The 72,089-nt window shown below is 46.3% G+C and overlaps 1 long non-coding RNA gene across 1 annotated transcript; it reads right to left on the reverse strand.

The window, feature by feature from the left end:
• Nucleotides 1–2,478: 2,478 nt before the first annotated feature.
• On the reverse strand, nt 2,479–31,964 carry LOC120989983. Its single transcript, XR_005776350.1, has 4 exons — nt 31,861–31,964; nt 18,952–18,967; nt 16,740–16,745; nt 2,479–2,491 (listed from the first exon to the last, which is right to left on the reverse strand). It is a non-coding gene; the product is annotated as an uncharacterized LOC120989983 (long non-coding RNA).
• Between the last annotated feature and the right edge of the window lie 40,125 nt (nt 31,965–72,089).

Here is a 72,089-nt window from a genome sequence, read left to right on the forward strand (position 1 = left end):
GATTCTGGAGAGCGTTCTGTACTAGTCTGGGTGTACAATTGTCCTTCCCTTCGGCTTTTCATCCTCAGTCGAACGGACAGACGGAGCACACTAATCAGAATCTGGAGACTTACTTGAGATGTTTTGTTTCAGAGAATCAGGAAGAGTGGTCATTTTTGTCGTTAGCTGAGTTTTCTATAAATAACCGTAGACAGGAATCCACTGATAAGTCGCCGTTTTTTGGGGCATATGGGTTCCATCCACAGTTTGGTACATTTTTTGGTGCTCATAATTCCGGCATTCCTGAGGAGGAACGATTTTCCTCTTCTTTGTCTTCTATTTGGCGGAAAATCCAAAATAACCTGGAAAAGATGGGCAACAGGTATAATCGTGCGGCTGACAGGAGACGTATGAGTGGTCCGGACCTGAGAGTGGGTGATTCTGTGTGGCTGTCTACTAGAAACATTAAACTTAAGGTACCTTCTTGGAAGTTGGGACCAAGATTTATTGGTCCATATAAGATCACTGCCATTGTTAACCCTGTAGCCTTCCGTCTTGAACTTCCTCAGGCATTAAAAATCCATAACGTATTTCATAAATCGTTGTTAAAGAAATGTGTTGAACCTGTTGAGTCGTCCTCCTTGCCTCCCGCTCCTGTCATGGTGGACGGCAATTTGGAATTTCAGATCAGCAGGATTGTGGACTCCCGAGTTCTCCGGAGATCCCTCCAGTATCTCGTTTATTGGAGAGGGTACGGACCAGAGGAGAGGATGTGGGTTCCAGCGACCGATGTTAATGCTAGTCGTCTGGTGAGAGCATTCCACAGAGCTCATCCTGATAAGGTTGGTCCTGGGTGCCCGGAGGTCACCCGTAGAAGGGGGGGGGGTACTGTCACACCGGTGACAGGTTTGAGAAGGTCTAAAAGATTATCTGCTCATTTTTATGACAGCATCTTTTGGTTTCACTGTGTCTTTGTGTTGCTTGTATGTCCACACCTCCTGTTCAGGTGTGGATCATGTGACCTTTACCTCCCCCTATATAGTTTGTCTTCACCCATGACTCCTTGCTCTGGATAGCTTCATTTGGTGTTGGAAGAGCTTGAGTGTGGTTCTAGTTGAAGTCTTGATCATCCATCATCTTTAGAAGTTAAGTGTTCCGCTTGTTGTTTTGTATTCCTCCCCCCCTCTGTTGTTTACTAGGCCTCAGTGAGACGCTGGTTCCTTCACCAGGGAAGGAGCGGGTTGTCTCTGCCCTGTCATTAAGTCTAGGGCATCTGAGGGCCACCATGGTTTTCTAGGTTCCTGTGTATGGGCATCTCTACCATCGAGAGGTGCCCATACAGATAGGAGTTAGGGCCAGGAGCAGGGTTTCATAGGTGGTGACCCTTTTCCTTCCCTAGCGGTGAGGCCTAGTGTCTTTTCCCTTCCGTCTTGTTGTCTTTTGGTGTTCTCCCCTACTACATCCATGACAGGTAGAGGCCAATTTTCCTCACTTTAGGGGAATAAAAAATTTCATCCCGACTCAAATCAGGCAATCAGAATAACTCCCTGGATCAACGACCCCTCTCTAGTAGTGTCACGCTGGACAGGATACAAGATACAACAGAAGTCCACAAACAAGTGTCTAGGCCAGAAGCTGGGGGATAAAGGTCACCTCCTTACAAATCCCTACCAGCTCTACCTAGACTTCTGTGCCCACGTTCAGACCCTAGAGGGGGGAATAAACGTGCCCCCGTGCCTAAGGCTGAAGATTCCCTAAAATCCCTAAGATGGTGACAGGGGGAAAGAGACAGCTTGCTTCCTCAGACCTGGAGGAGGCAGGCGTCTCTCTAATAGCCTAGACAGAACACACACAAGAAAACAAAACCAACTTATCTTGTCACAGAGAAGATACAGCAAATCCTTCTTTCCTTCCTTCCTTCCTTCTTTCCTTCCTTCCACTGAGCAAGATAGAAGCTATAACCCGCACAGGACACTGGGAAGGGGCGTAATTTAAACTCATACAAATGACCCCACCCAGTGCACCTGAAGGGAGGCGGATACAGCTCAACTCCAAAACAAAAACAAAAAACTACACACGTGCTGCTAACCTGGCAGACCTCCGCACATAACCTGAGCATGGCATGACAGTACCACCCCTTCTACGGGTGACCTCCGGACACCCCGGCCCAACTTTATCCGGGTGGGATCTGTGAAAAGCCCTCACCAGTCGGCTGGCACTAACATCCACAGCCAGAACCCACATCCTCTCCTCAGGGCCGTATCCCCTCCAGTGTACCAGGTACTGAAGGGAACCCCAAACAACCCGTGAGTCGAGAACCCTAGAGATCTCGAACTCTAAATTTCCATCAACCAGAACAGGGGGAGGAGGCAATGGCGATGGTTCCACCGGTTATACATATTTCTTAAGTAAAGACCTGTGGAACACATCTTGGATCCTCCAGATCTGCAGAAGATCCAGACGAAACGCTACTGGATTGATCACCGCAGATATTTTGTAAGGTCCAGTAAATCTTGGACCCAGTTTCCAAGATGGTACTTTCAGTTTAATATTTTTAGTAGATAACCACACCAGATCCCCTACACACAGGTCCGGACCAGTCATACGTCTCTTGTCAGCCATTCGCTTGTACCTCTCACCCATTCTCTCCAAATTCACTTGAATCTTCCGCCAGATAGAGGACAAGGCAGAAGAAAATCTCTCCTCCTCTGGCATCCCAGAAGAACTAGTCCCAGAAAAGGTACCAAACTGAGGATGAAAACCGTATGCGCCAAAAAATGGCGACTTACCCGTGGACTCCTGCCTACGATTATTCAAAGCAAACTCTGCTAGAGATAAGAATGAGGACGAGTCCTCCTGGTTTTCAGCCACAAAGCACCTCAAGTAGGTCTCCAGGTTTTGATTAGTACGCTCTGTCTGTCCATTCGACTGTGGATGAAAAGCCGAAGAGAACGAAAGTTGGATACCAAGACGAGAGCAGAACGCCCTCCAAAATCTGGAAACAAACTGCGTGCCCCTATCAGAAACCACATCCGAGGGAATGCCATGTAATTTCACGAAGTTATCCACAAAAACCTGAGCAAGAGTCTTAGCATTGGGCAGACTAGCTAACGATACAAAGTGAGCCATTTTACTGAAACGGTCAACAACCACCAAAATCACAGTTTTCCCAGAGGAACTCGGCAGATCAGTAATAAAGTCCATTGACAAGTGCGTCCAAGGACGAGATGGAATAGACAAAGGAAGAAGTGAACCAGAAGGTCGATTGTGAGCAACCTTTGCCCGTGCACAGGTCTCACAAGCTGCTACGTAATCCTCAACACTCTTACGTAACCCGGGCCACCAGAACCTCCAGGAAATCAGATCAAAGGTGGACTTGCCACCAGGATGTCCCGCAAGGACAGTATCGTGATGTTCCTTGAATACCTTGTATCGCAATCCAGCAGGAACAAACAACCTACCTGGGGGACAAGAATCCGGAGCCTCCTCCTGGGCTCCCAATACCTCCATCTCCAACTCAGGGTACAGAGCGAAAACAACCACCCCATCAGCCAAAATCGGAGTAGGATCCTCTGAATCACCTCCCCCAGGAAAACTACGAGACAATGCATCCGCCTTGACGCTTTTAACCCCCGAGTGAAAAGTAACCGCAAAGTTGAACCTAGTAAAGAACAGTGACCATCTAGCCTGTCTAGGATTCAGACGCTTGGCAGTTTGCAGGTAAGCCAAGTTCTTATGATCAGTATATACCGTAACGGGATGAGATGCCCCCTCCAACCAGTGACGCCATTCCTCAAAGGCCAATTTGATGGCCAGCAATTCCCTATCTCCTACATCATAATTCCTCTCGGCGACCGAGAGCTTATTGGAAAAAAAAGCACACGGACGCCACTTGTCAGGAGATGAACCCTGCGACAACACTGCTCCAACCCCCACCTCTGATGCATCCACCTCCACCACGAATGGCTGAGGCACATCGGGCTGCATCAGAATGGGAGCAGACGCAAAACATTCCTTAAAGCAAACCTGTCACCATGATTTTGCACACAGAGCTGGGGACATGGGCTGCTAGATGGCCACTAGCTCATCTGCAGTACCCAGGTCCCACAGCTCTCCGCGCTTTTATTGTGTTAAAAAAACCTTTTGAGTGATATGCAAATTAGCTGATATGAGTCCTGTAGCCGGAGATGAGTCAAGCGTCAAGGAGCCCAGCACCGCCCCGCGTCCTCCGAATCTCCTCCTTGCCGGCTGACGTCACAGAGCTGGAGCGCCGAAATCTCGCGATGCGCGAGCTAGCGCATGCGTAGTTCGTTCCCTGTGCTGATGCCAGCACAGGGAATGAACATGATGCCGACACTGTGCATGCGCTAGCTCGCACATCGCGAGATTTCGGCGCTCCAGCTCTGTGACGTCAGCCGGCAAGGAGCAGATTCGGAGGACGCGGGGCGGTGCTGGGCTCCTTGACGCTTGACTCATCTCCGGCTACAGGACTCATATCAGCTAATTTGCATATCACTCAAAAGGTTTTTTTAACACAATAAAAGCGCGGAGAGCTGTGGGACCTGGGTACTGCAGATGAGCTAGTGGCCATCTAGCAGCCCATGTCTCCAGCACTGTGTGCAAAATCATGGTGACAGGTTCGCTTTAATAGCCGAAAAAGCCTGCAATGCCTCATCCGACCAGACAGAGAAGTCGACGCCTTTCTTAGTCATATCGGTCAGGGGTCTTACAATGGTAGAGTAGTTCAAGATTAATTTTCTATAATAATTTGTAAATTCCAAAAACCGCATCAAAGCTTTCTGATTCTCCGGTCGGTCCCATTCCAGAACCGCCCGGACCTTTTCGGGTCCATACGAAAACCAGAGTCAGAAAGCAGGTAACCCAGAAACGGAAGCTCCTGAACAGTAAACACACATTTCTCCAATTTAGAATACAATTTATTCTCCCGAAGGATCGACAAAACCTGTCTCATGTGATCCTGATGAGTCTTCAGATCAGGAGAGTAAATTAGAATGTCACCCAAGTAAATTACAACGAACCTTCCCACAAAATGATGGAAAATGTCATTGACAAATCGCTGAAACACTGCTGGCGCGTTAGTTAACCCAAAAGGCATAACCGAATTCTCGAAATGACCATTGTGTGTGTTGAAGGCCGTTTTCCACTCATCCCCCTCCTACAATCTGATCAGATTGTAGGCCCCTCTTAAATCTAACTTGGAGAACACCTTGGCTCCAACAATTTGATCAAAAAGGTCAGAGATCAAGGGAAGGGGATACGGATCACGGACCGTAATGCGGTTCAATTCCCGGAAATCCAAACAGGGCCTAAGCGATCCATCCTTTTTCTTAACAAAGAATAACCCAACTGCGACCGGAGATTTAGATGGCCTAATATGACCCTTTGCCAAACTCTCGGCAATATACTTCCGCATGACCTCTCTTTCGGGTTGAGAAAGATTGTACAGTCGTGGCAAAGTTTTGAGACTGACACAAATATTAGTTTTCACAAAGTTTGCTGCTAAACTGCTTTTAGATCTTGGTTTCAGTTGTTTCTGTGATGTAGTGAAATATAATTACACACACTTCATACGTTTCAAAGGCTTTTATCGACAATTACATGACATTTATGCAAAAAAGTCAGTATTTGCAGTGTTGGCCCTTCTTTTTCAGGACCTCTGCAATTCGACTGGGCATGCTATCAATCAACTTCTGGGCCAATTCCTGACTGATAGCAACCCATTCTTTCATAATCACTTCTTGGAGTTTGTCAGAATTAGTGGGTTTTTGTTTGTCCACCCGCCTCTTGAGGATTGACCACAAGTTCTCAATGGGATTAAGATCTGGGGAGTTTCCAGGCCATGGACCCCAAATGTCAACGTTTTGGTCCCCGAGCCACTTAGTTATCACTGTTGCCTTATGGCACGGTGCTCCATCGTGCTGGAAAATGCATTGTTCTTCACCAAACTGTTGTTGGATTGTTGGAAGAAGTTGCTGTTGGAGGGTGTTTTGGGACCATTCTTTATTCATGGCTGTGTTTTTTGGCAAAATTGTGAGTGAGCCCACTCCCTTGGATGAGAAGCAACCCCACACATGAATGGTCTCAGGATGCTTAACTGTTGGCATGACACAGGACTGTTGGTAGTGCTCACCTTTTCTTCTCCGGACAAGCCTTTTTCCAGATGCCCCAAACAATCGGAAAGAGGCTTGATCGGAGAATATGACTTTGCCCCAGTCCTCAGCAGTCCATTTACCATACTTTCTGCAGAAGATCAATCTGTCCCTGATGTTTTTTTTGGAGAGAAGTGGCTTCTTTGCTGCCCTTCTTGACACCAGGCCATCTTCCAAAAGTCTTCGCCTCACTGTGCGTGCAGATGCGCTCACACCTGCCTGCTGCCATTCCTGAGCAAGCTCTGCACTGGTGGCACTCCGATCCCGCAGCTGAATCCTCTTTAGGAGACGATCCTGGCGCTTGCTGGACTTTCTTGGACGCCCTGAAGCCTTCTTAACAAAAATTTAACCTCTTTCCTTGAAGTTCTTGATGATCCTATAAATTGTTGATTGAGGTGCAATCTTAGTAGCCACAATATCCTTGCCTGTGAAGCCATTTTTATGCAACGCAATGATGGCTGCACACGTTTCTTTGCAGGTCACCATGGTTAACAATGGAAGAACAATGATTTCAAGCATCACCCTGCTTTTAACATGTCAAGTCTGTCATTTTAACCCAATCAGCCTGACATAATGATCTCCAGCCTTGTGCTCGTCAACATTCTCACCTGAGAAAACAAGACGATTACTGAAATGATCTCAGCAGGTCCTTTAATGACAGCAATGAAATGCATTGGAAAGGTTTTTTTGGGATTAAGTTAATTTTCATGGCAAAGAAGGACTATGCAATTCATCTGATCACTCTTCATAACATTCTGGAGTATATGCAAATTGCTATTATAAAAACTTAAGCAGCAACTTTTCCAATTTCCAATATTTATGTAATTCTCAAAACTTTTGGCCACGACTGTATAGCTGAGACTTTGGCAACTTAGCCCCTGGGATGAGATTAACCGGGCAATCATATTCACGATGAGGAGGCAATTCCTGAGCCCCACCTTCCGAAAATACATCTGCAAAATCTGAGAGATACTGGGGTAAAACCGTAGTAGACACCCCAGAGATAGAGGACAATTGTCCGAACAAAATTCACTCCAACCAATGATCTACCTTGCCTGCCAATCTATAGTAGGGTTATGTTTTATCAACCACGGTAACCCTAAGACCATAGGAGCGGGCAAGTCCTTCATGACAAAACAAGAGATGATCTCAACATTTGAATCACCCACCCTTAACTGAATACCATGAGCAATATGAGTGAGACTCCTTTGAGAAAGAGGGAAAGAATCGATTGCGAACACCGGAATCTCTCTTTCTAAGGTGCAAGTACTTAGGCCCAGATTTTGAAGAAAAAAATAATCAATAAGGTTTACCCCAGCACCACAATCAAGGAATATTTCAAAATAAAATTTTCTTGAGTCTAGCGCCACCATAGCTGGGAGGAGAAAATGAATATTGCAGGGAGATTGCATACTTGCTTGCTCCGGAAGCCCATTCACACGAGTCAAGGATGTTTTGTTTTTTTTCTCTCTTTATGTAAACCTCTTTGTGGTTCTTTATCATCAACACGCAATTTAACAAAAGGACAAGCATAAACAAAATGACCACTTTCTCCACAGTAATAACATAGCTTATGCAACCTCCTAAAGTTCCTATTACCAGAACGGAACAACACCTGACCCAGCTGCATGGGTTCCTCCCCTACCCCAGAAATACATGTCATAATACTCTGGGGAACTGGTGGGACGAAACCACTCACAGAAGGGATCCCTCGCGTGGAGGGGACCTTACACCTTTCTCTAATGCGTCTATCTAACTGCACTGCCAAAGACATAACATTCTCCAATGTATCCGGATACTCATGAAAAGCGAGGGCATCTTTTAATCTCTCAGACAACCCCTGACAAAACTGACTACGAAGCGCGGGGTCATTCCACCCAGACTCCGTAGCCCATCTCCTAAACTCAACACAATACACCTCTGCAGAATGTTCTCCGTGTAATAAAGTACGCAACTTAGATTCTGCCATCGAGACCCGATCTGGGTCATCATTAATTAATCCCAAGGTTTTAAAAAATTCATCCACCGACCGGAGGGCCAGAGAACCGGTCGGCAGAGAAAAGGCCCAGGACTGCACGTACCCTTTAAGCAGGGAAATTATTATTCCTACTCTCTGACTCTCATCACCAGATGAAGATGGCCGCAGCTGAAAATACAACTTGCATGACTCTCTAAAGCGGATAAAATCATCCACACCCCCAGAAAACCGATCAGGGAGAGCAACCTTTAGGTTCAAGGCTGGACTGACTCCCACCAGCGGAGCCATGAAGCAGAAAATTCTGACAAAGTGAAACTTCATTGCGGAGGTCAGCTACCTCTCAAGTTAACTCCTGCATGCGATCAAACAATGAATCAATTGACTCCATCTCAAAGCTGCTGAGAAATGGCAGTCTAGGTTTTGGCGGGTTATAATGTCACGCTGGACAGGATACAAGATACAACAGAAATCCACAAACAAGTGTCTAGGCCAGAAGCTGGGGGATAAAGGTCACCTCCTTAAAAATCCCTACCAGCTCTCCCTAGACTTCTGTGCCCACGTTCAGACCCTAGAGGTGGGAATAAACGTGCCCCCGTGCCTAAGGCTGAAGATTCCCTAAGCTGGTGACAGGGAGAAAGAGACGGCTTGCTTCCTCAGACCTGGAAGAGGCAGGCGTCTCTCTAACAGCCTAGACAGAACACACACAAGAAAACAAAACCAACTTATCTTGTCACAGAGGAGATACAGCAAATCCTTCCTTCCTTCCTTCCTTCCACTGAGCAAGATAGAAGCTATAACCCGCACAGGACACTGGGAAGGGGCTTAATTTAAACTCATACAAACAACCCCACCCAGTGCACCTGAAGGGAGGTGGATACAGCTCAACTCCAAAACAAAAACAAAAAACAAAACACGTGCTTCTAACCTGGCAGACCTCCGCACATAACCTGAGCAGGGCATGACAAGTAGCTTTAGCCTGTAATATTATTACACTCCAGAAATACATCCAGGCCCCTCTTGAATTCCTTTATTGTACTCACCATCACCACCTATTCAGGCAGAGAGTTCCATAGTCTCACTGCTCTTACTGTAAAGAATCCTCTTCTATGCTTTTGTACAAACCTTCTTTCCTCCAGACGCAGAGGATGTCCCCTCGTCACAGTCAGTCCTGGGGATAAATAGATGATGGGATAGATATCTGTACTGACCCTGATATATTTATACATAGCAATGAGATCTCCCCTCAGTTGTCTTTTTTCTAAAGTGAATAACCCTAATTTTGATGATCTTTCAGGGTACTGTAGTTGCCCCATTCCAGTTATTACTTTAGTTGCCCTCCTCTGGACCCTCTCCAGCTCTGCTATGTCTGCCTTGTTCACAGGAGCCCAGAACTGTACACAGTACTCCATGTGTGGTCTGAATAATGATTTGTAAAGTGGTAGGACTATGTTCTCATCACGGGCATCTATGCCCCTTTTGATGCAACCCATTATCTTATTGGCCTTGGCAGCAGCTGCCTGACACTGGTTTTTGCAGCTTAGTTTGCTGTTTATTAAAATTCTTAGATCCTTTTCTATGTCAGTGTTACCGAGTATTTTACCATTTAGTATGTACGGGTGACTTGCATTATTCCTTCCCATGTGCATAACTTTACATATGTCAGTGTTAAACCTCATCTGCCACTTATCTGCCCAAGCCTCCAGTCTATCCAGATCGCTCTGTAGTAGTATACTGTCCTCTTCAGTGTCAAAAGTATAATATATTTGCCGTTCACCGTTGCAGTTATATGCTCTAAAACCTTTTGTGAAGAAAAAGAAACAGATTCCTGCTTCGGCGCTTCAATACCCCACTTTGGTCGATCTTGTATAGTAACAGAAATCCTTTATTCCATTTAAAAGGTGGGCATAATAAAAACAACGCGTTTCAGGGAATCACAGGTCCCCTTCATCAGGTTAAAATGGTATCCATTTTAACCTGATGAAGGGGACCTGCGATTCCCCGAAACGCGTAGTTTTTATTATGCGCACCTTTTAAATGGAATAAAGGATTTTTGTTACTATACAAGATCGACCAAAGTGGGGCATTGAAGCGCTGAAGCAGGAATCTTTTTTTTCTTCTCAAGCAATCTTCCGGAGGGATTGGACATCTCTTCTGAAGGACTCGCAACCTGTGGCTGCACACCCGAGGACTAGATCTTGTTTATGAAGCCCACAATAGCGTTGTGCCTATAATAGCACAACCTGACAAGGTGAGCCTTTTATTCACATTTGTATGGAAATTCAGTTTGAACATACTACCCTATTGTGCGCTATCTGTACTAAGCCTTAGACACGTCCACTACCTTGAAGCTAAAACCTTTTGTGGCATGTATTAGTGGCAAAAGTAAAATATACCATATTTTTTTCCCCCCGTAAGACGCACTTTCCTGCCCCCACCAAAGTGTTGGAAAAAATGCCCCTGCGTCTTATGGGGCAAATACTAATGAAGTGCTTCCATTATGATGGCGCTTCATTAGTACCGGAGGACCGGGAAGCGGTGAAGGCTGTGTACTCACCGCTTCCTAGTCCTCGGCTATCGGCTGTGCAGGGCTGTGCGCAGCGTGAGGGCGCTCTGTGACCTCACACTGTGCGCCGCGATACACTGCCAACAGCAGGATGAAGAGGATCGCGATGGTGAGGAGCGGTGGCGTCCAGGAGCAGGAGAGGAGAGTGTTTTTATTTTATTTGTACTGGGGGCTGATGGCTGACATAGGGGTTGATCTATGGGGCTGCTGGCTGACATATGGGGGCTGTTGGTTGAATATATGGGGCTGCTGGCTGAATATATGGGGCTGATGGCTGACATATATGGGCTGATGGCTGACATATAAGGGCTGGGGGCTGATACATGGCTGAAGGTTGTGGGGTTGATCTGAGGCATTGGGGGTCTGATCTGAGGTCTGATTGACATTGGGGGTCTGATTGGGGCTGTAAGCTGAGGTCTGATTAACTTTGGGGGTCTGATTGCTGGTCTGACCTGATGTGTAATGGAAAATTTATTTTTATTATTGTTCTCCTCTAAAACCTAGGTGCGTCTTATGGGCAGTTATATGTTATAAAGCCCTTTTTGTTGTGTAATAGTGGCAAAAGAAAAATATTTTTGCCGTTCAGCGGTGCGGTTATATGTTCTAAAGCCTTTTGTGGTGTGTATTAGTGGCAAAAGTAAAATATATTTGCCGTTCAGCGGTGCAGTTATATGTTATAAAGCCTTTTGTGCGTGTATTAGTGGCAAAATTAAATATTTGCAGTTCAGCGCTGCAATTATATGTTCTAAAGCCTTTTGTAGCATGTATTAGTGAAAATATATATATATATATATATTTGCCGTTCAGCGCTGCAGTTATATGTTCTAAAGTCTTTTGTGGCGTGTATTAGTGGCAGAAGTAAACTATATTTGCCCTTCAGCGGTGCAGTTATATGTTATAAAGCCCTTTTTGTCTTGTAATAGGGGCAAAATAAATATATATTTACCGTTCAGCGGTGCAGTTATATGTTCTAAAGCCTCTTGTGGCATGTATTAGGGGCAAAAGTAAAATATATTTGATGTTCAGCGGTGCAGTTATATGTTCTAAAGTGCTTTTTTGTGTGTATTAGTGTAAAAAAAGGGCTTATTAGCCGTTGTGTGGTGAAGTGAGAAAATTACACACTTTTTTGGGGTGTTTTAATATCCTTTTTATTTATTTATTTGATCTAATAGTATGTCAGACAGAGAAGTGCCAGGCCCTGCACAGTGGAGTGGCAGAGGCCTAAATGTTTCTGGCGCAGGCAGAGGTCGCAGCAGAGTAAGGGGCCGAGGCAGCAGGGGTCACTTCCAGAGACCTGAGCTCCCAGTGTCAGCTAGCGGTCGTTTCTTGACCAGCAACCCAGTGGTTCTTGAATGGTTGACTCGATCTTCGACTTCGTTGCAAGTGACACCAGACACCCCTAGCCAAGAGTCGGTGGGTTCGTCAGACACAACCCTTAGTTGGCATGGCCCAGGAGCAGGCCCTGTGCCCTCACCTGTCCTCAACCTGCCTCTGTCCTTTTCTGTTCCCTCAGCCAGAGAAGTATTGTATGCTGTGGACTCAGCTCCACTATACAGTGAGGACGAGCTACTAGAAGACAGTCAGCAGCTACTGGCAAGCCAAGATGTGGGGGAGACTTCCGCTGCTTCCTCCACTAAGTAAGTAGTGATGAGGAGAGTGGCGTGGGAGCTGGTGTTGCGAGCGGTCAGGCTCCTGACCCAGAGACAGTTGAGGAGGATATCAGTGACGTGCAGACAGTACTCGATGATGATGTAGCTGATCGCACTTGGGAGCCGGGTGATGAAGGAGCTTCATCATCATCGGAAGAAGAGAGTGGCAGCTTGCCCGTGAGGCAGCAGCAGAGCCAGCAAGTCGCTAGCGTGGCCGGGAGTCAGCAGGGTGGCACCAGTGGGAGGTCGGGAGCCAAACGTGCCCGGGGTAGACCACCCGCTTTGCAGGATCCTACCTGTCCAAGAAGTAGCGGTGCACAGGTTCACGGAGGCATCAGCGGTAGCAGTCAGTGCATAGTGTTGAGGGTAAAATCACCTACTCGGCAGTGTGGCAGTTTTTTGTTAAGCCGCCGTAGGAGGTGAACATGCCCATATGTAGAATCTGTGGGCAGAAGGTGAAGCATCGTGGCCCTGCGTCAATATATGCAGCGTCACCATAAAGTGGCCTAGGAGAACCGTGGCTCCGATGTGGTGGTGGTCCAGCCTACCACAGCAACCGCTGCATCACCCAGTGGCACGCAGCCGATTTCAGGCAGTCAAGGCTCCACCACCTCAGCCAAAGGGAGCTGTCTGTCCTTCCCATCATCTGCTGGTCCTGATGCTCCTGCTCCTTCCCCTCCTACTCCTCGTCAGTCATTCCGTCAGCAATCGATCACCAAAGCGATTGCCAAGAGACAACAGTATGCATGCACTCATCCAACGGCGCAGAAGCTGAATGTGCTCCTGTCCAAGTTGCTGGTGCTGCAATCCCTCCCTTTCCAAGTGGTGGACTCTGCACCTTTCAGAGAACTAATGGCTTGTGCCGAGCCAAGGTGGAGTCCCAAGCCATCATTTCTTTGCCAAAAAGGCAGTACCAGCCCTGCACACACATGTAGAGCAAAAGGTAGGCCAGTCCTTGAGCCTTTCAGTATCTGCCAAAGTGCAAGGCAGCGCCGACGTGTGGAGCTGTAACTACGGTCAGGGACAATACATGTCCTTTATGGCCCACTGGTTGAATGTGGTTCCTGCATGGCCACACCAGCAACTTGGCCAGGTGATGCCGCTTCCTCCTCCACGTTCTCACGCCGTTCATCCTGCTACAATGTCCGCCTCTGCCTCCTCATCCTCCACTGTGTCCTCATCCTCCACTGCAGGGACAATTCATAGTGCCCCTCCAGCATACCACATGTGCAGGGCACGGCGATGTCACACTGTTCTGCACCTCGTTTGCCTGGGCGAACGGAGTCACACAGGGAAGGAACTTCTCCGTGTCCATCAAGAAATCGTATCCTGGTTTTCTCCACAACAACTGAAAATCGGAACCATGGTGACCGACAACGGGAAGAACATGGTGTCGGCGCTGCATCAAGGAGGGCTGAGCCATGCACCCTGCATGGCACACATGTTCAATCTGGTTGTCAAGCGGTTCCTGAAGTCTTCCACCCATCCGCAAGACATCCTCCTTGAGCTGCAGTGGCAGAGCGGCATCCCCCAACATAGGCTGATTTGCGACATTTCCACTCATTGGAATTCCACCCTCCATATGTTGGACCGACTATACAAACAGAGAAAGGCCATAAACGATTTCTTGATGATCCAAGCGGACAGGAGTACTCCCCTGTGTAACTTTGATGTCAGCCAGTGGCAACTTGTAACGGTCACGTCCACACACACACACAGGGGGAAGGGTAGTGACCACTGCGCTCCACCCTCACCCCTGGCCCTGCCTACTTGCCTCACGAGTCCTGATGACAGGGGACAACTGGACAGCAGTCCCTAACTTAGGATATGTGCAGGGAAGACAGACCAGACAAAATACGGAACATGAACGGACCGGGTCAGAACCAAGAGAGCTACGCAGTACATCGGATTAAGCAAAGAATGGTCAGGAGAAGCCGGGGTCAAATACCAGGAGAGTAGCGAAGTACAAGAGGAGTCCTAAGAGAGTAGTCAGGTGGGAGCCAAGGTCACAATACCAGGATGGATGCGCAGTACAGGAGGAGCAGGCAAAGGATCGTCAGGGAACAGGATCAGGTAAGTATTCAGTAGTCCAACAAATAGCCAGGAACCTAGAAATTAACAGGCAACCTGTGGCCAGCAGGCTGCCTGTATTTATAGTGGGGAGTGAGGGTCATGTGACGTGGCCAGCGTCACATGACCGACAGACCAACCAGTCGAGCACCGAGTGATCAGCTCGGCACTCAAGGCAGACTAGGAGCAGGGAGCCACCCAGCTAGTGAAGCCGCCCTGGGAATGAGGTCAAGCACAAATCCTCATTCCCTAAAGCTAAGCAACAGGTCTGCGGGAAATGGGGGACCGAGTGCACCTTTGGAACCCCGTGACAGTACCCCCCCTTTTACGAGGGGCCACCGGACCCAAGACTTCAGGCGATGGCTTTTTAGGGTGTTCTAAATTACATTTACGAACAAGTCTAGGAGCATGAACCTCCCTGGCAGGTACCCAAGATCTCTCTTCAGGTCCATACCCCTTCCAGTGAATCAGGTACTGCAAGGAATTGCGCACCTTCCTGACATCCACTATTTTAGACACCACATACTCGACAGCATCATTAACAAGAACCGGCGGAGGCGAGGCTTTTGATGGTACTACCGGTTCAAAATATTTTTTAAGCAAAGATTTATGGAACACATTATGAATGTGGAATGACTCGGGCAGCTCCAACCTAAAAGATACCGGGTTAATCACTTCCGTAATCTTATATGGTCCAATAAAACGAGGAGCAAATTTTTTAGAAGTTACCTTGAGAGATAGATTCTTGGAGGACAACCATACTTTATCCCCAACCTGAAACGTCTCCGATCGGTCTTGAGTTTTTGAGAACTTTGAGCCTTTTCTAGGTTCGATTGAACCCGGGCCCAAACTGTGCACAGTTCGGAGGAGAGTTTATCCGCTTCAGGGTTAGAGGAGGAGACGGACGACCCAGAATGAAAACGGGGATGAAAACCATGGTTACAAAAGAAAGGGGAGACCCCAGCAGAAGAATTGACACGGTTATTCAAAGCAAATTCAGCCAACGGAAGGAATTTGACCCATAATTGCTGGTCATCAGCAACATACAACCTCAAGAATTGTTCCACAGACTGATTAAGGCGTTCAGTCTGCCCATTACTCTCAGGATGGTAGGCGGAAGAAAAAGACAATGAAATTTTACATCTTTGACAGAAGGCCCTCCAGAATTTGGACACGAACTGCACACCCCTGTCAGAAACAATATTTTCCAGGATGCCATGTAAACGAACAATCTCTCTCACAAAAATAGACGCCAGGGTTTTAGCATTCGGAAGTTTAGACAGGGGAATGAAATGAACCATCTTGCTAAACCTATCGACCACTACCCAAACCACAGTCTTACCCTCCGCCAGGGGTAGGTCAGTTATAAAGTCCATCGAGATATGGGACCAGGGTCTACTGGGAATGGGTAGGGGTCGTAGTTTATCAGCAGGGCGAGTCCTAGGTGTCTTAGACCTGGCACAAACCTCACAGGCTGACACGTAAGACTTGACATCCCTGGTCAGAGTGGGCCACCAATAGGATCTAGAAACCAGATCCTTAGTGCCCTCAACACCCGGATGTCCACAAAAGGCAGAATCGTGACACTCCCCCAACAGCTGGAGACGAAATTGTACGGGAACAAACAACTTATCTGTTGGGGTGGATGCCGGTGCAAGATGTTGTTCAGCCTTAATGCGAGCCGAGATATCCTGGGTTAGAGCTGCTAAGAAGATGTTTGCTGGTAGGATGGATTCAGGCGGCGTCTCAGTGGGTTGAAAGGCATGGAAGCTCCGAGATAATGCGTCTGCTTTCACATTTTTACTTCCCGGCCTGAACGTAATGGAGAAATCAAAACGGGTAAAAACAGAGCCCATCGGGCTTGTTGGGGATTCAACCTCTTATGATCAGTGACAACAGTTACTCGATGCCTTGCCCCCTCCAAAAAATGCCTCCACTCCTCAAATGCCCATTTAATAGCCCGCAGCTCCCTATTCCCTATGTCGTAGTTTCTCTCCGTGGGAGAGAATTTCCTGGAGAAGAAGGCACACGGTCTCAGGTTAGTGAGGCTAGCAGGACCCTGTGAAAGAACTGCTCCTGCGCCGTCCTCGGACGCATCTACCTCCACAATAAAGGGTCTCTCCTGATCAGGCTGGATCAGAATGGGAGCGCTACTAAATGCCTTTTTTAATGTTTCAAATGAAGAAAGGGCCTTGGCAGACCAATTCTCCAAATCCGCCCCTTTCTTAGTAAGGTCAGTCAATGGCTTAGCAATTACAGAAAAATTCATGATAAATTTACGATAGTAATTAGCGAAACCGTTGTAAAGCCTTTAAGGATGAAGGCCTTACCCATTCCTTAATTGCTAAAACCTTACCAGGATCCATCTTAAAGGCGTGAGGAGTCAAAACATGCCCTAGAAACAGTATCTCCTGTACACCAAAGACACATTTCTCTTGCTTAGCGGATAGCTGGTTCTCCCTCAACACCTCTAATACTTGTTTGACATGAGACACATGAGATTCGAAATCAGGAGAGAATATCAAAATGTCGTCAAGATAGACCATAATAAATTTACCTAAGAACTCTCTAAGAATATCGTTCATTAAGTATTGGAACACAGCTGGGGCATTGCTGAGTCCAAAAGGCATCACCTGATATTCAAAGTGTCCTATCGGAGTATTGAATGCTGTCTTCCATTCGTCTCCCTCCTTGATTCGGATTAGATTGTATGCCCCTTTCAGGTCAATCTTGGAAAACCAGGTTGCCCCCAGAACCTGGTTAAATAAATCCGGAATCAATGGGAGAGAGTATCTATTTTGGACAGTGATCTTATTTAATCTCCGGTAATCAATACAAGGCCTAAGACCACCATCCTTCTTTTTAACAAAGAAAAACCCTGCTCCCATAGGAGAGACTGAAGGTCTAATATGCCCTTTAGCAAGGCTCTCCTTAATATAATCTTCCATAGCCTTGCGTTCGGGCCCTGAAAGATTATAAATTCGCCCTTTAGGAAATTCGGCACCCTCTATTAGCTCTATGGCGCAATCATAAGGTCTATGGGGGGGTAGAACCTCTGGAATAGGGGATGAGAATACATCAGAATATTCTTTAATAACTGAAGGTAATGTATTAGACCTTACTGAAACCCCAGCCTGGACGACGGACAAGCATGAGTCACACTTAGGTCCCCATTTCACCAACTCTCCTTTGAACCAATCAATTGTGGGGTTATGTAAACGTAGCCAAGGCAACCCTAGTACCACCTCAACTGGTAGGTTCTCCAAGACAAAAAGAGAACATCTCTCAGAGTGGCACACACCCACGGTCAGAGAAATTTCAGAGGTACATGACCTCACCGTACCACCAATCAGGGGAGTAGCATCAATAGCCATGACATGGATAGGTGTAGGTAAAGCAAACATTGGAATACCCAATTTACTAGCAAATTCTAAGTCAATAAAGCTGGCCGCTGAACCGGAATCAAATGAACCGGAATCAATAAAGGCCTTACCCGGCCACTTATTAACCCCCAGAGAAATTGTTATGGGTACCAAAAGCTTATATTTAGAAAAATCAGGGTGTACCTGGTTTTTAGGTTGTCTTGCCTTAGGAGACTTGTCAGAGAGGACCCTCTTAGGACACTTGTTGATCCAATGGCCAGGATCTCCACAGTAGAAGCACTCTCCGCGTCTGCGACGAAGATTTCCCCGGGTCATGCCAACCTGCATGGGTTCCTCGGTGGAGACCTCAGTGTTGTCCCTGGAAAAGGCCTCTGGCTGGACCACCATCTGAGAACAGAACTGTCGTTCTTGTCGTCTCTCTCTAACTCGTCGGTCAAGTCGGACAACTAGGGTCATCATCTCCTCTAAGGTCTCTGGAACTTGATAACTGACTAATAGATCTTTTAAATTATTAGACAGACCAGATCTAAACTGACTCTTCAGGGCTGGTTCATTCCATCCAGAGGGGACACACCACCGTCTGAATTGGGTGCAATACTCCTCTGCAGGGAGATGGCCCTGAACCAGTGCCCTAAGAGCCGTCTCGGCTACCAGGGCCCTGTCTGGTTCGTCATAGAGGGTACCCATGGCCTGAAAAAAACCCTCCACAGAAGTCAGACAACTGGCCCCAGGAGGTAACGAGAATGCCCAGTCCTGGTGATCACCCTGTAGTAGAGAAATGATAATCCCCACGCGTTGGCTCTCGGGACCGGAGGACACGGGGCGCAAACGGAAGTAGAGTTTGCAACTCTCCTTTAAAGGAGAGAAACCTGGGAGCTTGATCTGGGGTTCAAAATGTGGACTGGAGGGCAGAGGAGTGGAAGAACCTTGCCCTAACTCAAAAGAACGGAGTTTCTCTCCTAGCTCCTGCACCATCTGTGTCAAGTTAGAGACATGGTCAGTCAGGGTAATAAGAGGATTCATGATACAGTGGTTGTTGGGCCTGTTATTCTGTAACGGTCACGTCCACACACACACAGGGGGAAGGGTAGTGACCACTGCGCTCCACCCTCACCCCTGGCCCTGCCTACTTGCCTCACGAGTCCTGATGACAGGGGACAACTGGATGGCAGTCCCTAACTTAGGATATGTGCAGGGAAGACAGACAAGACAAAATACGGAATATGAACGGACCGGGTCAGAACCAAGAGAGCTACACAGTACAACGGATTAAGCAAAGAATGGTCAGGAGAAGCCGGGGTCAAATACCAGGAGAGTAGCAAAGTACAAGAGGAGTCCTAAGAGAGTAGTCAGGTGGGAGCCGAGGTCACAATACCAGGATGGATGCGCAGTACAGGAGGAGCCGGCAAAGGATCGTCGGGGAACAGGATCAGGTAAGTATTCAGTAGTCCAAAAAATAGCCAGAAACCTAGAAATTAACAAGCAACCTGTGGCCAGCAGGCTGCCTGTATTTATAGTGGGGAGTGAGGGTCATGTGACGTGGCCAGCGTCACATGACCGACAGACCAACCAGTGGAGCACCGAGTGATCAGCTCGGCGCTCAAGGCAGACTAGGAGCAGCGAGCCACCCTGGGAATAAGGTCAAGCACAAATCCTCATTCCCAAAGCTAAGCAACAGGTCTGCGGGAAATGGGGGACCGAGTGCACCTTCGTAACCCCGTGACACAACTCATGCGTGACACCTGCCGTTTGCTCAGGCCCTTTGAGGAGGCCACGTTATTTGTCCGTCGCCAGGACTACGGGATGAACAATGTCATTACACTGCTTCATGTCCTGGAACAGATTCTGGTAAATCTGGCTGGTCAGGCGACCGGAGACGTGGTGCCTAGATCTCACGGCCACATGAGCCCGGTGGGGGCTGAACAGGAGGAGGAGGACATTGGAGCACAAACAAGGTGTAACAAAATGGGTGGTTTTTATACACAGGTGACAAGAGAAGAGGAGCAGGAGCAGCCAGATGAGCTACAGGGCAATGAAGAAGAGGAGACAGAGAACCCAGACACACCATGGCAGTATGCAGTGGAGATTGAGGCAGGGAGTCCCTCCGAGTCACTTGCACAAATGGTCCGATGCACGCTCACTTGCTTGCATAGTGACAGCCGAATTGTCACAATTCGGCAGAGGGATGACTTCTGGCTCTCCACCTTGTTGGACCCTTGCTACCGGTCCAAAATGGGGGCCTTTTTTACACCCGCTGAGAGGGAGGACAAACTGAACTACTATAGAGACATCCTATGTAGTCAGTTGCCCGCTGCCTATCTGCGCCATCGTCCATCCTCTCGCAGGTCTGACCGGGGGGGGGGGCCCTCTGCGCTCACGTTCCACTGCCATGGCTGCTGGGGAGGGGTGCGGTGGCAGGAGTAGTACCAGCTCCATCAGCAGCAGCCTGAGTCTAGTGAAGAAACTACTCACCAGCAGCTAGACCTGGAGCAGGACCTGAACCAGCAGGTGGTGGCATTCTTGGACAGCACCCTGCTAACCCACATTGAAGATCCGTTGGACTACTGGGCAGCCTAACTGGATTTGTGGCCGCAACTGTCAGAATTTGCCCTGGAAAAGAGCGGGTGTTTAGTGCGGCGGGGGCCATAGTTACCCCAAAAAGAACTCGCATGTCCACCCAAAATGTGGAGAGACTGACCTTTATCAAGATGAATCAGGTGTGGATCAGCCAGGATTTCCACCCACCAATGCCTGATCAGACTAGATCATCCATGGTGCCACACCAACACTTTGACAAAAGAGACCGGTTTCTTCTGGCTACCTGCCTCAGCTACTATTCTGTTTTGTTTTTAAATTCTTTATTTTCACTCCAAGTCAGGCAATCATACATTGTAACATTATATCAGGCATGGAGCATTTTTTTAAAACATTTAGTACAGTTCTTAGAGACAGTGCAAAAGAGATCCTCCGTTGTAACACAGGATCATACAGGGTTAGTAACAAACTGCTTGCATGTCTGAAGTCTGGTTACAGATAGCCTAACATAGCATTAGTAAAATGATAGAAACGTCTGAATTGAGAAAGTATATCATACTACAATAGTAACAAATAATATCAACCAGCCAGTGGAATTAGCGATGTATGGTAATCATAGAAATTACAAAGCTAGGTGACAATGGACAGTGGAATGCGCGTGGCAAGTAGGTCTATAGACACAAAACTAATCGCTATCAACCTTGCTCTTTCATAAGTTGTCTCTGTTGTATTAACAAAATTCCACCAAGGATCCCAAGTTTTGTTGTATCTTTTCTTGGCCGAGTGGGTAAACACTCCCATCTCCTCCAGTCTGCCTATTTGGCATAATTTATTTAGCCAACAAGCTATAGGGGGGTCACTGTTTGCTTCCAGTAAAAGGGTATCAAACCTTTTGCTGATACCATCATATGTTCCCATAGTGTGGCATTGAATTGGGAATGGGAATGGTGGTCCGGAGAAAGGTTACAAAATAGTAAGGACGGGGTAATTTTAGGGGATCCCACGCACACTTTATGCATTATTTTTTCCATTTCCTTCCAAAATGGGACGATTAAGGGACACGTCCACTATATATGAAAATATGTCCCAGCCCCGGAGTTGCATCTCCAACAAGAGGAGGGTATTAGTGAGTTCATAGAGTGCAATGCTACCGGTGTTTTGTACCTTTCTGCTAACAATCTTATAAGATGTTTCTTGCATTACAACGCATCTAGAGGGTCCACATGCTTTTTTATAGATCTATGTCCTCTTCCGTAAAGTGCACTTTTAACTCCTTTTCCCAAGCCGCTATGTATGAGGGAGGAGGGGCAGTGCTAGAGGTGGGGACCTCTGAGCCGCCAATTTTTCTAACCAAAAGTATTCCCTATTCCAGGAGTCAGCAAACTTGACTTTCTTAAAGTTAGCTGAAACCTGGGAGTATGTGATATTACAGTACGCCAGTCCTGCAGGGTGAGCGAATGTGAGGTCACAGGGGTAGTTAACAGACCGAGGGTTGCTCTTGGTACTCACAGTTTTTATATACCCTGGGCAGGCGTATAGCAGTGATGGAGAGGCTGGCACATGGATCCTCTGGGGCACTCTCTGTGTATAGGGACCAGGCCGGGTGGTAGGCGAGGTGCCCTGGGTGTTGCAGGTTTAGTGTGCCTGTGGCAAGATCCCTTATAGTTTGTGACGCCAGTGCCGGTAACGGTGGCACACCGATTTATTGTAGGAATAATTGAGGTACACACAGTTGCAGTGAACCAGAACTTCTTTTTACTGAACAGTTCAACTATATACAGGTTTCAGTTAGTTCCACATGCAGGGACTTGGTAACAGGCAGGCTTCATATAAATGGCAGGCAAAGTTCTTGCAAGATACTCAGAGGGAATTACACTCACAGATCAGGATGTCCTTTCTGCAGAATCCTGTCTGGCTCTCTCCAAGGCCCGTATGCCCTATAGCTGGCTTTATCCTTGGGTAGGGAAACCTTCCTCTGGTATAAATCATTTTGCTGTAAATATCCTTCTGCTCTTCAGCTTTCTACTTGGCTGGATAAAAGTGGCTCTGCTCTGTACTTTTCAAGGTGCTAGATATCTTCAGGGGGGAACTTCTTCTCCTGGAAGCAAGCTAGGAGCCTGGGCTATCTAGCTGCATGTCAGAAGCTGCTCCCCAGCTATCCTCTGGTTAAAGTGCACACTGGCTTCTGACCCCCCCCCCCCCCCCCCTGTGGACTGGACCTATCTATATATACTAGAGGGGTTCCCTAGCTCCCTCTACTGCCTAGGAGGAGGAACTACACCCTCTAACAGGCCTGGTACACAGGAGATAATATGACAACATACATTAAAATACAATACAAAAATACCATGACCATGTTCCACAAGAGGTGGAGAACAACGTTTATTAAAAAATTTGAGATCAAACGAAATTCCTCAAACATCTGCGATAGAGCCGGGAAAGAGGTGTCGGGGTTGGAAGTGATAATTAACAAATCATCTGCATATGCGGCTGCTGCGTGGCATTGCCCCCCAATTGTTATTCCCTTAACTTCTGGGTGCTGCCTAATGCGTTGTATGAGCGTTTCCATGGTTAGAACGAATAGAAGCGGCGAAAGCGGGCAGCCCTGTCGGGTTCCGTTAGAAATCTTAAAGCTCTGTGACAAAGTGCCGTTGACCTTTATGGAAGCGGACTGGTTATCATATAGGGCGAATATAGCAGTAATGAAGGAATCAGGGAATTTGAAAATTTCCAATGTTTTCCTCATATAATCCCAATCTATTCTGTCGAATGCTTTCTCAGGATCGGTTGACAGGAGGGCCATGCTAATATTTTTATTATGCGCATATTGAATTAATTGCAGAACTCTCAAAGTGTTGTCCTTCCCCTCTCTTCTCTTAACAAAGCCCACTTGTTTCTGATTTATAAGGAAAGGAAGCAAATGTTGCATCCTATTGGCCAGCATTTTAGCATATAATTTGATGTCAACATTCAGTAAGGAAATAGGTTTATAGCTGCCACATAGTTTATCATCTTTCCCTTCTTTGGGTAACGCCGTAATGTGGGCCGTCAAGGAATGAGGTGGAAAGCTGCGCCCCTGGGCTGCAGAGTTAAAAGCTGATAGCAGATGGGGGGGAAAGTACCTCGGCGAATGTTTTGTAATAATTGGTTGAGAACCCGTCTGGCCCCGGGCTCTTACCTGAAGGGGTGTCTTTTAAGGCGCTTTGTAGCTCCTGTATGGCAAAAGGGGATGTAAGGTGGTTCCTTTTGTGTATCATTCAGAGATGGCAAATGCAAATTTAAGAAACAAGTCTATGTGGGACTGCCTACTGGCTCTATCTGGGGACTGTTCAGCGGCTCGTAGGTTATAAAGGGCCGCGTAAAAACATTCAAATTGCAATGCTATTTCCTTCGTGTCTGTCTTTAGTACCCCTGTGGTTGTATGGATCCCTTTTATAAACATTTGTTCCTGCCTTCTTTTCGCCATGAGGGCCATCAGCATAGATCCTCTATTGCCATGCACATAAACTCTATGTATGGCGTGCATGTAGGCCTTAGCAGCTTTAAAATCTAGCAATTGAAGTAGCTTTTCTCTTTGGGACGTAAGTTCCCCAAAAACTCGCAATGCCATGGACTGTTTGCGCCTCTGTTCTAATGTGGTTATAGACCTCAGAACATCATCAATATATTTTTGTCTTTGTTTTTTTCTTCCATGCCCAATGCTATGAGGTCCCCACGCACCACTGTTTTATGTGCTTCCCATATTACGGTGGGTGAAATCTGAGGGGTAACATTCTCCTGGAAGTACGTGGTGATAGTTTTGAGGATCCTATCTTTACCTGAGGTTAACTTAAGCAAGGAGTCATTTAGACGCCATGTATAGGCTTTTTTGGGGAGGGAGTCAATATGGACATATACCTCGACCGGCGCGTGATCTGAAATACCTATTGTGCCTATGGAAGAGTGTGCCACCTTAGAAAGATGCATGGAAGAGATAAATAAGTAATCCAACCTTTGATAGGATTTATGTGCGTCAGAATAGTAAGTGTAGTCTTTTTCTTTTGGGTGGGTTAGTCGCCAAACATCATGTAAGTGTATTGCAGCCAGAGACTTTTTCTAAGAGGCTAGCTTCCTATGTGAAACATGTAGCCGCTTTGAGGTGGAGTCAATCGTGGGTTCTAGGACCAAATTAAGATCTCCTCCTACCAGTAGCATCCCAACTCTAAAAGATTCCAACTTTTTCAAGGCAGTAGAGACCCAAACTACTTCATCCGAGTTTGGTGCATATAGGCCGGCTATAGTGACAGGAGTGTTCCCTATCATACCCTTTAGAAAAAGGAATCTACCTTCCGGGTCACTCAAACTGGAATGTAACACAAATGGGACATTTTTCTTTATGGCAATGGTTACACCCCTGGAGCGAGAATCGCTAAAGCAAGAGTGAAACCACTGCGCGAAATATGTCTGAGGGAGAGCTGGAGTCTTACCTAACTTGAAGTGAGTCTCTTGTAGGATCCCCACATCTGCCTGTAGCAATCGCAGGTGTTGGAAAACTTGAGACCGTTTCTGGGGAGAGTTTAGCCCCCGTGCATTCCACATCACAATTTTGATAGCAACCATAAAACAAAAAGTCAGAGTAATTAATAACAATAAAAATATATTAACTGCGTTTAACTTTAAATGTCATAGTAAGAGGAAGTGAACTCCCTATAGCCTAGTATTGTCGCCATTACAAAGCAACAATCCTTTACTGGTTATAGCTAAGTAACAGAAAAGCCTCTAAACGGCGCCTTCAGACCTTGAGAAGGGAATGGGGCCAAACGTGCCCTAAGCCTATCATCAGGACCCTTGACAGTGTCTGAGGTTAAATATATGAACTGCCCCTGAATGCAATCCTGCGGCCGAACAGAATCAAACTCAGCCAGGGGAGAGGTAATAATGACTACATATCGTCATAACGTTTTTAACTCTAAAACTAGGACCAGGAGAAGGTAATTCAGTCCTCTGCAGTAGGGCATCTTTTACGCGGCAGGGTCCCCCTGGTGTGTTTCCATGGCGCTGCGTCCGGGAGCTGCGGCAAATCCGTCAAATCAGTGATTTGTAGCCAAGACGGGATCCCGGAGGGCGGTAATCCAATTGCCTCACAGAGTGGGAGGAGGTCATCTGGTCGTCTGATGAACTTGGTGGAGCCCTGTATAGCAAAGGAGAGCCCAAAGGGGAACAGCCAGCGGTATTTAATTCCTTTGGCACGAAGAGCATCTGTTACCGGTTTCAACTGTCTCCTTTTGTTCAAAGTGACTGGAGACAAATCTTGGAATAAAGAGATTTTAGCCCCCTCAAACAACACCTCCCCTGTCTCCCTGGCGGCTTTGAGGATGGCATCTTTATGGTGGGACAGAAGAATTTTACATATAATGTCCCTGGGTGGTTCTCCCTCTTTGGGCCTGGGTCTCAGCGCTCTGTGAGCTCTTTCCAGCACTAAGTAATTGGCTTACGTAGGGTCCAGGAGAGGTCTCAGGATGGAATAGGTGACTTCCAGCACATTAGAGTCCGCTGATGATTCTGGGACTCCTTTGATCCTGAGGTTTTCTCCTCCCCCTGTTATCTTGGTCCTCTATATATGCTAGAAGATTATTCATTCTCGCCTGACACGCGTGGAGAGCATCAGACGTAGCCACCCTAAAGGACAATAAAGCGGCTTGGTTTTCTTCTAGGTGTTCCAATCTCCCGCCAATGTCCTTTTATATTTTGTTTAATATCTGAAAGATCAGCCAGAACGGGTTGTAGAGCGGATTCAATTATCTTCTGTAAAGCTTTTTGCGTGGTGACCAGTTTTGGATCTGGAGGGGTTCCGGAGGGTCATGATGTGTGGAGCCACCTGCTTGCAGGTGGTGTTTCGGTGTGGAGTGAGGGGCATTAGAATGTAGGAACTTCTCCATGTCTTGTTGAGACTTTTTCTGTTTGGGGCCAGTGGACATATCTGGTTTGCCCACTTTGACCATGTTGAGAGTAAAAGACTAGCGGCCAGTATTTGAAACACAAAATGGAGTACACTCCACTCTTGTAAGATCGCTTTAGCAAAATATTAGAGGCTGGGTGCAGCGAAGACAGACAAAATAGAAGTAGCCCGTGCCCCTGAAAATTGCTATTGGACTCTGGACTCTGCTACTATCGAAGAGGACGTAAGAGAAACACACAACGGCTCAGCAGGGGGAGCTTGTGCAGACAAGATTGTATGCCTTGGCTGAGCTCTCTCTGTAGGGATTCTTCAAACGGTGTTCTAAGTAGCAGTGATCCCCAGGGTCTTCTGGTCACTATCCCATGAGGCCTGAGCTGTCCCTATGCGTGTGCAGAGGTGAGGAGGAGTGGGGGGGGGGGGGGGGGGAGAAGCCTAGTCGGGTGGTTAGGCACCGAAGCGGCAGTGCATCCAGCTCCTAGCAGATCCCAGTGAGCTCTGCCTGTCTACGGGTATGTGGGTCACTCACAGTTTGCAGCAGACTGCTTCCTTAGATGTTTTTTTCTGTGGTAGCACTGGCGGGATAATCCGACGGCCTGTATGGCTCGTACCGGCGCCTGGAGTCCGCGATGTTAGGCCCACAGGAGTGGCTTGTCTTTTCCTGGTCTGCGCGTCCTTTTCCCACGCTTTTGTCCGGCCAAGGTGCCTGCGGATGATATATCAGGAACTACGTGCCGTCGGGCTTCACGCGCCTCCTGTTACTTTAGGCCGTGGCTTGGCGGCAATAGTAGGCCCCGATAGCGGTTGCGCCACCGATGGCTCCAGGAACGTCCGAGACGGCCAAAAATGCGGCCGACAGTGTTGCCAATACCGACGTGCGGTCAGCAAGGCCGGGTGCCTGCAGGATTAGGGCAGATGGTAGCGGATTTAGCGCCCTGGAGAAGACGGATGCGAAAGCGCGTCCACTCGGCTCATCTTCCGGCCACACCCCCCCTCAGCTACTATTCTGATGCTGCCACTAGCCCGATGCCACACATCTGATGCCAAGTGCTCCTTCTTACACCCACCATCTTCAGCGGTAATTTTATTGCCACCCACCTCCCCACCGGGTCACTCTGTGGTCTCTTCATGCTGCTGCCACCTCCACACTATGTCTCCTTGCCACTCTGTGGCCTCCTGATGCTCCTGCCACTTCCACACTATGTCACCTTCCCACTCTGTGGCCTCCTGATGATGCTGCTGCCACCTCCACACTATGTCACCCTGCCACTATGTGGCCTCATGATGCTGCTGCCACCTCCACACTATCTCACCTTGCCAGTCTGTGGTCTCCTCCTTCTGCTGCCACCTCCACACTGTCACCTTGCCACTCTGTGGTCTCCTCATGCTGCTGCCACCTCCACACTATCTCACCTTGCCAGTCTGTGGTCTCCTCATGCTGCTGCCACCTCTACACTGTCACCTTGCCACTCTGTGGCCTCATGCTGCTGCCACCTCCACACTATCTCACCTTGCCAGTCTGTGGTCTCCTCATGCCGCTGTCACCTCCACACTGTCACCCTGCAACTCTGTGGTCTCCTCATGCTTCTGCCACCTCCACACTATGTCACCTTGCCACTCTTTGGCCTCCTTATGCTGCTGCCACCTCCACACTATCTCACCTTGCCAGTCTGTGGTCTCCTCATGCTGTTGCCACCTCCACACTATGTCACCTTGCCACTCTGTGGTCTGCTCATTCTGCCACCTCACCACTATGCCATAGGGCTACTCTGTGGACTTCTCATGCTGTTCTCACCCTTCCCACTTCATGACTGAGCCACTATTTTGCCTTTCAGCCTGGCTGACATAATCATTTATTTGACCCTTCTTCTGATCTGTCAGAAGGAAGGAAAAATGAGACGCACAACGGATCCTGTCTGTGTAGCAGCTGTAAGACCTGTATGTTCCCATCAAGATTGGCTTGTCATTTGGTAGTCAAAAGCAGGAGTGGGTATAAAACACAGAAGACATGCAAATATTCCATTCACGGGTCACCTCTGTTTTGGACCCACTCCTGTTTTTTTGGAATAAGCAATACTGATGTATTACTGACCAAATGCTGACCGAGTGAAGGCAGATGCTCCACAGACAGGATCCGTTTTTTGGGGGTTATTGTTCTGATGGATCAGAGCAAGGGCAAAATAATCAGTGACGTCAACACAAACTTACTGCTGACACCCAATCCACTCTGTCGGGGGGGGGGCTCTACTTGTATAATAAAGCAGGTTCTGTAGACATCTATGTGGAATCGGCTAACGACGGTGTAAAAGGAGTGAGCTTCTTCTTGATGCTAACATCGACCTGTAAGGCTGAGTTCATAGTTATTTGGTCAGTTTTGGCCCCATGACTGCCCAAATAAGTGAAGTATGCTGTGATTCTAAGAGCGACGCCTGTCATCTACATGTCATACTGATTCACAGTATTATTTCACTACCAGAGAAGACTTCCTATGCGTGTTACTGCAAGGCACAGTGTTCTACACCACTATAAAGGCTCTCTGCAGCCAGGAAATAGCTGTTTTTAACGCGATTCACCGCAAATAAATTCGTATCGAACTGAATTTTTTCTGATAATTTGGCGAACCGCCCGAAACTCATCTCTAATTGCCATATTTGGACCCTTATAACTTTTTTGTAGTTATGTCTACGAAGCTGTGTGAGAGCTTTTTTTTTTGCGGATGATCTGTATTTTTCATTGATACCGGTCACTTTTTACTAAATTTTTTGTGGGAGGTGAAACGACAAAAAAACTGAAAATTTTCCATTTTGACTGTTTCCTTTTCGTCATTTGCCTTATGGGATAAATATTTTTAGATCTTAAAGGGATTCTGTCACCAAGTTTTGGGCTATAGAGATGCGGACATGCACGGCTAGATCGCCGCTAGCATGTCCACAATATACCTGTCCTATAGGGCTGTGTGATTTTATTTCCTTTAAAAAAGGATTTAAGAGATATGTAAATTAGTCTTGTAGATGCCCAAGGGGCTATACGAACCTTCCTGGTGCCCAGCCACGCCCGCCTGTGAAGGAGCCCAGCACCGCCTATGTCCTCCGAATCTCCTCCTTTCATCAACGATAGATTGCTGTAATCTCGCGATGTGCGAGCTCGCGCATGCGCAGTTCTTTCCCTGAGGCTGATGCCAGCACAGGGAAGGAACACTATACCGGCACTGCGCATGCGCGAGCTCGCGCATCGCGAGATTACGGCAATCTATCGGTGATGAAAGGAGGAGATTCGGAGAACATAGGCGGTGCTGGGCTCCTTCACAGGCGGGCGTGGCTGGGCACCAGGAAGGTTCGTATAGCCCCTTGGGCATCTAAAAGACTAATTTACATATCTCTTAAAATCACACAGCCCTATAGGACAGGTATATTGCGGACATGCTAGCGGCGATCTAGCCGTGCATGTCCGCATCTCTATAGCCCAAAACTTGGTGACAGAATCGCTTTAATAGTATGGGCGTTTTCGCACACGGCAATGCCCATGATGTGTATTTTTATTTTGGGGAAAGGGATTTTTTATATTAATCTTTTTAAAAACCTGTATCTTTTATTTATTTATTTTTACACTTTTTTTTATAGTTCCTATAGCGAACTATAACAAGCAATCATCAATTTGGTATTCTTATAGAGTCCAATGCATTAGCAGATGAGTCAATGAGGATTTTACTATGTTCCTATGGAGCCCTGCCACAACCAGGGGCTCCCTAGGAACTAATGTGCAGCAGCATCTGTTCATTCCGGAGGACAGCAGCTGCCGCACACTGAATTTGGCTCCCCCGATCCTTGCCCTGGGGAAGCCAGAGCACACCCGGAAGTGTGTGCTTCTGTGTTTTGACCACGGTATCTGAGAGGATAAAAGGCAGCGATCGGCTTTACTGCTGGTCGCGGACATTAGGCCTGGTTGTGTGCTGTATGAAACATCACTCACCCAGTTACTATGGCGCCATCTTTAAAGACCCGACATGTGAGGTACTAGTACATCACATGTCAGGAGGGGGTTAATGTTTCCATCAGGGGTTTTAGAGTTTTTGACAGCTTTCCTTGCTATTAAAAATATCTAAACCCTGACATAAACCTGACAAATTCTCTTCAATGGATCTGCCATATAGTAGCTGTCATGACTCTGCTGTGAATTCCAGTACATCAATGTGAACTGCGCCTTATTAATCCCTGGTTAATTTTTCTATTCCTCTGAGCTAACCCCTCTCCATTTTCTTTTCTTCTGTAAGACACTCTCCTGTTTCGTGGTCCACTGGGGCCCCCAGGAATTCTTGTGGTGCTCGGCCTGCGGGGGACCCCATTGGAGTAGCGGGAAAGGTCACGCATGTGCCTGCGGAATCTTTGGTTCCGACTCCTTTGCGGGCGGACGCATCCGTGTGCATGCTCAAGAGGGGGTTCGCAAAGGGTTACGCGGCCGAACGTACGCGCATCTTATTCGCTACGCTGGCCGCTGACGGGGAATATACAGCAAAACACACAGCAAAGAAATGGTTAGCAGACAACAACATTAACGTTTTGGAGTGGCCCAGCCTTGAATCCAATTGAGAATCTGTGGAGGGAGCTAAAGATCAGGGTGATGGCAAGAAGACCCTCCAACCTGAAAGATTTGGAGCTCATTGCTAAAGATGAATGGGCAAAAATACCTGTGGAGACATGCAAAAAGCTGGTCTGCAATTATAGGAAGCGTTTGATTGCTGTAATAGCCAATAAAGGCTTTTCTATTGATTATTGAGAAGAGTATGAATAATTTTGGACTGGAAACTTTTTGCTCAAATGTAAATAAAAGCTGAGAAATGTTATTTTTCCCCCACAATAATGCCTCTTGTACATCGTCTTATTATCTTTTGGGAGGCACCTATGTCATTTCCAGTCAAAAAATTACTTGCTGGTTGAATAAAAGTAACTTTAAGTCAAAATTTGCCAGGGGTATGAATAATTATGGGCAGCACTGTACCTGTACATAAACTCTAGTAGATTAGATGGCAGGCATGGGTTAAGTGATCAATGACCAGTCAAGGCCGCACAAGTGTCAGGGATTAGGATAATCATATGGTCTATGAGGAATAGACACATAGCACTCTGTGATTCGCTAGCAGGTGTTTAAGAGGTGATCTCCCTGGCTGGTCAGTGCCCACTGTTGTTTTGACAACCCGAGTGTATGTTGCTGTTCACATTGGTTCAGACTACCTGTGCATGACCTCTGACTGCCTCAATCCATCTCTAGAGACTGCCTGTGGGAAACTTCTATGCGGAACTGTATGTCTCGTGTTGGACCTCGGATCGGATGCTGGAAATGTCTCGTCCCTAGGTACTACGTTACACGGACCATTTCTGTGCATATGAACTTTGGCCTGGTCTAGCTGACCCTTGTGAGTTTTCCTGCACAAGTTATTATTTGGATTGATTACCTGCATATGATTTCTGGACTGTACTGCCGTCATTTAATAAATCCACCATTGTTTAAACTCTGTCTGGTTGTTTGGGGGTTCTGCACCATTACATCTTCTATGTATTTCTGATAAGTAATCTTTATTTAGTGCCTGCCATCAGAAGGTACATGTAGAAACTAGAAAAGGTACAATTTCTGGAGAAATTGTGTGAAGTGTTCTTGCCTCCACCAGTAGCTTACAACTGGAGTGGGCGGAGTAACTGGGTGGAGTGGCTTGAGTAACTGTTGTGTGGTTGGATTGGCTGGAGTAACTGTGGAAAGGTTGGACTGGGCAGAGTAACTTTATGGAGTGGGCAGAGTAACTGTGTGGAGTGTTTGGACTTGCACCTAAGGGTCGGAGTGGGTGCACCTAAGGGTCGGGGTGGTTGCACCTAAAAGTTGGGGTGGGTGCACCTAATCGTTGGGGTGGTTGCACCTAAGGGTCGGAGTGGGTGTTTCCAAGTTTAGTGACTTTGCCATTGACCCTCTAAGAGCAGCGGCAGTTTTAAATTTTCCCATTAAAACATATGGCTGAAATTTGATTGGCCGTTGTAGACTCCGCCCACTTTTAAACATTTGAATTCTAGTCACCTATTAACTGAATATATTAAGTTTAACAACCCTGCCATTAACATTGTTGAAATGGCAGCAATTAAAATTTTTCTCATTGAAGTCAATAGGGAAAATCTGATTGGTTGTTTGTAGCTCCGCCCACTTTTTAATGTCCCCAAAATGTGACAGAAATTTTGAGGTTGACCCCATGACTAAGTGACCCAAGTTTGGTCAGTTTAACTCCGAAGCTGTATGAGTGACAAACGTTTGCATTTTTCCAATAAAACTCTATGGGAGAAAAATAGGTTTTCGGGGGCCCGCCCCAGGAGCCCGGAGGGTGGGATCGGTTAACAAAGCACAAGCAAGATACTCGGGTATGTGCCGACCAAGAGTGCAAAGTTCGGTATTTATACTCCTAAATCTGTGGGAGGAGTAGCAATTTGAACATCTCATTATAGTCAATGGGGAGAATTTGATTGGTTCTGTGTGGCCCCGCCCACATTTTAGGGTCTCCGAAATGTTCTAACAAATTGCGCGTTGACCCCATGACTAAGTGACCCAAGTCTGGTGACTTTAGTTTCAAATCTGTGCGACTGGGAGCGATTTGAAAATTTTCCCTGTCAAAGTCAATGGGAAAAACGTGGATTTTGGGGGCCCGTCCCAGGGGCCCGGAGGGTGGGATCGGTTAAAAAAGCACAAGTAAGGTACTAGGGTGGGTGCCGACCAAGTCTGCAAAGTTTGGAATTTGTACTCCTAAAAATGTGGGAGGAGTAGCAATTTGAACGTCTCATTACAGTCAATGGGGAGATTTTGATTGGTTCTGTGTGGCCCCGCCCACTTTTCAGGGTCCCCGAAATGTGCCAAAAATTTTCGGGTTGACCCCATGACTAAGTGACCCAAGTTTGGTGACTTTAGCGTCAAAGCCTGGCGAGTGGGAGCGATTTGAAAATTTACCCTGTCAAAGTCTATGGGAAAAAAGGGGGCTTCCGGGGCCCGCCACGGGGGCCCCGGGGGTGGGATCGCTCCACAAAGTAATAGCAATCCGATCGGGAACAATCTGCACGTTTTGGTAAATTTTTGTCTATGTAGTGTAAAAACTGTGGGAGGAGTTAGGGTGGCAAATTTGGCTATAATAAGAATAAGAATAAGAACTAGAAAAGCTACAATTTCTGGGGAAATTGTGTGAAGTGTTCTTGCCTCCACCAGTAGCTTACAACTGGAGTGGGCGGAGTAACTAGGTAACCTAATCGTTGGGGTGGTTGCACCTAAAAGTCAGGGTGGTTGCACCTAATCGTAGGGGTGGTTGCACCTAAGGGTCGGAGTGGGTGCACCTAAAAGTCGGGGTGGGTGCACCTAAGGGTCGGGGTGGATGCACCTAATTGTTGGGGTGGTTGCACCTAAGGGTTGGAGTGGGTGCACCTAAGGGCTAGGGCGGGGGCACCCATGAGTCACCTGGTAGTCCGGGGGGTGTCACCTGGTGGTCTAAGTTAAATGGCTGAAATTTGATTGGCTATTTTAGGCTCCGCCCACTTTTTCAAATTTGAATCCCAGTCACCCATTGACCAACTGTTCCAAGTTTAGTGACTTTGCCATTGACCCTCTAACAGCAGCGGCAGTTTTAAATTTTCCCATTAAAACATATGGCTGAAATTTGATTGGCCGTTGTAGACTCCGCCCACTTTTAAACATTTGAATTCTAGTCACCTATTAACCGAATATATTAAGTTTAACAACCCTGCCATTAACATTGTTGAAATGGCAGCAATTAAAAATTTTCTCATTAAAGTCAATAGGGAAAATCTGATTGGTTGTTTGTAGCTCCGCCCACTTTTTAATGTCCCCAAAATGTGACATAAATTTTCAGGTTGACCCCATGACTAAGTGACCCAAGTTTGGTGAGTTTCACTCCGAAGCTGTATGAGTGACAAACGTTTGCATTTTTCAAATAAAACTCTATGGGAGAAAAAAAGAGGTTTTCGGGGGCCCGCCCCAGGGGCCCGGATGGTGGGATCGGTTAACAAAGCACAAGCAAGATACTCGGGTATGTGCCGACCAAGAGTGCAAAGTTCGGTATTTATACTCCTAAATCTGTGGGAGGAGTAGCAAGTTTGAACGTCTCATTATAGTCAATGGGGAGAATTTGATTGGTTCTGTGTGGCCCCGCCCACATTTTAGGGTCTCCGAAATTCTCTAACAAATTGCGCGTTGACCCCATGACTATGTGACCCAAGTTTGGTGACTTTAGCTTCAAATCTGTGCGACTGGGAGCGATTTGAAAATTTTCCCTGTCAAAGTCAATGGGAAAAAACGTGGATTTTGGGGGCCCGTCCCAGGGGCCCGGAAGGTGGGATCGGTTAACAAAGCACAAGCAAGGTACTAGGGTGGGTGCCGACCAAGACTGCAAAGTTTGGAATTTGTACTCCTAAAAATGTGGGAGGAGTAGCAATTTGAACGTCTCATTACAGTCAATGGGGAGATCTTGATTGGTTCTGTGTGGCCCCGCCCACTTTTCGGGGTCCCCGAAATGTGCCAAAAATTTTCGGGTTGATCCCATGACTAAGTGACCCAAGTTTGGTGACTTTAGCGTCAAAGCCTGGCGAGTGGGAGCGATTTGAAAATGTACCCTGTCAAAGTCTATGGGAAAAAAGGGGGCTTCCGGGGCCCGCCACGGGGGCCCCGGGGGTGGGATCGCTCCACAAAGTAATAGCAATCCGATCGGGAACAATCTGCACGTTTTGGTAAATTTTTGTCTATGTAGTGTAAAAACTGTGGGAGGAGTTAGGGTGGCAAATTTGGCTATAATAAGAATAATAATATATATGTGAGATAACAATAAGTGGTCTTGCTATGCAAGAACACGTAATATTAATAATATATATGTGAGATAACATTAAGTGGTCTTGCTATGCAAGAACACTTAATAATAATATATATGTGAGATAACATTAAGTGGTCTTGCTATGCAAGAACACTTAATAATAATATATATGTAAGATAACATTAAGTGGTCTTGCTATGCAAGAACACTTAATAATATATATGTAAGATAACATTAAGTGGTCTTGCTATGCAAGAACACTTAATAATATATATGTGAGATAACATTAAGTGGTCTTGCTATGCAAGAACACTTAATAATAATATATATGTAAGATAACATTAAGTGGTCTTGCTATGCAAGAACACTTAATAAAACCAGCCATTACATAGTGACAAACTAAGGCCTCATGCACCAGGGAGCGTCCCAATGTCGGTCTGCAAACAAGGGATGTGCAAATTTCACATACCTTATGTGTGCGTTCCTCATTTTTCTCACACCTATCAATAAAAAAGGACTATTCTCATACGTAATACAGACAATAATGGGACATGTTCTGTTATCTGCGGAACGGCCACGCGGATCAGCAAAGAATACAGATGTGTGTTCCATTTCCATTATGCAGGGGAGTCCTCTCCTGCATAACGAAAACGGGACGGATCCGTCTTGCAGCCCATAGACTTCTATTATGATGGACTGAATAACGGACTGCCTCTAAAGGCATTGCGTTATGGTCCGCGGTAACGGAATCTATAACGCAATTCACCTTTTACCAGTAAATGAAGCGTGAACGAATTTCATAACCTGAAATTTGCTCATCTCTAACCCTAATACTTGGTATTGCACTATTTGTCAGAAATGGCCTCCACCTTGTGTTTCCTATGTGTCTACCTATTTCTGACACCAATAGAAGGGCTTTTTCCCACTCAACTGTGGAGATATTCATGGTGTGTTGCACAAATAGCCCTTTTTCAGTCATTCTACAGCAGGAATCATCAACCTTCGGCACGCCAGCTGTTGTGAAACTACAACTCCCAGCATGCTCCTTCCACTTGTGTGGGAGTTTAAAGAACAGCCAAGCAAGTGTGTATGATGGGAAATGTAGTTTTACAACACCTGGAGTGCCAGAGGTTGCTGACCCCTGTTCTACAGCATCTCAATGAACTTAACATTCAGGTGCTGCCGAACCCATTCACAAACAGTATTTTTTTCTTATAGTCTTTCCTTGGTAGATCACTGATGTGTAGGGTCATCGTCATGGTGCAAGTTCCACTTTCAGCTGAGCTTTAACTTCTTGACAGGATGGTCTCATGTTCTCAAGCACCGTCTGGTACTATGAAGACGTCACTCTGAATTATATAATGATGAAGTGTCCAGGCATTGGTGCAGAAAGAAAGCCGACACTATATTTTGACAAATATGCTTTACAAACATCTCAGTTGCTTAAAGGGAACTGGTCAGTGGCAAAAACCACCAGCAGTACCTTCAAGTAGCCGACAGTGTGTTTCTCATGATGATTTTCTTCCTGCAGTCAGATGCGGTAAAAGCAGGAAAAAACTATTTTTCATCCCCTGAGCACGCTATTTTCAAGTCACTCTTGAAGTCAAGTGGGCAGCGGCCTCCTTGCTTCAAGTCAAGGTAACCGCGACCCCTTCCCTGCCCCTTCGCTGTGACTGACAGGGCTTATGCCCGACAGCCGGCAGGGGATAAAAGATAGTTTTTTCCTGCTTTTACCGCATCTGACTGCAGGAAGAAAATAATCATTAGAAACACACTGCCGGCTACTTGAAGGTACTGCTGGCGGTTTGGGGTGGTTTTTACTGCTGACAGGTTCCCTTTAGGGTGTTTGGTGGAAAGGCGAATTGCACAACCATGTGCAATTTCCCTGTGTGGTTGTTAAAGGAAATATTAATTATTGGTGTTTATGCAAATCTCAATAATTAATAATCAGAAATAGGCGTGAGTCATCTAGTGATGACTCCGCCTATTTATGCCTAAAATATATATATACTCTCTAGCTACCTACCTCTGATTGCATATACACTACACTGAACTACACTACATATGACTTACTGCTGCTACTACTACGGCGGCGACCACTAATGACCATATACTGTACTATGAATAATAAAGTATTTATTATACAATACAATAATTCAAGTCTAATTATACGCTATATCTATATATATTTATAGATATGGTTATAAATATATATATACATATAGACACACACACCACAGTACAGCAATAACACTACGGTAAACAATATTATTAAACACAATACAAACCTAACTACACTACACAATTCAAAATTCCCAATTCCACCCCACACACACTATCTATACATTACACTCACACAAATATAAATACCAACCCACCCGTCTGGCTACTCACTGTCCCTATGGTGTAGAAGAAGTAAATGGTGGCACTGCAAGGGTTAATACTTGCAGGCCAGGGATGTAGCCATGAGTACAGGTTCAGAGAAAACAGGGTCAATACAGCTCAGCAATGCAAGGGTTAAAGCGGGGCTGTAAGCCACACAATCACTGCAATGTAGGGGTAATCACAGTGCAGGGGATGATGGACATAAAGGGGTAAACCCAGGGTTGGGCACCAGGGGTTACCTGGGTCAGGGGTATTGGGGCTATTGCAGGGGCTGAGGTTAATGCTGCAGGAGGTCAGCAGCAGTGGCAAATACTGACTGCAGGAGTTCAGCAGCCGGGGTTAGGGGATGGTTGGTGGAGCAGGGGTTATGCAGCAGGGGTTATCGGTGGTCAGGCCAGGGGTGAATAGGGGTAAATCAGGGCAGGGGTTTTAGGGGTACTGCAATGCTGGAGGGAAAGGGTTACGCAGCCATCTCCAGGGGCATGTGGGACTCTGCCTCTCTTCCTTCAGGGAGCTGTTCCCATGTGTCTGTTTGTAGTCCAGTTCCAAGAGAGAGCGCCTTTGTCCTGGCTTGGGCTAATATAAGCCCAAAAGCAGCCCACCTCCCCCCTCTTCAACAGGAGAGTGATGACATCATTATGGGTGTGTGACGGAATGCTTGAACTGCCAGTTGACCACCTTAGGCTAGCTCAGGATCTGTACAGACAAAGGAATCAAAGGACTTCCTGCCCAACGTGTAAATGAGAGCATCCCCCCAAATGCCACACCATAACATCACACACTCCCACGTCATAACAGAACTAGGCTGATATATGTATATATACACTCACCTAAGAATTATTAGAACACCATACTAATACGGTGTTGGACCCCCTTTTGCCTTCAGAACTGCCTTAATTCTACGTGGCAATGATTCAACAAGGTGCTGATAGCATTCTTTAGAAATGTTGGCCCATATTGATAGGATAGCATCTTGCAGTTGATGGAGATTTGAGGGATGCACATCCAGGGCACGAAGCTCCCGTTCCACCACATCCCAAAGATGCTCTATTGGGTTGAGATCTGGTGACTGTGGGGGCCATTTTAGTACAGTGAACTCATTGTCATGTTCAAGAAACCAATTTGAAATTATTCGAGCTTTGTGACATGGTGCATTATCCTGCTGGAAGTAGCCATCAGAGGATGGATACATGTTCTCATTCTGTTTACGCCAAATTCGGACTCTACCATTTGAATGTCTCAACAGAAATCGAGACTCATCAGACCAGGCAACATTTTTCCAGTCTTCAACAGTCCAATTTTGGTGAGCTCGTGCAAATTGTAGCCTCTTTTTCCTATTTGTAGTGGAGATGAGTGGTACCCGGTGGGGTCTTCTGCTGTTGTAGCCCATCCGCCTCAAGGTTGTGCGTGTTGTGGCTTCACAAATGCTTTGCTGCATACCTCGGTTGTAACGAGTGGTTATTTCAGTCAACGTTGCTCTTCTATCAGCTTAAATCAGTCGGCCCATTCTCCTCTGACCTCTAGCATCCACAAGGCATTTTTGCCCACAGGACTGCCGCATACTGGATGTTTTTCCCTTTTCACACCATTCTTTGTAAACCCTAGAAATGGTTGTGCGTGAAAATCCCAGTAACTGAGCAGATGGTGAAATACTCAGACCGGCCCGTCTGGCACCAACAACCATGCCACGCTCAAAATTGCTTAAATCACCTTTCTTTCCCATTCTGACATTCAGTTTGGAGTTCAGGAGATTGTCTTGACCAGGACCACACCCCTAAATGCATTGAAGCAACTGCCATGTGATTGGTTGACTAGATAATTGCATTAATGAGAAATAGAACAGGTGTTCCTAATAATTCTTTAGGTGAGTGTATTTATATTAGACATATCTACATATATATATACAGTACAGACCAAAAGTTTGGACACACCTTCTCATTCAAAGAGTTTTCTTTATTTTCATGACTATGAAAATTGTAGATTCACACTGAAGGCATCAAAACTATGAATTAACACATGTGGAATTATATACATAATAAACAAGTGTGAAACAACTGAAAATATGTCATATTCTAGGTTCTTCAAAGTAGCCACCGTTTGCTTTGATTACTGCTTTGCACACTCTTGGCATTCTCTTGATGAGCTTCAAGAGGTAGTCCCCTGAAATGGTTTTCACTTCACAGGTGTGCCCTGTCAGGTTTAATAAGTGGGATTTCTTGCCTTATAAATGGGGTTGGGACCATCAGTTGCGTTGAGGAGAAGTCAGGTGGATACACAGCTGATAGTCCTACAAAAAATTGGGAAAACTTTGAAAGTAAGGGCTATTTGACCATGAAGGAGAGTGATGGGGTGCTGCGCCAAATGACCTGGCCTCCACAGTCACCGGACCTGATCCCAATCGAGATGGTTTGGGATGAACTGGACCGCAGAGTGAAGGCAAAAGGGCCAACAAGTGCTAAGCATCTCTGGGAACTCCTTCAAGACTGTTGGAAGACTATTTCAGGTGACTACCTCTTGAAGCTCATCAAGAGAATGCCAAGAGTGTGCAAAGCAGTAATCAAAGCAAAAGGTGGCTACTTTGAAGAACCTAGAATATGACATATTTTCAGTTGTTTCACACTTGTTTGTTATGTATATAATTCCACATGTGTTAATTCATAGTATTGATGCCTTCATAGTCATGAAAATAAAGAAAACTCTTTGAATGAGAAGGTGTGTCCAAACTTTTGGTCTGTACTGTATATTCAAATATCACCCTTCCCTCAACAATCCCCCTGTTGTCGAATTACACGACAATAACTTGAGGGAAGGGTAGGGATGTATTTGCCTCCTTAACCCCACTCACTCTTGGTGACAGTTCAGGAAGGACTGAAGTATACTCTGGCCCTTAGGTACTGAAAGGATTTGGACCTTTCTGGACCTCTACGACAACCTTGGTTTGAGACATTGACGTCAGGAGAGATGTTTCTCAGTTGCTAATAACAGACACACACAAGTATCACTGAGAAACACTAACTTTATTATGCTATTGCTTGGCCTTATATAGGCAGTAGAAAAGTTTGCATAACAACAGCGTTAAACCAATCATAAAAGATAAACATTGATGCTCATACAGAAACTACCGGAACATCCTTTTATGGTATGTGGATGTGCAGTAAGCAGAAATGATAGGTTTTAATCACTCACTATAAGAATGTACGCAGTTGTGCCGAATGACCCTGAATAAGGCAAGAACGTTTCTTCTAGTTCTAGGATATTCACAGAATCTGTCCTGGGACAGATAAGTGAACCTAACTCACAGCGGGGAGGGGGGGGGGGGGGGTGAAACAGTGTGTGGGTGAGATGTTATAACAATTCTTTACATATTTAGAGAAGACAAGATGGAGTCACATTTCTCTTCAATCCCCTCTTAGAACCAAATTCTTAGATAATATGGTTCTTACCCTTGCCCTTTTCCCTGTATGTCGCCAGATATTTTCTTTGTGGTCAGGACCTAGCGAATGGAGGACGCCCAACCACCACCCCCCCCTACCTAACTGGCCTGAGGTGTGCCTTGGCCTCACTAGGTCGGTATGCCTGGAAAAGGGGGCATACCCTGGAAGTGAAAGTTGGATGACTGCCTGAAGACATGGGCATGGGTGGGCAGGGGATGTCCGAATGTCGACGTGCTGCCTGGGAGAAGTGGACCGCTTAAAACAGGTAACGGTCCCTCCCACAAATCCAGGCTAACCTGTGGCCAGCCTTATCACTTGTGGTCAGGACCTAGCGAATGGAGGACGCCCAACCACCACCCCCCCCTACCTAACTGGCCTGAGGTGTGCCTTGGCCTCACTAGGTCGGTATGCCTGGAAAAGGGGGCAAAAACCCACCAGTGAGGGAAGGATGGCCTCGTGCTACTCTGCCAACGTACTAAATGCCTGGACCAGTTCTGCCAGAGGCTCCGGGATATACCGGACAAAGCACCCTGAGCGCCAGCGCCCCAAGTGCTTGATGATGTGCGCCGGAACTCCATGTTTGGACGCTGCGGATGCCGCACCAATGCGGAAGGAATGCCCCGAGAACTGCGCCGGATTCACTCCAATACTGATCAACAGGGTACGGATATGCTTGGTGAACTGGCTGGTCGTGAGTGGATTAACAGGGAATGGTAGCAACGGGTCGGTGGGGCCGTGGAGATCGAGGGCCAGCGCGAGGTTGTCCAAGACAGCCACTGGACACCAGGCGTTAGTGGTCTGGAAGAATTTGACTACATGGCCAAGACCTACCTGCCTGGTTTTATTGTGAGGCAACTGCAAATGGAAGATACTGCCGATCCTGACTAAGTCTCCCTTGCGGAGAGCCACCGCCCCTCGTCTGGCCTGTGTCACCTCACCTGGTCTGAGAAACCCATAAAAGGCCAAGTACATAGCTGCCTTGATCACCAAGCTGGGCAGGGCCCCGAACGGTGCCAACGAGAGAACGTCCGACAGGCTGCGAAATGTGACCCCCGTAATAGGTTGACGGCTCGGCTTGCCCGTGACCTGGCTTTTCTGGATGCCTCTGAGGACAGCCTTAATCGGGTGAGCTGAAAAAATGGAGGGTCTATCTGGCTCTTGGAGTGCCAAAAAATGTTGCACCCCTGCCAAATATAGCCTGATGGTGTTGTAGGACAACGCTAGTACTGAGTGACAATAAGATATAAAGGCAACCATGTACTTGACCTGACCAGCATCACCCCTAGGGTATACTGACTGGAAGTCTAAGAAAACTACCCACGCTCGGCCGTATGACTTTAAAGTACTGGTCGACAAAGACTTCGTTATGAGAGAACTGGCGACCACCAACAGAGAGTCTAGTCCAAGACCAGCCGCCGCCAGTCCGGTACCGGGGTGCCCACCTCGTCTGCTTCTGGGTTCTGTAAGAAAAAGCGTGCAAAGTCAAAACGGGACAAAGCGTCAGCCGCCACATTGCAGACCCCGTCCAGAAACTGAGCCTGGAAATGAAACCCCTGTTCCAGAGCTATCCAGGTCAACCTACGCATGAAAGACATGATGAGTAGCGATTTGGACCTGCCCTTGTTAATGATCTCTGCGGTCGCCATGTTGTCAGTGTGGAAAACCACCGTGTGACCCGACCACCTACGCCCCCAGACTACAGCGGCTGCCACAATAGGATAGATCTCGAACAGTGCCGACGTCTGAGAAAACCCCGGCATCTGTAGAACATGCGAGGGCCATGAGCCGGCAAACCAGTGAGGGCCGAATATGGCCGCGAAACCTATGGAGGCAGCTGCGTCGGAAAATACGTGTGGTGAATCAGAAGTGGCCTTCGGAATAAACATCGAAATGCCATTCCACCCACTAAGAAATCCGTCCCACATGAACAGATCTGCCCGGGCGTTGGTATCAAGATGCACTGATGCGTCCAAATCGCTGGTCTGTTGCAGTAAGACTAACAATCTAGAGATGAACGACCTGCCCTGAGGAATGATCCTCATGGCAAAGTTCAACATGCCCAACAGAGACTGCAATTCTCTCTTGGTGCAAACCTGGGACCTGAGCAAGGAACGGACACCTGATTTGATTCTGTCGAGTTTGTCTGATGGTAAACTGGCCGACATGGTGCGTGAATCCAGAGAGATCCCCAAGAATGTGACAACCTGCGCAGGCCCTTCCGTTTTGTGGGCCGCCACCGGAATGTCCAACTCCTCGAACACCTGCAAGAGAACCTGCAAGTCAGCAGGCGCCCGTGAGGGTTCCTCTATCAATAGAAAATCATCCAGGTAGTGAATGACATTCTGGCAACCCTGAACTTCCAACAAAATCCATTCCAGAGCCTGCGCTAACTTGTCAAACAGACTGGGGCTGCTCTTGGAACCAAACGTCAACTTTGTGGCAAAATAGTACGCATCTCTCCATCTGATGCCGTGCCACTGCCAAAGAGATGGGCTGATGGGCAGCAGTTTGAACGCATCAGAGATATCTGCCTTGGACAGCCAAGCGCCCCTGCCTGACTGCAGAATGACCTGGATAGCCTGATCCACGGAAGTATACTTTAATGAAAACTCTTCTGACGGAATCAGAGAGTTGAGACTAGGAACGTGGGAAGAATGTGGAGCAGACAAGTCATAAATCAAACGGAATTTATTAGAGTATTTACCCTGCACCACCCCCACTGGGCTCACCCTCCACGTGTCAAAAGGAGAAGACTGGAAAGGGCCGATGATAAAGCCCTTCTCCAGCTCACTTGCCAGCAGCAGATCCACCAGATCCGCATGGGTAGAAGCCGACTGTAGATTGGGGCACTCGTGTGTCTGCTGAGGCAAGGCTATGAGCCCAGTGTGGAGTCCCCGTAGGAAACCTTCCACCAGAAAAGCGCGGAACGGCTGAACGGGATGAAGCCGCAGCAGGCGGTCGAGGACCTCGACATTCACCCGGCTCAGTCATGCCGGCTTCACGGTGCAGACCGTGACAGGGTGTGCCCTGAAGCATGTGGCACAAATATGCAGAAGCCTACACTGGCTGAAGTTGCATACTGCATAATTAAAATTATTACAGAGCTGGGCTTTGCCCAAGTAGTGAACGGGTCTCCCCAGCTTATCAAACTGGTTAGCGTGCAGGCTAGGACCCGGGGTAATCCCACCTCTGGAGGTACTGGGGGCAGCAGTGAGGTCGGCCAAAGGGCACCAAGCGGTAGTATGAGCAGGAGACTGACATGTTGCGCACACCGGGGACTTCAGGCTGGCGAAGTGCCTGCAAAATAGCTCCATGTCAATGTCGCTCCAGTCCGTGACTACCTGAAACTGGGCCCAAATGGCTGCCGCTTTGGCCGAGAAAGACCTATGGTAGTCATAAAATGCTGTGCCCCCGTACTTATGAGCCAAATCTACCACCCTGTAGAGGTAAATGTCCAGCTCCTCTCTCCTATTGGGGCTGGCGGAGCACAACACGTCTCTGAAAAGGCTGAAAGCCAGGACGAATTCAGCCAGGGTCAGCTTGCGGCTGAGCCTGGGGTCTTTGGCCTTGAGTACAACCGACAATTCGCTGCAACCGAAGGACCTATTCTCCGTTGCATCATGGGATGTAATCAACAAGGATGCCAGATTGACATCCTTGCACTCTAAAATGTCTTTCCTAACGCTGGGCCTGACAAAATATACCGGCGCCACTGAAGGCGCTCTCCCACCCTGTGACAGGTTAGGCGCTGGAAGTAGGTACGGCACAGTACCTGTGACCCCAGCCGAAGATGCCGCGCCGCCAGCCGGCCCAACTGCTGGGGGGGGAATGCGATGCTGTTCCATGACTTCCATCCGGGCTTGCAAATCCTGCATGGAACTAGTGAGCGAGTTTAAGACTGCGTGGATTTGCACCAGTGAATTGGAAATGGTGGTATTATCACCAGAAGAAGCCGGGCCGGCCTGAGGTGTAGCGGGAAACAGTAATTTGAAAAGTTCCGCCTTTCTGGCAGTAGCCGCGAACGGAATCCCTCTCCTGAGCAACTCTGCCGTTAACTTAGGCACAGTCCAAGCCCTGATGGATGGAGTGCTGCCGTGTTCGGACCCTCTTGGAGACGGAGGCAGAGACACGAACTCCTCGATGTCTGATGGCTGAGACATGATGACTAAAGACACAAAAAAAAGAAAGAAAACACCAAACAAACAAACAATAAATAAAATTAAAAAAAACGTGGAAAGAAAGAAGAGGGGAAAGAAAAAGAAAAGAAAAAAAAAAAAAAACACAACCTGTTAGCCCTATGACCTGCAGGCCGTTTAAGCCGACAGACAACTGACAGAAGCCAACCCCCCTCCCCCGACAGTATGAACGTATGAGGAGCGGTCGATGAGGCTCACGTGAAGTATGATAGTCGTTTCCACTGACGGATGAAGCGAGCCCGAGTTTAACTGAATCTGTGGCGTGGCAGACTGATTAAAAACGAATACTGCGGGCTAACGAACCTACAGACGTGGTAGGTGAATGTATGTAAGAATAGGAGTCGTGGAAAACAGACCGTATGACGTATGACACTATACTACGAGATGAAACGAAGTGTCTCTGACTGTCGTGCGAGAGTGTGACAGTGGTTGGTGAATGTATCTATGCTAGTGGTGTATGCAAAAAGGCTGGCGGAAAGATTACCACCAGGACAACATGAAAATCCTTCCTTTAGAAAGCCCCCTTTTTTTTTCTTTTTTTTAATTAATAGTAATCACGCCCCCTAAAGGAAGAACTTTCATTTCATCTTTCATTATTTATTTATTTATTTATTTTTTTTTTATTACGCCGTTGTCATATGTGCAGACTACCTGTATGGGGTAAGTAGGTGGTATATGTACGTGAAGTCAATGTGTGCCCAGACTGGATCGCTGCTGGAAATGCACAGAACTGACACCGGGACCCGGCCACTGACCTAGGCAGCAGTGGCCTGGTAACATGCAGCGCCCAGTGTGATGTGGTTTGACTGAGCAGCGGAGCAGAGCCGGCAGCGCGTGTAGCAATGCTGCCCCCCGGTGTCAAGCCTGAAAAGCGCACATGTCTGATCGCAAGTGAAGCGATCCTGCTGCAGACTACCCCCTACCCTCCCCACCTCTTGCCCTGCTTCGCTTACCCCACCTTGCTGAACAAAGACCAACGCTGGAAAAAGCTTGAAGCCGAAAACAAAGCACCACCCGGCGTCTAGGAGCTCCAACACTAGCGGACGCTTAGTGATGACGTCACACCCGGAAGTAGCGATGTCCGAATGTCGACGTGCTGCCTGGGAGAAGTGGACCGCTTAAAACAGGTAACGGTCCCTCCCACAAATCCAGGCTAACCTGTGGCCAGCCTTATCACATATCCTTCATGTGAGTTGTCTTCAGGATTAGGCAGGAGAGTCTCATAAAATTACATATTTGATACTCCTTTCATTATCAGTTTCCGTACACATGGTATGATACATGTTGCAACTAATGCTATTACTATAATAATTATCAGGATAATAATTCCCAACTGTACAAGTGCCTGTTTCCAGTTAGTGAACCAGCCAAAATACTGATCCCAAGGGTTATCGATATCTGAGTTTCTTTTGAGTTCGATTGATAAATCCTCGAGTTTCTTTATTGCCAGTGTGACCTTACCATTAGGGCCGGTGTTGTTGGGTATGAACGTGCAGCATGATGAGGGGTCTGTCAATACCTTACAGACACCACCTCTTTCTGCAAGTATCGTATCGAGTACCATACGGTTTTGAAATGTCATAATGGAATCTGCCTGTAACTGTTCTGCTACATCCTGTAACGCATCCCTGGTGTAGTTTACAAACCTTTGTTGATTATAGTAAATATAGTTGATTCAGTCTACATTTTTGTTGATTGTTATGTGGGGAATTATGGATTTAAATACTGCTGCCACCTGACCTCTGGCCTTGAATTCATCAGGGACTCCTCTTGGGACCCTGATTGCATCAATATACACGTGTGGGTCGAAGCTACCTTTTGGGAGGGCGTGACAGTTGCGGATATGTGTGCTGGTGTCTTTTTAATTTTCAGTGAAGATGTGTATGTTCATGATGGCTTTAGCAAGGGCACATTCACCTTTCCAGGAACCCTCTAGTCTAGATCTTATCTTTCCATCCCCACAGATCCAATATACATCTCCAATCGAGTATACTTGATTCTGTGTGAGGGAGGTATCTGTTTCACTGTAAGTTGCACAGTATCTTTCAGTGAAATTACCCAGGAATCTTCCTTGATCTTCCCCTCTGGTGCAGGTATAGGTACCAGGATAGATATGTATACCTGCACCAGGGCGGGGAGTTTTTATGAGGAGTGGGTATTTTTGCTTCCATTCTTCACATGCAGACTGGTTACTAGATGAATTTGAGAATAATTGCAAAAAACATTCCTCAACACTAGAGGGCAATATTAAGGGCACAGTACCTAGGTGAGGCTTAGCGGTCCCACATATATAACAATTACTTTTATTTACTGAAGCTGCACTGTACTTCATCCATTCTAACCATAGGTTGGCATCGGAGAACCCAGTTTCTGCTGCAAGAGCCGCCTCATATGTTGGGTCAGATATTGCTCTCATATTGTTAAAAGTTAAGATATGGGGTTTGAGGGGGTTTGTTTGTTTCTGAGGGTATGTCCATTCTTATAGTGATTGCCGCAACTCGTGGAAGGACTGCACTTCATTATGCTGCATAAACAGAAGGAGTAAGTTGCAACGTGAGTACTGGAGGAATTGTACCAGAAGGTAGTGATTCCACCTTTCTGAGTTATAGCAACTTCAGCTTTGTTTTCCTCCGGCAGAGTCATTAGGATCGTCAGTAATCCCACAGTCCAAGTGGACTGTCTGTGCCATTTCCAGAATTTAGGGAGTGCATCCTGGTGGAGGTCAGAGCTGTCTGCTCCCGTTAGTACCTCACTTTGTCCTTTTTCGAGGTCAGGACTGTCTGTCCCCATTATTACCTCCTTTTGGGGTGCCTCCTTTACCAGTTTCACTCTGGTGGCGTGGATCCAAGTAGGTGCTTCTTCCGTGAGCACTGCTGTGCGGGTCGCGGCTACCACTGTAGTCGGTGGCCCGTAGGTGAAGTCTCCTGCAAATTTCACTTTCTTTAATTTCTTTATCAGCACGATATCTCCCACTTGGAATGGGTGAGTTGGTTCCTATGGAAGACAAGGAGACTTACAAGCAACTTTTTCCTCAATTTCACTTAAGGCTTTAATCAATCTGGTTACATTGGTGTTTGGGGTGTTCCTCAAACATGTGATACACCTTCCCACATAATCTGACACTAACTTTTTATGCCTATTTTTACTATTTTTTATTTTTACATTTTTATATTTTCCTACATTTTTATCACTTATTAAAAAGGACATTTTTTTCATTTTTTCATAGACTCATAATCTTTAACTATTGATCCTATGACTTTTACCACCAGCACTCACCTTATATTTTAATGTTTTAATACATACTTTTTATCATAAAAGACTTTACAACCACAATAAGTATTTACTATTACAAATAAATCATAATAGATTGACCCAAATAAGAGTGTGCCTCCTTATCCTTCTATTTCTAAAATTTTATTCTCCTGACTGGGTGAATCAGGCTTAGCAGTCTCTGCACCTCTACCATTTACCTGAATAGTAGAGCCGTCTATTCCATTTATCTCACTAACTGTTTAATGCCTGTAATATAGAAATTCTGTGCTAGCAGCTGTCACCGCCACTTCTGTGAGAAGGTCTGACAGACGTCCTTTCCTACCTCTTGCATGATGTTCTTTGTTTTGGTTTCACTTTGTCATCTCATTTCCTTCTCCCAGGTGTCACCTATTTAGACTAATCCTCTTTCCTTTATATTCCCTCCCATACTGCCTCACTTTGCGGTTTATACTACTTCCTGGATTGAAGTGTTCACTGCTGAAGACTTCTGTTGCTGCTTGTTCAGACAAGTCCTTTCATGTATTGTGTTTCCTTGCTGACTTGATTCTAGGTGACCTTGACTCCCTCCGTATTAAGTGCAGGGAGCCGGTGGTCGTGTCCCCTCACTATTATAGGGTTTTCAGGTGTCACACAGTCTAGGTACGAGGGCATGCAATCGTCTACCTCTGAGACCCTTGCATGTGCTTAGCAGTCAGGGTGATCTCTTAGGGTTTTATAGGTCACCTTTATGCTCCTTAGGTTGGGATCAAGCCAGTCGGATGTTTATCCATAACTTCCAGCTATCTGCAACATCATCCGTGACAGCAGCATGTGTGTTGTTTGAATGCTGTTGTGTCCTACTCCATGAAAATGTGCAATAAACAGAAGGGAGCTGTGCTGTGGTATGCATGGTTTCCCCTCTTTGCAGATTAATCCTGTCCTAGGATTCTTCTGCAAGATTGGATAACACCAATCAGCCATTTCATCGTCAGTAGCTGAGGACTGGAGATCCACAAGCATCTGAGTTAACTCAAGTGAAGCAGGTACTAATTTCACCATTTGCAATGTGGCCGGGGCCATGAGTGCAGCCTTCTTGGCCTCCGCGTCTGCCAGGCCATTGCCTTGGGACACATGATCTTTACCACCAGTATGCGCCCTTCAGTGGACAATTGCAATCTGTGAGGGCAATCTTATGGCTTCTAAAAGTTGTATGACAAGTTGTGAATGTGAGATGTGCTTACCATCAGCTGCAATGAATCGTCTCCTTTGCCAAATGACCCCGTGGTCCCAGACCACTTCATGTGCATACCTGCTGTCAGTGTAAATGGTGACTGGCTTTCCTTCATGTAGTATGCATGCTCTCGTGAGTGCAATTAATTCTGCTGCTTGTGCAGATTGGTGTGTGATGGGTCTGGCTTCCAGGACAACATGTCACTACCAGAGCTTTGGGACGTTCTCACAGCTCTGTTTCTCCACCCCTGTGATGATGTCACTACTAGAGCTGGGAGGAGTTCTCACTACTCTGTTTACTTTTGGTTTCTTTCACCACAGCTGTTCTTCATGTGTTTGATTTCCCTCTCTTTATATCACCCCTCCTCCTATGATAGGATGTGGATTATAGTTCTCACTTCAGTTGTTGCTCTTGCTTTAGTTTCTTCACTTGTAGCTATCAGTTCACTGGACCTGTGTTCTGCTGCAGCTAGCACTCCGGATATTGCCAGCCTGTCCTTGGATCCGTCTTCTCTGCGGCTGCAACACCTTCAGCTAAGTCTGCAGACATTGTTGTATTCCTGTTTGTTTTCTGACTGGATCTGAGGTGGCCACGGTTCCCTCCATATACTGAGTAGGGCACTGGTGGCCGTGCCCCTTCCACTATTGTAGGGGTTACAGTGGTCATTAGTCTTAGGCACGTGGGCATGCCTCGTTCCGCCATTTGGATCCGGGCATGTGCTTTAGCAGAATAGGGAAAGCGTTGAGGGTCGGACAGGGGTCACCCTTTATCCTCCCTAGTTCTGGGTCCAGTCAGTTGCTCTGTACTGTGTATTACTATTGTTGCTCACATACAGCCGTGACATTATAATCCACCAAAACCGTCCTTTTTTGACATGGATCCGCTTTCTGACCTGGTTGACCGCATGCAGGGTCTTTCTTTGGAAGTAGCGGATCTCCGTCAATCTATGACCCAGCTTCAAGCATTGGGCCCTGCTCCGGCTCATGGAGTCTGTTGCGAGCCAAAGGTCTCCCTTCCGGCGACGTTCTCCGGGGGCAGTGAGAATTTTGTTCGTTTCAGAGAGGCATGCAAACTCCATTTTTGCTTGTGTTCTCACTCTTCTGGTAATCAGGAGCAGAGGGTGAGGATTGTCATTTCCCTGCTCAGGGGTAATGCTCAGACTTGGGCTTTTTCGCTGCCATCAGGGGATCCCTCCCTTCGATCCGTGGAGGGATTTTTTGTGGCCCTGGGGCAGATTTATGATGACCCGGATCGTGTTGCTCTGGCCGAATCTAACCTACGTGTTTTATGCCAGAACAAACTGTCTGCGGAGCTTTATTGTTCTGAATTTCGGAGATGGGCAGCTGATTCGGGTTGGAATGATGCTGCACTCCCGAGTCAGTTCTGTCATGGTCTCTCGGAGAGATTAAAAGATGCGTTTGCTTTCCATGAGAGACCAACGTCCTTAGAGTCTGCCATGTCATTGGCGGTACGCCTTGACAGGCGTCTAAGAGAAAGAAACGAGACCTCTCTGTCCAACCATTGTCAGTCTAGGGGCAGTGGTGCGGACTCATTCAGTGTGCAGGGGCCTCATCCTGTCTCGCTCCCCTCTGAGGAGGAGCCCATGCAGCTAGCTCGACTTGCCCCTGATAAAAGAGGATTTAGTCCTCAGAGTATGGTCTGTTTTTGTTGTGGGGGCATAGGTCATTTGGCACATGTTTGTCCGTCTAGGAGATTCTTGAACCGTACTAAGAGCGATAATAAGAGAAAAATCTCAAAAGGTAAATCATCAGGTTCTGCTTCATCTGCTACTTTGGGCAAAGTTGATGTAGGATTTGATGCTTTTCCTCTGACCTGCAGTTCCCGTTTTCTCCTGTCTGCCAGGGTGGCGCTAGAGAGCAAAGTCATTTCTTGTGAGATTTTTGTCGATAGTGGAGCGGCCGTCAATCTTATTGACACTCAATTTGTAGCCATGCATGGTTTTCAGGTTTGCACATTAGATAAAGATATACCTGTTTTTGCTATTGACTCTGCTCCACTCTCAGAGATCTCTGAAGGGCATTGTTCACAATATCCGGCTAGCTGTAGGTGACACTCATGTGGAGGATATATCTTGTTTTGTCCTTAACGGATTGCCGTCTCCTCTAGTTTTGGGGTTACCCTGGCTCACTAGATATAACCCCACTATTGATTGGCAAGGAAGGCAAATAAATGAGTGGAGTGATTTTTGTAGAGAGAATTGTCTCACAGCGACTTTTGCAGAGGTGTCTACTAAAACGGTGCCATCATTTCTCTCTGATTTCTCGGACGTGTTTTCCGAGAGCGGTGTTCAGGAGCTACCTCCTCACCGGGAGTTTGACTGTCCCATTAACCTCATTCCCGGCGCCAAGCTGCCAAAAGCACGCCTCTACAATCTCTCACAACCGGAAAGAATCGCTATGCGAACTTACATCTCCGAGAGTCTCGAAAAGGGGCATATTCGTCCCTCAAAGTCACCTGTGGCCGCGGGTTTTTTTTTTGTTAAAAAGAAAGATGGCTCTCTGAGACCTTGCCTAGATTTTAGGGAGCTGAACCGTATCACGATTCGCGATCCCTATCCCCTTCCTCTGATCCCGGACCTCTTTAATCAAATTGTTGGGGCCAAGGTGTTTTCCAAATTGGATTTGAGAGGCGCGTACAACCTGGTCAGGGTCAGAGAGGGGGATGAATGGAAAACGGGCTTTAATACCCCTGACGGGCATTTCGAGAATCTCGTTATGCCTTTCGGCCTGATGAATGCTCCGGCCGTCTTTCAGCATTTTGTTAATAGTATTTTCTATCATTTAATGGGGAAATTTGTATTGGTGTATCTTGATAATATTTTGATTTTTTCCCCTGATGTTCAGACCCATCAGGATCATCTTTTTCAGGTTCTGCAGATTCTGCGGGAAAATAAATTGTACGCCAAGCTGGAGAAATGTCTTTTTATGGTATTGGAGATTCAATTTCTGGGTTTTCTCCTCTCTGCTTCTGGTTTTCGCATGGATCCCGAGAAGGTCCGTGCTGTACTTGAGTGGGAGCTTCCTGAGAATCAGAAGGCATTGATGCGCTTTCTGGATTTTGCGAACTATTACAGAAAGTTCATTTTGAATTATTCCTCTGTTGTCAAACCCCTCACTGACATGACAAAAAAGGGGGCGGATTTTTCCTCTTGGTCGGAGGAGGCGCTTACAGCCTTTTCTAAGATTAAAGAGAATTTTGCGTCTGCTCCCGTCTTGGTGCATCCCGATGTTTCCTTACCTTTTATTGTTGAGGTGGATGCTTCCGAGGTGGGTGTGGGTGCGGTTTTGTCCCAGGGCCCTTCCCCTGCCAAGTGGCGACCCTGTGCCTTTTTCTCTAAAGAAAACTCTCCCCGGCAGAGAGAAACTATGATGTGGGAGATAGGGAGTTGTTGGCCATCAAGTTGGCTTTCGAGGAATGGCGCCATTGGTTGGAGGGGGCCAGGCACCCTTTCACCGTTTTTACCGACCATAAGAATCTGGCATACTTGGAGTCGGCCAGGCGTATGAATCCGAGACAGGCCAGATGGTCTCTGTTCTTCTCCAGATTCAATTTTGTTGTTACATTCCGACCTGGGATAAAAAATGTGAAGGCTGATGCTCTCTCTCGCTGTTTTCCGGGAGGAGGAAACTCCGAGGACCCGGGTCCCATTTTGGCGGAGGGGGTAGTTGTTTCTGCTCTATATTCCGATTTGGAGGCCGAGGTCCAGGCTGCCCAAACTGAGACACCTGCCCGTTGTCCTTCTGGGAAGTTGTTCGTGCCTCCTGAGCTACGTCACAAACTCTTTAAGGAGCATCATGATACGGTTCTTGCTGGTCACCCCGGGAGTAGAGCCACGGTAGATCTCATTGCTCGGAGATTTTGGTGGCCGGCTCTTCGTAAGTCGGTGGAGGGTTTTGTGGCTGCTTGTGAGACGTGCGCTCGAGCTAAGGTCCCTCGTTCACGGCCTTCAGGTTCCCTTCTCCCGTTACCCATTCCTTCCCGTCCTTGGACACACCTGTCCATGGACTTTATCACGGATCTTCCTCGTTCCTCGGGGAAGTCGGTGATCCTGGTGGTGGTGGACCGTTTTAGTAAGATGGCTCATTTCGTACCTTTCCCTGGTTTACCCAATGCTAAAACGTTGGCGCAAGCTTTTGTCGACCATATTTATTAAATTGCACGGCATTCCCTCTGATATTGTTTCCGATAGGGGCACGCAGTTTGTGTCCAGGTTCTGGAAGGCTTTCTGTTCTCGCCTGGGGGTTCGGCTGTCCTTCTCTTCTGCTTTTCATCCGCAGTCGAATGGTCAGACTGAGCGCCTCAATCAGAATCTGGAGACATATTTGCGCTGTTTTGTGGCAGAGAACCAGGAGGATTGGTGTTCATTTCTCCCTCTTGCTGAGTTTGCTCTGAACAACCGTCGTCAGGAATCTTCTGATAAGTCACCATTCTTTGGTGCATATGGGTTCCATCCGCAGTTTGGGACATTCTCGGGAGGGGCTCTTTCTGGTTTACCTGAGGAGGAGAGATTTTCCTCGTCTTTGTCTACCATTTGGCAAAAGATTCAGAGTAATCTTAAAAAAATGAGTGAGAAGTATAAGCGTGTGGCTGATAAGAGACGTGTGGCTGGTCCGGACCTGAATGTGGGTGATCTGGTGTGGTTGTCTACTAGAAACATTAAGTTGAAGGTTCCCTCCTGGAAATTGGGTCCCAAGTTTATTGGGCCTTATAAAATCTTGTCAGTCATCAATCCTGTTGCCTTCCGTCTTGATCTTCCACGGGTTTGGAAGATACATAATGTATTTCACAGATCTCTCTTAAAACCATATGTCCAGCCCACGGTACCCTCCTCTTTGCCTCCTCCTCCGATTTTGGTTGATGGCAATCTGGAGTTTGAGGTTTCCAGAATTGTGGACTCTCGCATTGTCCGCGGTTCTCTTCAGTACCTCGTTCATTGTAAGGGTTATGGTCCTGAGGAGAGGATGTGGGTTCCGGTGTCGGACATTAAAGCCACTCGCCTCATCAGGGCATTTCATAGGGCTCATCCTGAGAAGGTGGGTCCTGGGTGTCCGGAGTCCACCCGTAGAGGGGGGGGGGGGTACTGTCACTACCAGAGCTTTGGGACGTTCTCACAGCTCTGTTTCTCCACCCCTGTGATGATGTCACTACTAGAGCTGGGAGGAGTTCTCACTACTCTGTTTACTTTTGGTTTCTTTCACCACAGCTGTTCTTCATGTGTTTGATTTCCCTCTCTTTATATCACCCCTCCTCCTATGATAGGATGTGGATTATAGTTCTCACTTCAGTTGTAGCTCTTGCTTTAGTTTCTTCACTTGTAGCTATCAGTTCACTGGACCTGTGTTCTGCTGCAGCTAGCACTCCGGATATTGCCAGCCTGTCCTTGGATCCGTCTTCTCTGCGGCTGCAACACCTTCAGCTAAGTCTGCAGACATTTGTTGTATTCCTGTTTGTTTTCTGACTGGATCTGAGGTGGCCACGGTTCCCTCCATATACTGAGTAGGGCACTGGTGGCCGTGCCCCTTCCACTATTGTAGGGGTTACAGTGGTCATTAGTCTTAGGCACGTGGGCATGCCTCGTTCCGCCATTTGGATCCGGGCATGTGCTTTAGCAGAATAGGGAAAGCGTTGAGGGTCGGACAGGGGTCACCCTTTATCCTCCCTAGTTCTGGGTCCAGTCAGTTGCTCTGTACTGTGTATTACTATTGTTGCTCACATACAGCCGTGACACAACATGTGTGTCATGTTGTATGGCGTGTATACAATCATGTGCCTCTGTCAAGTGATCCTCAGGTCCTTTGAGTCCTAATAGGGCATTCAAGATAGGTGCTGGACCAGAGGTGTGTGTTGCGTATTTGATTTGGAGGCAGGGATTGCTGAGGAGTAGAATCTCACATCTAGACAGTCTTTGTGCGGACATGTGCTGTGTGTGTGTATGCCTTTGAGAAGGATACAGGATAGTCTCATGTCCCATTGTCAGTGGCGTTGAAAATTCAACCATCATAGCACAGGCTGCAAGAGATCTCAGACAGGCCGGCATTTCTTGGACGGATGCCGGAACCACCTTTGAGAAAAAGGCACAAGGACGTAACTTGCCTCCGTGATATTGTGTCAGCACACCCGCCATGGTTTTACAATTTTGTCGAGCATATACGTGGAATGTGAGTTTGTAGTCAGGGAGGCCCAAACCTGGACTTGTCATTAAAGAACATTTCAAATAATCAAATGCATTAAACATTTCCTCAGACCACCTGATGAGATCTGGCATGTCTGCCAGAGTGGCTTGTCTCATTACATTGTCATAGTAGGAGCAATCAGGAATCCATTGTCTGCAGTAGTTTATCATACCAAGGAAAGATAACATTTCTTTCTTGGTGTGCGGGGTGACCAGGCCCGCAACAGACTGGACTCTTTCTGTGCTGATTCTCCTTTCTCCCTTTGTGAGAACAAAGCCCAAGTATTCAACTTTCTTTTTAAACCATTGCATTTTCTTGCGTGACACCTTGTGTCCACATTCAGACAACCATTTCAACAAATATAAACCATCTGTTACATTTGCCTCCTCTGACACACTACACTGCACTGCACAATAACAAATCATCCACGTATTGCAAGAGTACAGAACCCTGGGAAGGGGGAGGGGTGCCATGGTTTTAAACTGGCTTGGAGGACAATGCTGTACACTACAGGTGAATCAGCATATCCCTGGGGCATCCTGCACCAGGTGAGTTGACGACCCTCAAAAGAAAAAGGCAAAAAGAGTCTGGTCTACTTGTCAACCAGGATAGAGAAGAAAGCATTTTTCAAGTCTATCACGCTGAAACAGACAGCATCTGCAGTGATGACTGAGAGCAACTGAGAAATGTCTCGGCTGTCTCTGTTTACTCACGGTTTTGGCTCCTGAACTTTTGTAACTATGTGTGGGGGTCTGTATCTTCCTGATCTCAAAGCATCCCGCTGCCTCCTTCTCATATAAATGTTTCTCAAAGTCTTGTATTTTGTCTGAGGTCCATGAGAAAACGCTTTGCTTTACAATCAACATGAGATTGGGAAGGAGAACTAGGCTGTCACTATTTGCAGCCTGCAGTCCCTGGTTGGGAGGGGGAAACTCACAATTAGATTTTCCTCCACCCACAGTAAGAAAATTCATCAAATGACAGAGTGATAATATTACAGTGAGATATGTACTTACACTTACCAACAGAACAATAGCTCTCACACAGACAGATGAATCTTAACACTATGTATCTTATACTCTAAATATAGGTATGCGTCAAACCAAGGTAGGTCAGTCTCCCTGAGACTGTTCTCTTACATGTACCCCTGGTACTAAAAAATCTCTGTCGACAGTTAGATAAAGTAAATAGATCTCCCGGAGATCCTATGGTGTGTCCCTGACACAAACCAACTTACGGATAGATCTCCCTGAGACTCTATGTCGTGCGTGGCACTCCAAGTGCCGGCCTTTATTCATGAAAGTACTCAGAGTACTTATTATAAACTCCCGGAGTCTATTTTTAAGGCTTAACAATGTATCCCGGATACATAATAAAAACTCACGGGTAGAGATGTGGCCAGTGCCCTCGGACCGGGCAGTGGACAAAAGGGATGTCTCTCTCTTACCGGACACGAGGATGGCCTTCTCTATCCCGGACGGAGCCCCCAAACTGAAAGGATTTGGACCTTTCTGGACCTCTACGACAACCTTGGTTTGAGACACTGACGTCAGGAGAGATGTTTCTCAGTTGCTAATAACAGACACACACAAGTATCACTGAGAAACACTCTAACTTTATTATGCTATCGCTTTGCCTTATATAGGCAGTAGAAAAGTTTGCATAACAACAGCGTTAAACCAATCATAAAAGATAAACATTGGTGCTCATACAGATACTACCGGAACATCCTTTTATGGTATGTGGACGTGCAGTAAGCAGAAATAATAGGTTTTAATCACTCACTATAAGAATGTACGCAGCTGTGCCGAATGACCCTGAATAAGGCAAGAACGTTTGTTCTAGTTCTAGGATATTCCCAGAATCTGTCCTGGGACAGATAAGTGAACCTAACTCACAGCGGGGAAGGGGGGGGGGGGGTGAAACAGTGTGTGGGTGAGATGTTATAACAATTCTTTACATATTTAGAGAAGACAAGATGGGGTCACATTTCTCTTCAATCCCCTCTTAGAACCAAATTCTTAGATAATATGGTTCTTACCCTTGCCCTTTTCCCTGTATATCGCCAGATATTTTCTATATCTGGGGGGGGGGGTGAAACAGTGCGTGGGTGAGATGTTATAACAATTCTTTACATATTTAGAGAAGACAAGATGGAGTCACATTTCTCTTCAGGTACCTAGACATCACTAATCGCGACCGACTCCTCCGACCTGCCCTTTACTGTATCCAGGCGTCTCCATCCACGGGATACACCGTCTTCTTCTTCTCTGGACTGCGGTCTGTCAGTGTCGATCTTCAGGTATCAGCCACTCCCAATGTCGTCTTTTCCGGACTCTGGAATGGCTTCACCCTCACAGTCTCTAGGTCGATCCACGTAGCAACCGTGGACTGGCCTTCTTTCGTTTCTGCTGTCAGTGTCGATCTTCAGGTACCCGCCGCTGCCCCCATTGTCATCTTTTATTAGACTCTGGGATAGCTTCACCCTCACGGTCTTCAGGTAGTACGGTCCACCGTGGAATGGCCTCCTGTTAGTAACGGCACGACTTTTCTTCCAACACTGCTTCTTTCATCTTGATTGAAGAATCAGTTGTTGGGGAGGTTCTCCCATGGACAGATACGTAGGTCTTTACAAGGCAGGTCAGAATTTCTGGTAAGAGGTGATGTCATGGTACCTAAATTCTAACTGCGGGAAAGAACACCGCACTAACTGACATTCAGTCCAACCCTTACAAACTTCACCGTTCTTGGGGTTAAAGTGGCAAATAACTTTGTAAAGGAGGGGGGCCTGTCCCTAGGGTATCTACTCTTTTCCATTCACACAAAAACAGGTCACATACCTCCCAACACCACCAAATTCAATTTAATGTGTGTACCCATAGAGACTCATGCAACCTGGCCTATCTCTCTACACCTCCAAAGACACAGGTAGGTCATAGACCCCCGTGTCAATGGGAAACGACTATAGGATGCAAATGTGTACAGCCAAATTATAACTCACCGCAGTGCGTTGGGCGAGTTTTCCTTGGTATAGGCTGTCACACATTTGTACCTAGAGTGTCTATTGGTACACAATCGACCAACATACAAAATCAATATATGTACATAGTACTATGGGGTTTCAGGATAGCACAAGTTATACGTCCCGTTCTGTCTGGTTCTTCTTGGTAAATAAGTCCCTTGACCCTCCAATACACAGTCCCATGTAGATGATGATGACCAGAACCAGAAGAACTTTCACTGGGTGAAACAAGAGATCGTAGCTGAATAAGCTCTTCCACCCGAACATCTCCAAGTCTTTCTCCAGAACCTAAGATAATGCTCCCGCTGGATTGTGGCACAGTCCTCCGTCTCTTGAAAACCTCTGAACAAAGTTCGCTCGACTGCCAAAACCCAGTGGGATCCTCTGGAGCCTCACAAGAGTGTCAGGGGGGATAGCTAGTCTCTTCTGTGGCGTCATCTGGGTTTTTCCTCTGCTCCATAGTGAACACACTTATGACAGAAGAAAATACCAGGCGCTCCTGGGGGATTTCTCCCCTCACGGTGCAATTAGATGTCAAATCCCAGCACCAATACCTTTGACCCATGAGTAGAGAAAGGCATTGGGCTGCCCTTCATCTCACAGGATCCCTCGTTATCCTAACACTGGTGTCTGAACACCCTACCTTCAGAGGATCACGTCTTCTGCTACACATCCCTCTGCACCAACAGATAAGGATGGCTACCCTACTAGGTTAGGATGTCCGAGGGGAGCTGTGGACAAAACACCATCTTGTTATTTATTGCACTGTATCCCTGTCCACTCATGTGTACTCAGGCTGATTTCCCCCTGTCATCCTGTCTTGTGGAGGCCTGCAGAATCCATGGCATGGGTCATGCCCTGGCTCTTCAGGACTCCACAACACAAAAACACAGTCCACACTCTGCTGCCAATCATTCTGTGCCCAATCCCAATCAGAGCTGTGTTACCTGATCGGACTAGAATTAAGTGCGCACTACAACATTACACCAATGTTGTCTGTCCGCCCCAGTCCCCAGTATAACACAACCCTATCGAAAACCTTGAGCAAAACAGTGTTACCTGTATCGATCAGAGACCTTGGTTGCTCATCCTGACATCCCACTTAACTGTGTTCCAATGTCACCCGTTCCGCGATCCAACAATTTTCTCGATCCACAGTATAACACCGTTTTACTCAAAGGGGACACAAGAATGAATCAAAAACAGCAGTGACTGGACTCACAGCAAGGAATGTAAACTACATAAATCAGCAGGGTGGAAAACATTCATAGACAAGGTCTACAGCCATCAACATCAAGAAACATACAAACAGATAACAAAAACACATAACATGGACATACACAGGGAACAAACGGTGTAACAAATAGTACAGGGGTGTCAAATGTTGCCTAGCCTAGCTTGGCCATTCTGACCCCTCAGCACCTGGTGAGGCGTATGCCGCTAAGGTGTAACTCCTTTATGGCCAAGCTGACTAGACCCCACTGCACAATTTGTTACCTGGCTAATATTACTGTTGGACACATTGCAATTCCTTGCACAAGGGCAATTCCTTGCAATGTGTCCTTTGTTCCCACACCTGAAACACGTGACTTGGTTTTCTGTCCTGTGTGTTATGTTCCTATCTGCGTTGCAGTGTCTCGCTATATGACCTAAGCCAGCACATGCAAAACATCTGATGTTTGCCCTGCATGGCCTAGGTCCTTCTACACTGCAGCCGTGCTCCCTTCTCCTGAATTGTTCCATCTTCAGGGACGCACTCTTCACAACAGTTCTTTTTCCAAAAGTCAGGGAAAAATCTCTGTTAGTCTGGACCGGCTTGGTCTGATGATTTGACCGGTCACAGACTACTCTCCCCCCTTTTTGCCCTGCACAGTGCAAAGTTTTGGGAGATTCCGACCCTGACTTTATGGAAAAAGAAAGGGCCGGCACCAAATTGGTGATAACCTGTTGCATTCCAGACATTAGCTGTTACCTTACAGCAACCTTAGCCTTCAATTTGGCTACCGTCACGTCAGTAGAGGCAGTCCGCTCCTTGAAGGCCTTGACCTCAGTATAAGACTGAGTCAACTTAGCCTCAATTTCCTCCTTCTGCCTCTGCAGCTCTACTAACTGTGACTCTATCCTGGCCACCAGCGCATCTCGGTCAACAGTAGACTGCACATTTTCTGCCAGCTGCGTCTGCAATGCCGAAACCTGGTCTGAATTACTGGCACAGCAATGGCAGTGAATGTTCGGAGGAATTGTCTCCGTTGATCGAGACACCAGCGCAACTTCCTTTGGCTTGCAGATGCTAACCTCAAATGTATGCAGAAGTTTGGCTAGCATCCAAAGCCGTTTGGTGGCCTTGTTCAACACCGTCTGTTTGTTAACACATAGCTTGTCGTAACTACAAGCCTGTGCTAACAAATCGGACCACAGCATTTCTGCTGACTTGTGAGTGGTGGGGAGGATGGGGTTAAATGTGCTGTGTTTAGCCAGGTGGTGTAGTTTGGAGAAGTCCATACTTACGTCTTGATGAGAGGCCATCTTCCTTGGTGCTGTCCTTTGTTGTCCCTTGTGTGCTGCGTGGAGAAGGTCCTGTAGTATCTGGAACGCCTTCTCCCGCTCAGCCGGACTTCTCTGTTCAGCTCCGACGGTGATGCTCCTCTCTTCAGTGACGTATGCGACGACTTCTCTTCAGTGTTCAGTGGGCGTGCAAGGCAATCAAAAAATCGTTACTACACAAAAATCAAAAAGATTTTAGAAATTGCCTTGTGTTTAGTTCTGATTAGTGTTTAGTTCTGATTGAGAAAACCGCTTTACCTGTCCGAACTATCAGGCTATGGACGCTCAGAATCCCCTGACCACGTCCCTCCCGTCTGACTAGTTCACAGCGTAAGCGATTTTTCTCACCAAAACCAAACACAGATACAAATTTCTAGCAGTGGGCCTGGCTCGCCAATGTTAAAGGAAATATTAATTTATTGATATTTATGCAAATCTCAATAATTAATATTTATAAATAGGCGTGAGTCATCTAGTGATGACTCCGCCTATTTATGCCTAAATTATATGAAACTAACTCTATATCAAAGGAAATATTAACTATTGATATTTTGGATAATACCAATAAATAATATTCATAAATAGGCGTGAGTTGTCTAGTGATGACTCCGCCTATTTATGCCTAAATATATATATAGCTCTCTAGCTAACTACCTCTGATTGCATATACACTACACTGAACTACACTACATGTGACTTACTGCTACTACTACGGCGGCGACCACTAATGACCATACACTGTACTATGAATAATAAAGTATTTATTATACAATACAATAATACAAGTCTAATTATATGCTATATCTATATATATTTATAGTCCAGAAAAATGAACGGCACTCCAATAGGTTATAAGAAAATAACTCCTTTAATCACCCGTGCGGTGCAACGTTTCGGCTCAATGCTAGAGCCTTTTTCTAGCATTGAGCCAAAACGTTGCACCGCACGGGTGATTAAAGGAGTTATTTTCTTATAACCTATTGGAGTGCCGTTCATTTTTCTGGACTATAATTGGGGTAAAAAGCCTATTCCCTTAAGGACGTGCACCCAGACTCGCTTATTAGCCTGTGCCGCCATTTTTCATTGATATATATATTTATAGATATGGTTATAAATATATATACATATAGACACACACACCACAGTACAGCAATAACACTACAGTAAACAATATTATTAAACACAATACAAACCTAACTACACAACTACACTACACAATACAAAATTCCCAATTCCACCCCACACACACTATCTATACATTACACTCACACAAATATAAATACCAACCCACCCGTCTGACTACTCACTGTCCCTACGGGGTAGAAAGGGTAAATGGTGGCACTGCAAGGGTTAATACTTGCAGGCCAGGGATGTAGCCATGAGTACAGGTTCAGGGAATACAGGGTCAATACAGCCCAGCAATGCTAGGGTTAAAGCGGGGCTGTAAACCACACAATCACTGCAATGTAGGGGTAATCACAGTGCAGGGGATGATGGACATAAAGGGGTAAACCCAGGGTTGGGCACCAGGGGTTACCTGGGTCAGGGGTATTGGGGCTATTGCAGGGGCTGAGGTTAATGCTGCAGGAGTTCAGCAGCCGGGGTTAGGGGATGGTTGGTGGAGCAGGGGTTAATGCAGGGGTTATGCAGCAGGGGTTATCGGTGGTCAGGCCAGGGGTGAATAGGGGTAAATCAGGGCAGGAGTTTTAGGGGTACTGCAATGCTGGAGGGAAAGGGTTACTCAGCCATCTCCAGGGGCATGTGGGACTCAGGACAAGGACCCAAAGCATAGAAGTAAATCAACAACAGAATGGATTAACCAGAAGAAAATACGCCTTCTGGAGTGGCCCAGTCAGAGTCCTGACCTTAACCCGATTGAGATGCTGTGGCATGACGTCAAGAAAGCGATTCACACCAGACATCCCAAGAATATTGCTGAACTGAAACAGTTCTGCAAAGAGGAATGGTCAAGAATTACTCCTGACCGTTGTGCACGTCTGATCTGCAACTACAGGAAACGTTTGGTTGAAGTTATTGCTGCCAAAGGAGGTTCAACCAGTTATTAAATCCAAGGGTTCACATACTTTTTCCACCTGCACTGTGAATGTTTACATGGTGTGTTCAATAAAAACATGGTAACATTTAATTCTTTGTGTGTTATTAGTTTAAGCAGACTGTGATTGTCTATTGTTGTGACTTAGATGAAGATCAGATCACATTTTATGACCAATTTGTGCAGAAATCCATATCATTCCAAAGGGTTCACATACTTTTTCTTGCAACTGTATATATTATTCAAATATCACCCTTCCCTCTAAAGTAGTTCTAGGTCATGCAGAAAAAAAACTGTGGGGCACATTTACTAAGGGACTTGCAACTATTTTAGAATAGTTGCAAGTCCCCATTTTTTATCCAGCCATGTGACAATATTTAGTTGCACGGCCGTTTTACGCCGCATCTGCCAGTTGGACAGGGTGGGGGCGTGTCAGGGGCTGTGCCGTGACACCAGCGATGACAAATTTACTAACATTTAGGCCTCTTGCACACGAACGTTGTGTGCCCGTGGCCGTATTGCGGTCCGCATACGGCGGGTCTGCAATACACAGGCACCGGCCTGTGTGCACTCCGCATCACGGACGCAGACCCATTCACTTTGCGGTGCGGACGGATCACGGACCCATTCAAGTTGAATGGGTCTCGATCCATCCCGGCCGCCGCACAGTCGTTGCCCGTGCATTGGGGACTGCAAATTGCTGTCCCCAATGCACGGAATGGATGCACAACGTTCGTGTGAAAGAGGCCTTACTCCTGGAAACAAGCTTAAATGTAAGCGAAGAACTACGCCAGCCACTGGCTGGAGTAGATTTTACGCCAGGTGCAAGGACTGCCAGAGATGCGCCTAATTTATGATGAGGTGCACGCCTTGTCCTTTATTAGATGAATCTAACGGCAGTGGAAGGGGGGAAACTAAGACCGGTGTAAAAAGCCAGTATTAGTAAATGTGCCCCAGTATGTGAACTGACACTGCTAGGGCTATACACAGACTTCTGCAGTGTGACAGATGCAATCTACAGGAATGTACTCAGTTGCAAGTAATGGGACACATTTACTAATCCTGTTCGTAGGATCAAGTTTATTAAACCTGGTATACTGCCTGGTAGGATTGACCCTACTAATTAAAATAATACCTGTCTTGAGAAAATTGGTTGATGTATTCCTGGGGGAAAAAATGTTTTATGCAAATGAGGGCTTCAGTGCACTGAGGGGTGTGGTCTAGCGCCTCAGCTCCCCTTAGTGCACCTGAGCTTACCATGCCTCTTGGAGTACTGAAGCCTCATATGTATAAAGAATAAAAGCCTTAGGAACGCTGCAACCAAGGTGACAGCTGCATTTAGTTTAAGCAATTATATCCTCTGTAATCTATTGTGATCATTTGTCCCCATAGAGATTGTTTGCCAGCAGCACATCCTTGTTTACGCAGGACTACAGTGCTGCACAAAATGATCATCCGATAAATAAGCGGTTGCCCATTCGTTGGGTGATCATCGGCATGTAATGTGGGGCACTTAGCAAATGCTCATCACAATCACAGTTAGGGCTCTTTTACACGAGCAGATGCCGTGCGGGTAATCCGCTGCGTGAAAAACAGCCAAGCCACGCTCTGGACAGCAGAGACACAGAGCAGTAACGTGACTGATAAGCTCCGTGTCTCTCTGTGATCTTTTTGCTACAAAATCACGGTGATAACTTTATCTCACTGTGAGTTTGTAGTAAAAAGATCCCAGAGAGGCACGGAGTATTATCAATCATGTTAGTGCTCCGTATCTCTGCTGTCCGGAACGGGGCTTGGCTGTCTTTCATGCAGCGGATTACCCGCACGGCATCTACTTGTGTGAAAGAGCCCTTACTCCGACACCCAACCTTTGCCTTTAGACAACACAATCTATAGATGCGCCAAATTTATCACAGTGGCGGATGCTGGCTTATAAATCTGATGCATGGCTAGGAACTTTTATTTAACTTTACACCAACTATTGGTTGGCTTACTTTGCACCAATATGTAGCCACATGCAGTGTCATCATAAGTCATGCCCCTTTCTGATAAGCCACACCTCCTTGACAAGCTAGAAAACTGAAACAAATGAGCTAGGCGCAATGGACCATTCTTTTTATTTAGGGCAGTTGCTTAAATAAATAGGTCTAAAACCTGACTTGGACACAAGCTGTAGCTCAGCTATTAAAATTGGAAAATCCTTGGTACAAAAAGTTAGTGCAGCAGCCTCAGCCTATGGGTGCTGTATACACTGCGACCCAGTCGCGGTAATACTGTAAATTGCCAAAGTGCACCTGCACCTGCTGTGTGTCCTAGATCCTCTATCACAATATTAGAATCATTTACATTTGATGTGGTGCACTTTTTTCTAATTGAAGGCTTTTCACTATTTATAGACGTGCACATACATGTAGTTTTTATTTTTTTACCATGTTGTTTTGTGCTTCTCAGTCCCAATGGCTTAGACAGATGAACTACCCTGAAACTCTGAAGTAGATTTACTATTCAAAATTTTGTGCCAGAATTACGACCATATTCTGGCACAAAGTAAGCCAACTAATAGGTTGTATAAACTTAGATCTGAAAATGCTAAAGTATAAACCACTCTGAAAAATCTGGTAAATCTTTAGATTGTCTAATCTGTGGTTACGATTTATTTATTAAAATGTGCTCCTATCTCCTTCAACCTGACAAAGTCCTGCTAAAACCATGGCAATTCGTAGCAAAACCACATGTGGTCTGAGTGCGGTTCCTCCTAGCTGCAAGACAAGAACATCTACATGTATTAACACTGTAAATCGCCGTACTTTTTCCAGAGATAGAAACTGTTCTTCCTCTTGCTCTTCCTCTCAGATTTCAAAAGTTTCTGTATTTTGGGTTGTGGATTGACATTGCATTACAGGGAGTGCAGAATTATTAGGCAAGTTGTATTTTTGAGGATTAATTTTATTATTGAACAACAACCATGTTCTCAATGAACCCAAAAAACTCATTAATATCAAAGCTGAATATTTTTGGAAGTAGTTTTTAGTTTGTTTTTAGTTTTAGCTATTTTAGGGGGATATCTGTGTGTGCAGGTGACTATTACTGTGCATAATTATTAGGCAACTTAACAAAAAACAAATATATACCCATTTCAATTATTTATTTTTACCAGTGAAACCAAAATAACATCTCAACATTCACAAATATACATTTCTGACATTCAAAAACAAAACAAAAACAAATCAGTGACCAATATAGCCACCTTTCTTTGCAAAGACACTCAAAAGCCTGCCATCCATGGATTCTGTCAGTGTTTTGATCTGTTCACCATCAACATTGCGTGCAGCAGCAACCACAGCCTCCCAGACACTGTTCAGAGAGGTGTACTGTTTTCCCTCCTTGTAAATCTCACATTTGATGATGGACCACAGGTTCTCAATGGGGTTCAGATCAGGTGAACAAGGAGGCCATGTCATTAGATTTTTTTCTTTTATACCCTTTCTTGCCAGCCACGCTGTGGAGTACTTGGACGCGTGTGATGGAGCATTGTCCTGCATGAAAATCATGTTTTTCTTGAAGGATGCAGACTTCTTCCTGTACCACTGCTTGAAGAAGGTGTCTTCCAGAAACTGGCAGTAGGACTGGGAGTTGAGCTTGACTCCATCCTCAACCCGAAAAGGCCCCACAAGCTCATCTTTGATAATACCAGCCCAAACCAGTACTCCATCTTGCTGGCGTCTGAGTCGGACTGGAGCTCTCTGCCCTTTACCAATCCAGCCACGGGCCCATCCATCTGGCCCATCAAGACTCACTCTCATTTCATCAGTCCATAAAACCTTAGAAAAATCAGTCTTGAGATATTTCTTGGCCCAGTCTTGACGTTTCAGCTTGTGTGTCTTGTTCAGTGGTGGTCGTCTTTCAGCCTTTCTTACCTTGGCCATGTCTCTGAGTATTGCACACCTTGTGCTTTTGGGCACTCCAGTGATGTTGCAGCTCTGAAATATGGCCAAACTGGTGGCAAGTGGCATCTTGGCAGCTGCACGCTTGACTTTTCTCAGTTCATGGGCAGTTATTTTGCGCCTTGGTTTTTCCACACGCTTCTTGCGACCCTGTTGACTATTTTGAATGAAACGCTTGATTGTTCGATGATCACGCTTCAGAAGCTTTGCAATTTTAAGAGTGCTGCTTCCCTCTGCAAGATATCTCACTATTTTTGACTTTTCTGAGCCTGTCAAGTCCTTCTTTTGACCCATTTTGCCAAAGGAAAGGAAGTTGCCTAATAATTATGCACACCTAATATAGGGTGTTGATGTCATTAGACCACACCCCTTCTCATTACAGAGATGCACATCACCTAATATGCTTAATTGGTAGTAGGCTTTCGAGCCTATACAGCTTGGAGTAAGACAACATGCATAAAGAGGATGATGTGGTCAAAATACTCATTTGCCTAATAATTCTGCACTCCCTGTAGAACTAAGATGCATTTCCTTGACACCTTGTGCAGTTTATTATTGGTATCTTGCTTCACTCAGGTTTTAACAGCTTGCATCATGGGGTTTTAACACGTCTGTCACATTTTGCCATTTGAAGGATTTACAGAAACAGAAAGTACAGGAGACAAGGGAATACTTAATGCATTATTCAATATCCACTGAGAAGTCTTACATTATATAGCCTTTTATACACTACAAATGTATGCTCATTTCATCTGGTAAACATTTGTTTTCCACATCTTTCATATGTTAAATATTTGACAGAATAAAAATTATTATATTTTTCCTTAAGTGTCATACAAGCATGAATCACAAACTAGACGTTGGGGTGCTACGTGTTTCACGAGGCCAACCATACATTCAAGTCTTAATACAGTAACCGTTAGCATCCCGAATTCCTGGAATAAACTGGTTATTTCTCAATATTAACATAATCAAGATGGTATGTTATGTTACACTTTTGGGGTATGTTCATATGTGCCATTTTCACAAATTAATAATAATTTAAAAAAATCACAGTATATATAAATGCCCCATAGTGTCCCAATTATATATATTATTCCCTACAGTGCCCTCATTATCTATAATAGCCTCCATATTGCCTACAGTATTTTAAATGGCCCTGATATATGTATAAAACCATTCCACCCACGATAGTAGCAACAAATTAATACATAAAAAATACTCACCTCACTACAGGCACAGCTGGAAACACATGCTTCACACTGGAGGCAGCAGGTCCCGACTCATTCAGTGTGATTATGTGACGTCATGGCGCTGGAAGTGTCAGGTCCTGCTGCCTCCTGTGCAAAGTGCTCCTATGGTGAGGTGAGTGTAGATATATATATATATATATATATATATATATTTCTAACGGCTGTTAGACGGGTGCATTTCTTTCTAAATGTCCAATATAAATGGACCAATTGATTTCAATGTGATTTGTCTGTCCATCAAAACAGACAAAAATGGGATATGCCCTATTTTTGGATGGACGATATTCAATGGGCGTTAAAAAAAATCGTCTGTGTGAATATCTCTATTGCAGGGATGGCCAAGCTTACAAACACAAAGAGCCCAAAAAAAAAAACGTATGACTACCAGGAGCCACAAGCTATACATTTACACACAAGTCACCATATTTTTCGCCCTACATATGCACCTAGGTTTTAACAAAGAAAAATAATATCTGATCTGAGGTCTGATAAAAAATATTTTTTTCTTATTTTTCATTAGCAGAGAAAAAAAAAGAAAAAAATTATTTTTCATCAGACCTCAGATCAGACTCCTAAATCAGATCCCTAATCCTCATCTGACCTAAAATAAGATCCCCAAACCTCATCAGACCTCTAAATCAGACCCCCAATGCTAGGATCAGACAACACAAGTGTCAGATCTCCCCCATGCTCAGATCTCCCCCCCCATGCTCAGATCTCCCCCTCCCCATGCTCAGATCTCCCCCCCATGCTCAGATCTGCCCCCCCATGCTCAGATCTGCCCCCCCCCCCATGCTCAGATCTGACCCAACATGCTCAGATCTGATCCCCCCCAAGCTCAGATCTGATCCCCCCATGCTCAGATCTGACCCCCATTGCTCAGATCAGATCCCCATTGCTTAGATCAGGACCCCCATTGCTCAGATCAGACTCCCATTGCCCAGACCGGGACCCCCCATGCTCAGATCAGAACCTCCCATGATTAGATCAGACCCCCATGCTCAGTTCTATGATTTTAAAAAATCTCTTTCCTCTCCTGATCAGGCACTGGGCTGCTGCTTGGGCACCTGCTACTCTGCAGGTCTGACACGCTCTCCACTGTGACCCGATCACTGGCTTCTTCAGTTCTGCCCAAACCCCTGAAGAAGCCAGTGATCTGGTGAAACATGTTGGGGGGCAGTTGATTGTTTTAAACAATTGTTGTCCACTCCAATGTTGCTTATTAGCTTAGAAGTCCTTGTGTAGGATATTTCATTCAATATAGCAAGGTTTTTGAGCTAGGTTGAGCGCTTAGCAGCGTGTGTGCAGTGTGTGAATGCGTCTTGACAGCTACTGACGTAGTGTCAGACAAGTGTGCTGTGCTGTGAACGTTTGTGTGTAGGAGCACAGTTAACTATTCCATTTAATCAGTTTTTGCAGGCAACTACAGGTAGTTTGCTTACATTAGTCTATCCACACATTACCCTCCTATGTTCAAACTCTGCAGATATAGTTGTGGTGAATAGTAGATAGTGCACATCTACCTCACCCTGGCAGCAACTAAGTCGTCAACTCTTTGGGGTGGAAACAAAGTGTTTCAATTGTTTGTTATGGCTCACAGCCGTTTTATCATTATGTCAAATAAAAAGTGAAGTTTCAATACACTCTATACCCGAGTCAAGATAGGTCTTGACTGCTGTAAGCTGATAGCTGTTGGCAGTCTGGGCATGATGGGAATTGTAGTTTTGCAACAGCTGGAGAGCCTCAGGTTGGCCATTCCTGGTCTAGGCCATTCTTGGCATTAATATATTTATAGTTTGTGGAGAGAAACATCAAAATTACAAGGCGACATTATCTATATCCAAGAAACTAATTTACTTGCCAAAGATAATTTTAGAATCCATAACAAAAGATTTGCGCACATTTTTCACTCATACCCCGACTAAAAGAAAGCAGGGGTGATAGCAATTAAGGATACGTTTTCATTTAATCTCATCTCCTCCCACGCCGATTCTTACGGTCGTTATATAATTGTAATTTTTCAATTTACAACCAAATCTATACTAGTGCTAACAAATCACAAATTCGATTTCTTAATAGATTCCTTAAAAAACTAATGCCTCTTTAACGTAGCTTACTAGTGCTATGTGGAGACTATAATAAAGTCATAGACTCCGTATTGGATAAATCTCCATCAGATACCAGAGATAAGGATCACTCTTTCAGGGACCTTCTACACAAAGAAGGATTGTTTAATCTCATCTCCTCCCACGCCGATTCTTACGGTCGCTATATAATTGTAATTTTTCAATTTACAACCAAATCTATACTAGTGCTAACAAATCACAAATTCGATTTCTTAATAGATTCCTTAACCACCTCCGGACCGCTGTACGCAGATTCGCGTTCCGGAGGTGGCAGCCCTGCGCTCAGCGACGCATATACGCGTCATCTCGCGTGAGCCGGGATTTCCTGTGAACGCGCGCACACAGGCGCGCGCGCTCACACAGGCGCGCGCGCTCACAGGAACGGAAGGTAAGAGAGTTGATCTCCAGCCTGCCAGCGGCGATCGTTCGCTGGCAGGCTGGAGATGTGTTTTTTTTAACCCCTAACAGGTATATTAGACGCTGTTTTGATAACAGCGTCTAATATACCTGCTACCTGGTCCTCTGATGGTCCCCTTTGTTTGGATCGACCACCAGAGGACACAGGTAGCTCAGTAAAGTCCCACCAAGCACCACTACACTACACTACACCCCCCCCGTCACTTATTAACCCCTTATTAGCCCCTGATCACCCCATATAGACTCCCTGATCACCCCCCTGTCATTGATTACACCCCTGTCATTGATCAACCCCCTGTAAAGCTCCATTCAGATGTCCGCATGATTTTTACGGATCCACTGATAGATGGATCGGATCCGCAAAACGCATACGGACGTCTGAATGAAGCCTTACAGGGGCGTGATCAATGACTGTGGTTATCACCCCATATAGACTCCCTGATCACCCCCCTGTCATTGATTACACCCCTGTCATTGATCAACCCCCTGTAAAGCTCCATTCAGATGTCCGCATGATTTTTACGGATCCACTGATAGATGGATCGGATCCGCAAAACGCATACGGACGTCTGAATGAAGCCTTACAGGGGCGTGATCAATGACTGTGGTTATCACCCCATATAGACTCCCTGATCACCCCCCTGTCATTGATTACACCCCTGTCATTGATCAACCCCCTGTAAAGCTCCATTCAGATGTCCGCATGATTTTTACGGATCCACTGATAGATGGATCGGATCCGCAAAACGCATACGGACGTCTGAATGAAGCCTTACAGGGGTGTGATCAATGACTGTGGTTATCACCCCATATAGACTCCCTGATCACCCCCCTGTCATTGATTACACCCCTGTCATTGATCAACCCCCTGTAAAGCTCCATTCAGATGTCCGCATGATTTTTACGGATCCACTGATAGATGGATCGGATTCGCAAA

The sequence above is a fragment of the Bufo bufo genome, chromosome 2 (assembly GCF_905171765.1).
Source record: "Bufo bufo chromosome 2, aBufBuf1.1, whole genome shotgun sequence".
In the NCBI taxonomy this organism is placed as follows: Eukaryota; Metazoa; Chordata; class Amphibia; order Anura; family Bufonidae; genus Bufo; species Bufo bufo.